This window comes from Cryptomeria japonica, chromosome 10, assembly GCF_030272615.1.
Source record: "Cryptomeria japonica chromosome 10, Sugi_1.0, whole genome shotgun sequence".
Lineage (NCBI taxonomy): Eukaryota > Viridiplantae > Streptophyta > Pinopsida > Cupressales > Cupressaceae > Cryptomeria > Cryptomeria japonica.
The window spans coordinates 200024221-200096309 of record NC_081414.1 but is presented as its reverse complement, the minus strand read 5'-3'; the positions used below and the strand labels follow the sequence as shown (position 1 = coordinate 200096309).

The 72089-nt window shown below is 34.9% G+C and overlaps 1 protein-coding gene across 1 annotated transcript; it reads right to left on the bottom strand.

The window, feature by feature from the left end:
• Window positions 1-29134: 29134 nt before the first annotated feature.
• Window positions 29135-66322, bottom strand: LOC131044453 (26S proteasome non-ATPase regulatory subunit 2 homolog A). Its single transcript, XM_057977776.2, has 25 exons — window positions 66046-66322; window positions 65851-65951; window positions 54063-54183; window positions 53897-53956; window positions 53712-53779; window positions 53437-53479; window positions 48390-48455; window positions 47544-47582; window positions 47222-47304; window positions 46772-46886; window positions 46436-46510; window positions 44554-44715; window positions 43391-43498; window positions 43181-43285; window positions 42961-43101; window positions 42694-42798; window positions 42349-42570; window positions 31147-31260; window positions 30816-31031; window positions 30632-30691; window positions 30393-30506; window positions 30198-30283; window positions 29868-29976; window positions 29592-29770; window positions 29135-29489 (listed from the first exon to the last, which is right to left on the bottom strand). The coding sequence occupies exons 1-25, from the start codon at window positions 66148-66150 to the stop codon at window positions 29405-29407; spliced, it is 2682 nt and encodes an 893-aa protein (XP_057833759.1). The 5' UTR covers window positions 66151-66322; the 3' UTR covers window positions 29135-29404.
• Window positions 66323-72089: the final 5767 nt, after the last annotated feature.

The following is a 72089-nucleotide window of genomic DNA, read 5'->3' as shown; positions in this document are numbered from 1 at the left end:
GGGCAAAATCCTAACCTCGCTGGGGGCATTTCGCCTTGTGGGTTTAAACAATAGACCAAACACATATTAATACAACAAGGATCAGAACAACCAACAGTGCCCACAACAATGCAAGAAGGATAGACATCACAGACTTGAACTGATTTCAACTGAACAAAATATCTATTTGCAAGATGTTTTATTTGACAAGAATACATTTCAGATAGCATGCATGCTTACTTATGGTTGTTGATTGTTGCTTATCATATCTCCTAGGAAGCTCAAGGATGTCTCCAAGACTAGAGAAGCAAGGAAGGAATGTGATGTTTTCTTCGTCTGTTGTTTGGGAGTGAAGCCTTTTACTATGCAAATTTGTTCTACGACATGATCTGGTGGCATATCACTGAAGACATTTCAGATTTGTATAGGATTAAGGTTAACTCTTGTCTGTTTTATGCAAGCAACACTCAGGTCGTCTTGGTTCAATTATACCTCGACGCTTGTGTGCAATATCAAAATCCATGTAAGTTACACTCAAGTCATCTTGGTTCAACTATACCATGACGCTTGTATCAACTTTCAACAAATCAAGGCTCAATGATGAAAAATAAGGTAAGCAATAGCAATTTGATCAAAACAGATGGCAACATTGAGAACGAGAATGCATATTAAGCTTTGCATTAGATTGCACTATCATTATCATTTTCATATCATGTTAAGGTTGCATTTATATTGCACTATCATTATCATTTTCATATCATGTTAAGGTTGCATTTAGATTGCACTATCATTATCATTTTCATATCATGGGAAAGCTACATTAGATTGCATTATCATTCCCATAGCTCATTTCATGTTCCAGTCACATTTAGTTGCATTTTAATATCATTTATGCGTGCATTAGTTGCATTATAAGAATTGCATTAGTATCATTTTCACACATCTCATTTTCAAGATACATCTCATATCACTGTCATTATCATTTTACATCTCATTTTCAAGGTACATCCCGTATCATTATCATTTCCTTTTACATCTCATTTTCAAGGTACATCCCGTATCATTATCATTTCCTTTTACATCTCATTTTCAAGATACATCTCATATCACTATCATTATCATTATCATTATCATTTTCATTTTACATCTCATTTTCAAGATACATCTCACATCATATCATATCCTAATCAAATTTCATCATCATTACATCTCATATCAAAGTACATTCACATACATGAGCATTTCATACCATATCATAACATTTTGCACATCTGATCAACAGCATACAAAAAGAACAAAAACATGTTAAATGCATTTACATATTCATCCATGTACATACATGCATTGCATCTAGCAGCACAATAAAAGGCATACCTTCTTATCACTTGCAAAAACATATAGCTAGGTGTGATCATCAAAACATCTTAAGCATATCACCTGCAAAACATATAGATCATAACATCACATCACACACATCACATAGGCAATCATCTGAATCATCAAAGCAAAAGTCATGTAGATCATATAGCTAATCAAATAAAGGCATCACATGTAGAAGCATGTCTAGTATCATATCATCATGCACATGTGTGACCCATGTTGATCCAAAGGAAAATCGGAGATATAAGTCAGAACACATCATCAGTGAAACAATAAATATCCAAAGCCCCTACATATCGCATCAATAACAAAGTTTATGAATCAGGAGACATCAACATCTATCAATAAAACAATGTGTATCATATCAAAGAGATCAATCAAAATACAACAATATACATCTTGAGGGAATCATCAAAGATACAAAGATCTGTGTATAATCAACAAAATGGTGCATCATCATAATGGAGGAGGCTAAGAGTGGCTGCCTCCCAAATCTGACTGCCTGGACGTCGAGCCACCTGCATCTACACCTGCACCACCACTAGGAGGATCTCTCCTAGGACCCATCACACCCTCACTGCCTCTTCATCTCTAGGAACCCCCGCGATGAGAATTGGAAGTATAACTAGGGGCACATCAATCTTGGGGCACAACCTGAAAGTACAGAGTCCTGAAGTATGCAACTCACTCTATCTGATCAATAAGACTCCTCTATCTGATCAATAAGACTCCTGATGGTGTCCCTTGTAACACCTTGTGTGGCTATTTGATGTAAGGTTTGTATTGTCTCCTCTGCGCAGCCTCGCCACTCTCTCTGTATCCCTCTCAGTGGTCAATTGTGTTGCATGTGCCTGTAGCTGTGTGATATGTCCCAGTGCTTGTGCTAACTATGTCTGGAGTCTCTGCACTAAGGACTATAAACCTACTATTTGTGACTACTACTGGTGCGAGGGCACTGTGATCCAAACTAAGGGAGGTCATGGTGCTTGTGGGACCTATTCTACCAGTGCTTGTGATGAGCTTGCATGTCCTGTGGCTAGCGGGGGCATATCTAATCTCCTCCAGTGTACCAAAAGATGGACATCCTCCTCCTCCTCATCATCAAAGCCCATGCCACCCAATCCTACTCTCCCACCACCCAACTCCTCTAACTATGTCTCCTCATTGAATCCATCATTAGATCTCTCCTCATCACTACCTCCCATTGCTTCTATATCCTCTGCCTGTACAGGGCCTCTGTGACCTAGCATCTTCTACCAACCACCACCCCTACCCCTCACCCCATTGTGTCATGTTCTGCCTCCTCTCCTATCTCCACCATCATCCCCACCACCACGCCCACCTCAACCCAATTGTCATCTCCCCCGGCCTACTCCCTGATGTCCTCCTTGGCCTCTCCTCCCTCTCTCCACACCTTAGCCCCCTCATTGTCCTCCACCATCATCATCATCATCAATCTCCTCTAAAGGTGGTACCAACTCTCCTGACCCTGTCAATCTTGGGAATGGATGAGTCATCATATATAGGGCATAATCTTGGTGCATGCCCACATCTGTCACTGTCGGCCTCATATCCCACACAACGAAAGGAAGAGAGTAGAACTCTGCACGGGCTGTAGCGTAGTCCAAGGGTGGTCACCACTCTGCTCTCTCCTTGTACACTCTCACATATAAGGTTGTCCCTTGTGACATTGATTGTGATCGACCAAACTGTCGATAGACTCGAGACAAGAGGAATCTCTCTACCACATGGGGCATCTGCCCAATCAGATATCTGCTTTGTAACAAAACTAGGACCTTTGTGGCCTCCTCCAGCCATGGTTCACAATCCAAATATGGGTGCTAGACCACAGCATCCATATCATCTACTACACGCCTCCAATACTCTAGCTTCCCTAGCATGGGCTGAGAAATTGCCTGTCTATACATATAAAGATAAGGATAGCCCACCAGGCGAGATCTCTGCATAATAGAGCGCATAATGGCTATATGCTCTCAAGCCCAAATCTGGAGCAATGTACACCCTACTGGTAAACTGGACCCTTGATCTCTGCCATATACTATCTGATGCAGCTCGTGATATAGGTGGGCAAAAACACATATACCCCACGCATGGCAGGTCCTCTCTCGTACCATCTATCAAAGAACACATCCCCATCCAACTGACAATCCATGTGATCTCTTATCAAGAATGAGGAAACCACCAACTAATCCAGCTAGAACTGATGGAAGTGGGGCATATCTGTCTACCATCTCCTGTCAGCCTACTGAGTATCCAGCAAAGTAGGGATCACTAAAAATATCACATAGTGCATCTGTCCCCCCAACCTCCTCCACATCATAGACAACAATCTCGCCAATGATCAAAATCCATAGAATATGATAGACATCCTTAGGAGTAACAATGATCTCTCATGTTGGCAAGTGAAAGGTGTTGTTCTCACTATGCCATCGCTCTGCTAAGGTCATCAATAGTGCTATGTTCTTCCAATAGGAAGGCATGAGCAACAGGTGAATCAGTATGCACGCCTCGAGCATTGTTCGATCATCATCTGTTAATTGACTGCGTAGAGAGAGTGTCTTCGGGTATCGCTCCTAAAGCTATATAACACCTAAGTCTTCTTATATCAACACATAAGTACCATATCAGTTTCACCTATTCTAAGCAATCAAGAACCAAATCTCAATCAAAAAGGGGCACCTATCAAAGTGACAATAGTCATGCTATCACACAAAGAGTTCCAAATCAGACACTCTTTAAACTTAGGTGGGTTCAACTTGACCTATCTATTGCAATCCAAACATCATATCAAAAATAAATCAAGCAGAGCCTCATATCGCAATCCAAGCATCATATCGAAAATCAATCATATCAAGTCTCATATCGAAATCAAGACTCATATCGCAATCAAAGACTCATATCGCAATCTAGGAATCATACCGAAATCAAGAATCATATCGAAATCAGGACTCATATCGAAATCAAGAATCATATCAAAATCATGACTCACATCATATCGACAATTTGACCCATATCGACAATTGACCCATATCGACAATTGACCCATATCAACAATTGACCTATATCGACCAATGAACCATATCAACCTTTGACTCATACCAACTCTTAACACATCAAAATTTGATCCATATCGACTTGACTCATATCGAGCGACGACTCATATCGACCCTAGACGGACTTTTCAACACATCGACTCAATATCGATGCAATCGATGCCTACCAACACATTGACATGGTGCCAAACATCATAACGATCCTAAACATCAAATTTGCACATGCCAAAATTTTCAAAACTTTCAAAAAAACTCAAATTGTTACGTATGCACTAAAATAGTTGACATATGCGCTACAGCGTATATGTTGTACGATTCAATGTATGCACTATAGTGTACAATAAATACGCTAATTAATCCAACAAACGCACTACGGAAAAATTTGTATGCTCTATGTCATATGGCATATGCGCTTCGAAAAAGGACAAATGCGCTAAAAGAATTAAAAATTAAAAAATGAAAAAAAAACCCTACCCGTACAAGCAAAAAAATTGAAAAATTTAGCCTAAAAACAGGGAAATCTAGCTAAAAAATTCACAAGGCTAGAAAATTGAACTTACTAGTGGTCGTACTCCACTGACCTCTGATATCATTGAACCAACTCAAATCAATGTCTATGGTAGGGGGCTCCATTTCTTCTCTCCTCTCCAAGCTCCAATCTCCAAATACCAAGTGCACAAATGAGGTGGAAATGGGCCGCTTGAGGGTTTATATAGCCCATGTTGACACAGGCGACTGTGTTGCCTCGGTGGATGTGTGGGGCATGTACGTGCTATGCCCACGTTAGTTCTTCACCATTTTTCGCTATTCTTTTTAATAAAATCTATCAGTGGATAAATATCAAAAAAAATTTAAAAATCCAAAAAAATCCAAAAATTTTAAAAATCCAAAAATATCCAAAAAATTAAAAAATCCAATAAAAATCAAAAAATTTAAAAATTCCAAAAAAATCAAAAAAAAAAAAAATTTAATTCCAAAAAATCCAAAAATTTTTAAAATATCCAAAAAAAAATCCAAAATTTCAAAAATCATCATGCATCGCAACACTACCCCAAAAAAAGTATTTTTTCTCAATTTATCTCCCGAGGGGGCATATCGACATCAATTTCATATTAGTCTCATATCAACACCAGCTTCATATCGAATCAATTTTTCATATACAGGGCTTCATATCGACAATTTTAACGACAGCACCATAACAAGAATTTTGGCAACATATCGAACGTTTTTCTTTGAATCAACATGTGGTCACATGTCACTTCAAAGAGGGGCAAAATGTAGACACCTAAAACTTGCACAACTAATTAAATGAATTTAATTCATTTAATCATCATTTATTCGTCTATTAAGTAGACTAAGGTTTAGTTAATATCCCTATCAGCGTATTAATCAAATCAAACACTTGATTAAAATCCATTTCTTCTGGCCTAACCTATTAATTAAACTAAGGTTTGATTAAGATCCATTTAGCCATTTAATGGAATAAATCTTATTTATTTAATTAAAACCCAATTTCCCTTTTAATTGAATTGACATTTGATTAAAAATCCCTTTGCATCTAAATAAATCATTATTTATTTGTGGATAGTCTTCCCCACTTGCAAAATCCTACAAATGCAAGTTGCCTCCCTTTTGGCTAAAATAAATCTTTTATTTTATCTTAAATACCTATTTTCCTCCACTTGCATTCTCCTAAATTTTCCATTAGCATGCTAATATTCTTCTAGAACCTCTCTAACCTCTCATTAATTAGCCTCATTCTTCTAATCATGTCACATCCCTAAATTTGGGGGAGTCACTTCTCCAAATTTGGAAGAAAGTCTTCTAAATGTGTTGAAGACTCTACCTTCTTCAGCAAGTTAACTTGTTCAGTCTTCCAAACTTGTAAAGTTATCTAACTTTCAACAAGTTAACCTCCAAAGTCTTCAAAGAGCATTTAATGCCTCTTACAAGACATCATGCTAGCCCATGATGGTTGTCCCTTTGGCCATCCCTCAACTTTGCACAAGAGTTTACCTCTTGGACAATAGCATGCTCCCTTGGATAATGGCATTATCCAATGATGTCATCTCTTGAGGTTACCCCTAATGCTTACTTAGCATCTAATGCTTGCTTAGCATCCTCTCAAGCCATCTCAAGGTGACATTTGTCAACTTGGGATTGGATTGAATTCCCCTCGTGGATTGATAACTTTCAATCCTATCCCTTGTTGAGTTTACTCAATCTCAACCATCCATTTCTCTATTTTCTATATAAATAAAGCCCATTTCTTCAATCAATGAATCTATCATCTTTTGCATCAAACATATAGTCAATTTGCAAGTTATCAAGGAGCTCAATTTGTCATCTTCAAGCACTTAGATCATCTTAGTTGCATGCTAGTTTAGCTTTCATTATGTTGATAGTATCATGCTCATCCCATTTTCATGCTAGCTTAATTTATAGTCATTGTATATCAATTTCATAGCAATATCCATGTTAGTCTAATTAGCACACCATAAGCTTTCAATTTGGAATCAATCTTAGTTTCATATCTTGCATTCCATCTTGTGTTTCATCTCTTCATATCATTTGATCATCCAGCTAGGATCTTAGTTGAATCTATTTTGATCCTATATCACATCCTTTAAATCTCATTCTTTAGGTTGTCATCTTAAATATCAAGTGCTCTTCCAAGTGAGGGCCACCTTGAATCTTGAAGATCCTTGGAGATAGAGGAGCATGAGACATGCTTGGGGTTCTTGATTTTGAAGCTAACTTAGTTTAGTATCTATTTTGATTTCTAACTCTAACATAATGTTTCATGTGTGTGTTTGATGTTTGTTTGATCCTCTTTGGCAAGTTCCACACTTTCCAGCACACAACACCAAAAACCACTTAAAAAAGCATCCATCACCAAATGCCAAATCCACATCATCACCAAATCTCTTACTAGAGTGTGATTTTGAGCTACACATGGTATTATGATAAACATGACCTAACTAAAGGTCATTTGTGCTCAAACACAATCAAAGAACTCAATAGTAAGAGCTCCCAAATCATAGAGTACAACCACAATCTCCTAACCAAGAAGATATAACACTACCAATTTATAATTGTTAAAATCTCCAACTAAAGCATGTATGAAAGCTATCCATGACATCATGATAATAATCTCATCAATGAATATCTTCAAAAACCCTTGCACAATCAAAGAACTCAACTACAAAACCAAGATCTCTTAAAAGGAAAAGTATAACCATGATCATCAAACAAGAAGATACATCACCATAAACAATCAAGAATCAATCCAACAATGCACTAAGGTGCTGCCTCTTTCAATCCTTCTTAGAAATTATCTTAATCCCCATATGTTCCATATGATGTGAAGCTCCAATTAGTGGATCTCCCTCTCAAAACACATTGGAGAAAATGAAGTCATTGCTCCTAACCTAGACTCGAACACTACATGTTTCTTAAAAACTCTTCCCTCGAGATCATTTCATCTCTCAATATGTCGACTTTACTTGAGATCCGAACAAATATATTTTTTGTATTCCTCCTATATAAACAATCATGTCGTGCCAATGTCCCAAAGGTATAAGGAACATCTATGACACCATAATCACCACCAAATGTACCAACATCAAACTATCATCGAGTCTCACATGAATGTATTACATATTCAACAAGTATAGGTCCCACTACATAATTGTATTAAGAAACATCATCTATCCACCTCATAATGGCAATAAAACCAATGAAACATGTGAGCAACATAGGCCACAAATCAAAATCTACATCCACATTGAAATATCTATGGGGACATACAACCCGCATCCAAGTCATATATGCAACATGTAGGTATAAACAACCTACAACACTGCATAACTCGTAGATCTTACAATGCAACATGTAAATTCAATAATATACTATTAACCATATTAAATCAAGATGTGTGTGTGTAAGATTTCAATTACTTATTCACCAAATCACCTCAAATTTGACTTTTCATAAGATCACGAAGTACCATAGTCAAAAGGAATTTATAAATGGCTCGTATGGAAATACAAGTGAACAAATCACATAAAATATTTATAAACATGATCCACTATGTAGTTCTTTGAACAAGAGTTTTATTGACTATAAGAACTCCAAAATCATATGCACAAGATATGAACACTCTAAATTGAAAATAAAACCCAACTTTTAGCTAACATTCCTTTGTCAAAACAAAAAATATATAAATTCACTAATACTAAAAAATGGTGTTTGAAAACAGCTTTCCAATTATTATAAGAATTCAAAAATATGACCCTCAAGATGAAAGTTATGGCCTCTGAAAAACCTAGCCAACTTGTCCTATAGGCTAAGCAAAGGTGGCCCTATGGTGGTTGGTATGTGGCCCACCAATGGCACGGATGGATGAATCGCACTCCACTACTAGTGATCACAAATTTTGCTATGTATTTGAAATTATATTTTTTAAATGTTAATATTTTATTACACCCCACAAGGGGGAAGTTGGGTGAAATTGATTCCCCACAGTAATGAGGGCCTAAGTAATAGGAGCTTAGTCCCATCAACTAGATCGTCATTTGTGGGTCGACCACCAAATGACAATGTTAGTGACATTGACAACATCATCCAATCTATCAACACTAGCACATGCTAGCAAAGAGTACAAAGGGGTCCACTAAACCCCACTCCCCTATTTATTTTTTCAATATAGTTTTTCAAAAGGTTTATCCAACACAAGTTTAATATTTTTTTTGTCTTCTACATATGGTTTGGTTGTATGATTAGGTGGGGATGAAAAAAATGGACATTTTCCATTCATGGAAATAGGTTAAATTTTATGTTAATATTCATCTCTCATGTCTCCTAGATCTAATGGTGAGGTTCATTTTGTCTCAAGGGGTCATCTTTGAAACCTCCCCTACAAAACCTTCATGGTGAACAACCAAATAAACCTTTTTTCAACTCAAATTCAGACCCTCGATCTACAAAATATAACAAGTTTTCACAAAACCACAAAGTGGTATTACATAAACCATTTGAATAATACCATGACCTTACAAAATCATTTCCCCACACATTTACTTTTTCGAACTAAGTTGTGTCAATATTAAATACTTTTCTAATGTGCAAATCTACATTACATATGTATCTCAATGTTACATGCAACACATAAAATGGCCTCGGAAATGGTTAACCCATGTGAAGCACATATCCCTAGATCCTCTAGGTGCACAACAAATAATATTAATTTTTACATTATATCATTTTACAAGGCCTACAACACACCTTGTCCCAATAGGCATTGTCCATTTTTATTTGTATTTCTTAATACCCATTTGTTACTATGATAAGATGTTAATTCTAATTGAAGGAAATTTCAATCGCTTTCAAAGCAAGTGTCATTAATTGGGTGAATCATTTTCACCTACTACCTATGTGTCACGTATCTCCCTACTTTCATGTACTTTAACATCATTCCAACATGTCGAGCAGCATATCAAAAGGACAAACTCTCCCATGTACTAATGGTTGTATTAGAAAGGTGAGCATATCAAGAGATTTAGTATATCATTTTGGTGGTATATAAAAAAATAGATCTCTTAGAGTGATAAGGGACCAATCCATTTGTAATTGATAGAAAAAGTCATAAGGCATTGTGACTTGTATTGTCTTTGAGCATTAATGGTGGAACTTGACTTAAAAGTTGTAATCATGTCCACATTATACATCAATGTCATGTTATTTGAAAACTAATTGTAGACACCTAAAATTAATTAAATTAATATTTAATTAATTTAAACCTCTCCACATAATTAACTAATTTAATTATGTTGGTCCCTTTCTTCTAAAAATTAATTAAATCAAATTTAATTAATTTTATCACTATAGTCCAATGATTAATTTATCAATTCCCCCATTCTTCTAAAGTCATCTCAATCTTTATTTCTTCTAAATCCCACTTAGTTGATTAATTTCAATTAACTAAGCTAATCATGTGATTCCTACAAATCACTTCTTCGAATCCTCACTTAGCCTAATTAATTTGCATTATTCCTCCAATTTTAAATTCCTCCACTCATTCTCTCTCCTCATGTGACATCCTCCTAACTTTCCCACTTGCACTCTAATCGCTCATTAAGCCAACTAATCAATATCCTTAATCATTTGCACATAGGGATGGGTCAATTTTGATCCTTTCAAGGAAATTCAAATTCTTTGAATCTCCCCATGCATCCTCTTACCAAGGAATTTTTAATTTCTTTATCCATTTAGTCTTCCCACACATCTCTTATTTTGGAATTTTTAATTCCTCCTCTCTTCCCCCAAGGAATTTTATATTTTTTTTTCTCTTCCCAATGTACTTGAGAGCTCTTCCCCATATACCTTGAAGAGTGTGGAGAGAAGAAATGCCTTTATTGCAAATCTCTTGAATCCCACACCTTGTCCTCTCAATCCTCTCCTCCATTTCAAATCAATCTCAACCCTTCATTCTCAAATCAATCTTGGCCCTCCATTTTAGCCTCTTCCAATCTATAAATCGGAATCTCGACTCCCCACAAATCATCCACTTTTCATCTAGTCTTATGTTGTCCAATTTAGATCCAAAATCATCCATCATGCCATCATAATGCCCAAATATTCTCTCATCTAAGCCAAATCCCTCTCATCCATCATCATCACTCAATTCCAATCCAAATCCAATCTTGTTGTGTAGTGGAGATCAATCCACAATCCACCATCAAAGGAGCAAATCAAGTAGAGCAACAAGGGCGCCTCTACTTCATTAAGCTCAATCAGAGGAAGAGTAGAAGCTAAGGTATAATGATTTGTTTGTGTATTTGAATACATTATTTTTATTTTATTCGGTTTATACACTAACCATTATGTTTTAGATTTTCCCCTCTTCACTAATGTCAACAACAAACAAGTAGAGGTAAAATCAGAGTCTTGGCATAAATACTTATTCATGTGATTTTACAGTTCCAACAAAAATTTCAATTGGTTGCAAGATCAACTACAAGAATGGATACCTAATATCTTAATAGAGAATAAATATGGTGTTAACAATGATGCTCTTTCTTCAAGAAATTCAACTCAAATGGTCGAAAAAATGATGTTTAAGTCCTCTCATATGTCAGAAGAAAGTATTGCCAAAAAAAATGTGTTCCTTCTTGAAGTATTGAGCACCCTCATGTGCCAAAGAACAATGTTTTGTCTAAATGAAAAAGTGTGTTGTCAAAACCCATCATGGATACAATACTTATTAATCCTCACATTTTTTAAATCTTTGCCTATTATGTGTGTCTAAGAGACAATAAACCCAACAAATAATGTATTGGTCTAGGGTATATTGGTGTTGTAAATTATTATGTATTAAAATATTTTTAACCTCTCAAAATTGTGTCTAGAAGTATTTAAAATTAATAGTTAAATTGATTCTTCACCTAGTTATCATCCATGTGAAATTGACAAATTGTCATGTCATTCAAAATCAATTTGTACTAAAACCCATCAAGTCCAAACATATTGCCATTATGAACGTTAAGGGCATACCTCCCATGATTGTTTTAGTCTACAGCATTGTCTATGATGTGGTCTACACACACATTCAACAAAGCAATGTTATGTTAGGAATCCACCTACAAAATCAATTAGACATGTGCAATTTGGATGAAATGGCAAAGTGAAACTCACCTTTATCAAAATCTTAAGGAGATTCAAATCCACCATTTCAAATAATGGTTCATCTACTCCTTATGTGATTGTTATTATCAATCCAATTAATAACAAACTCAATATTAAAAATATTGTTGAGCAATAGTTGAAATTATATTGAGCTTATCTACTCCTAGTGTAGATGTTACGATTAATCCAATATTGAATATTGGATATGCATTACAAATACATTATAGATACTTGTACTATTGAACAACAACCTACTAAGGAAATTATAGAGTTGCATTAAATTCCTTGAAAGGATAATTATGCTCTCAATCTCTTTGGTATTGATAATATGATTTTTTATTTGGGATACTAATAATGAACACACTAAGAGTGCTAGATATGCAACACAATACAAAGTCTTATAGCCTCTTGTTGATCATACTTTTGTACTTGAGTTGTAAGTTGAAAACTTAAAAGACAACTTAAAAACTCTTCCCATTAAGTTCAAAACTCTAAAAGGTGACGTAATGGAGATTGACCTAATGAAAACCCGAGAGGGCATCATTGTAACTTACAAACTCTTCCCTTTAAGTTTGAAACCTAAAAAGGCAATGAGCATCATTGAATTGTGCATCTTTGTACAAATTCATATTCTCTTTCCAAGGGGGCCTTTGCAATAGCACCTCACTCTCATCTTGTAGGGGGGACATCAAATTTTAAATTTTGAGTTCTTTGAGCTTGTTACTTGGAGACTTCTCAAATTATCTATTAAGGATTTATCAACATAGCACATTGTTTCAACATCTTAACAAGTAATGTTCAACTCAACACCTAAACACATAAGATTGCACATTTTTATTAACGCAACAATGAATATTACCTAAATAGTTTCACTTTATGAGCTATTCACTCCTAATTACCTAAGCTTTCTTAGATCATTTACTTTTTATGTTTCACATTATAGAACAAAGATACTTAGCATGATCTTAGTTTGTCTTTTGGTTTCATCTAGGATTTCATCCTTACCTATATAGCAAGATCATCTTATTATTTAATAACCATTCACAATTCATATTTATTATTTTCTAGCAATGTAGTAATTATTATTTAAATTCCATCTCTTTTGGAAGGTATTTGATATTGCTTATTAGATTCTATCTTCTATGAGATCTTTGATTTCTCCAACATGACATGAAAGCAATAAATCAACAAACCCCTCATACACATGGAAAAAAAGACAAAATTAATAATAATAAAAAATGGTGAGAAACGGAGCAAGAAGAGCGAAGAAATGCGAGAGACTTGGTAGGCAGAGAATGGGGAGATGTAGCAGTTGTTGAGTTGTCAATCGAAGAAAACCCTAAGCGCAGAGATAGAATTGATGGAAATAGGCATATCCCGCAATGGGTATATGAGCAAGGGTGATGGATGGACAAAAGTTTAACAGCGAGACAAATGTATGTGGCAAATGGATGGGTGGGGAGAAACTAGCATGGAAACCAACCAAGATTAGATCTGACCAGGCCAAGACAATATGGAAGAGTTCGAGATCGAGGATTTAGCCATCACAGAGAAAGAAGTGGATCTTTCAGTAACCAGAGTCGGAGAAACCCTATCCCTAAAGGTGGGATAACAAACTATAGGTATGAACGGTTTTGGCAAAAAGGATTCATTAATGTTGATTCTTAACGGAACTAGTGGGCAAAGGAAGAGTGAATCAAAGAATGTAGAAGAAAGAGTAAGCCTTAGAAAGGAAAAGCACCACTACATCCAGAAATGGCTCCACCACCAAATGTGGTGAACAAGAAGGGTGAGTCCAAAACTCCATATAAACCCCCTGATAAAAGCATTTCACTTTTTTTAGAACAATATCGAGTAAAGAATTCAATTGTTAGGCTTAAAGAAGTAGGGCTTTTCATTAAATGGGTGGGGGTTTGTTGACATTCGGAAAGATGAGAGGGTGGTGTGACAAGTACATGGTGCCCACATTCAACTAAGAGCACTTCCCAACCATCGGAAAAAGAAAGATGAACTATTTTAAATCATGGACCTTACATGATGAATGGAACCAAAATATACATGAAAGAGTGGATGTCCAATTTTTATCCTGGAAACAGAAAGTGAAGGTTGGACTAGTTTGGATTTGTCTATATAATCTACCCACAGAATATTGGGACGACGTGAAAGAAATTAGGAGGAGTATAGGGCCTCTCATCGAAGTAGATAGGCAATTTGAAACTTATGTGAGATTATGTCTCAACCTAATGCCCTACCCACCAATCCCATGAGAGATTGAAATTTATATGGGTTGGGGTGTATGGAAACATGAGTTAGCAAAAGAAGACAATTTTATCTTATGCCCCAAATGCAAATCCAAGGGACATGAGAAGATGGAGTGTTGGATCTTTGTATCAACCAACAAAGTTGAAACTTATGAGCATGTGGAGATGCAACTACAAGAGAAAAAGACTAGTGAGATGAGGACTGAATAAACATTTACAGAAAAGAAACAGGCACAAGGAATAGAAGGGGAGATAGGGGGACCATAGAGTTAGAGGTGATTGCATCTGTGGAGGTAGGGATAATACCACCAAGCCCAAAAGCATAGGAGAATACTGAAGGGGACTTAGGAATCACCCAAGATGTTGGAGTGGATGGGGAAATAGAGATAAATCAACCTGAATGGAGCTAAGAGTATTAGCAGAGTTGGCAACCAAAGAAATGAACTCAAATCAAGAAGAAACAATGGGAGAAAATGAAATTTTGGGTGACATGGTGGGACCACTAGAACAAGGACAAGGGGCAAGAAATTTGAAACAAAACCAGCCAATGGAGGTCCCTACCACCTATGAGAACATGAATGACACCACCCTGGCATTAGTGGGAGATTATGGAAAGCAAGAATTTGAATCGAAGGGAGAAGAAGGAGGTGAGGATGAGGAAGGAGAAATTGTTGGAGAGAATGCTGGAACAAACTGACTCAAAGATAAAGAAGCCAAACAACAAATAGAAAGGCTCAGGTTAGTCACATAGAATTGTAGGGTGAGATAACCAACTATAATTTCCCTACTATTCTAAGGGGGCTAGCAAGTTGATTCCCTTAAAATAGTAGGGAGCTATAAATTGTTCAGACAATAATTATTCATTGTTCCCTAACAATTATTCGTTATTGTTTCGCCCATAGACTCGAAATTTAGGGCCAGTGACAATGTTACGTATTAAATTGCAATAGACATAGAAATAGTGGGGGGTGGGGGTTGCTGCCTAGAGAAAGCAAATCTGTTGCAATTGTCAATTCAAGATTATAACCAGCGACAATGTTACGTATTGATTGAGATTCTTACTTCCCAAATCCATAGCCATAATCACCAATAGTAGGAGTTTCTGAAGCAGCATCCGAGTCAATTTAAGCTCCTATAGGTGGTGTCCTAATATTAGCAAGTGATCCAAGAGGTCAACTATAAGACCACCCTTTTTGAAACCTTTCACCTTCCTAATTCCAATCGAGAGCTATACGCAATTGACCAATGCTTTTATGCTTTCTTTCTCCAACTCCTTGATTCTCATGTACCCGTCACTTTGATTCGGAGGCCTAAACTACGAGACCTTTCAACAACTACTGTGCATTAAGAGTGGAAAGGCCTTTTTCAGGAGCCCCTTCCACCAGAAAGAAGGGAGGCCCTTCTCATCTGAGGCCCTTTATCTTGATTACACTGAAGGACCTACCCGTACAAAGTAAGGTCAAACTAATTATCCCTCAATGATTGTGCAATAGATTCGACAGTGTACAGATAATGCCCAATAATAATTGTAGATTGAATAACCCTCTTTATTAATCAGCTTGCTAGCCATAAAATTGATAAATTAATGTACACTTGCTAGAGTAAGGGGGGGTTCAAGTGTTGATTGGAATCTGCTAGCCCTAGCCGAATAGTAGGGGCCCTTGCAACCCCCCATAGAATTGTAGGGTGGTTGGGGGATTTTAAGGGAGCCTTCAAATAGTAGGGGGGAGGTTGCTCGATTGGATGGGGGCTAGCCCTTAAAATAGTAGGGGCCTAGAATAAGGAACCCCTATGATTCCCACCTGCCTGATATGCCTTCCGAGGAGGGTTTATAGTTGTTGATGGGTTGGGTTCAGTAGTTGCCCTCCCACCCAGCTATATCCTCCCACCCATCCCTATAGAAGGTGCCCAGGGCAACATATGCAAGGGCTTCTATGGAAAAAGATCTCATAGGAAATCTTGACGTTGGAAATGGGGATCCATATGCATGTACGAATGGAGGTACAAATCGACGATCCAATTGATATGGGACCCAAAGCATAGAAATTAGACGTGTAGAGCATGGTGTGTTGGAAGATGCGGATATCAGGGATTGAACACCAACCCAAGATACGTCATTGTCTCCCCAAGTGTCACGGGTGTTGAGCTTATCCTATGAGTACCTTGGGAGGGAGGTCAACATTTGGATTACTCTTTCTACACATTGACCCACGCCAAACTTCAGGACGGGACAACTTATGCAGGCAAGCAGATACCACTTGACCAACTCTTTCTTTTGCTCAAGCGCCTTGTTTTTTGAAAAAGAATTCACGATTTACATTCTCAGTCATGGAATGGACCAAGGGAGGGTGGGTGGAAATATAATCACCCACCCATATGTTGGGTGGTCCCCTACTATTCTAAGGGCACTACTATTCTAATGGGCCAATAAGGGTGGGCGGGAAACTATAGTACTTATTCTAGCCCCCTACCCCCCCAACTGCTATAGATACGTGGTTCTAAAGGGCTAGCAAGCTTATCCATAGAATACTAGGGCACTGATTAATGTGGGTGGCCCTACAATTCTATGGGGACGTGGTAACGAGTGGGTGGGAAACAAAACTCTAGTTAGGAATAAACAATCACACCTTTATGTATGCCTAGCCCACTCTTTTGGATTGGTGGATCCTCTTATGAAACATTAACCAGGAGGTTCTGATTCCAATGCCCTGAGGGGGGTGGGAGGACATAATTGGTGGGAGAGAATGGTTATTGTGGGGATTATAGTTGAGTTCCGCTTGAAGTGTTTCTTCGAACCCAGGAGATTGAGATCTTGAGCTCTTAAGTGTTGTTTGTTTGTAAATCAAGAGAAGTGTCGAGTTGGCTATAGGTAGGTAGGCACTCTGAAGATTGTTTGTTAACCAGAGGCTTGGTTAGCTCCTAGTAATGTTTCTTAGTGGCAAACCTCCATGCCCCCATAGTAAGTAGTAACCGAAGGTCAATTTGCCACTGATGTCGTGAAGGATTCTCCATTTTATTCCCCATTAATTGTCTTTTATCCCACCGAGGGGCTCACCAACATCATCGGATCGATGAAAAAACTAGAGATAGCCACCAACACCTTTGGGCAAAGAAAACTAAGATCTGGGAAGGATATTCTCCTTACCAGGGGGTAATGAGGATCCTAACAAGTGGTGTATGTTCAGGCACCAAATTGACCAAGAAAAACCAGATGTGGTTTTAATACAAGAAACCAAGTGGGGCAAAGAGGAGAATAAAAAGAGAATGAGTAATTGGAGACAATGGATGGGACACTTTGTAAGCTCAATTGGAGCATCAGGAGGTTTGGTTGTGATCTGGAACCCACTCAAGGTTGATGAAGTAGTTGAAGCAAAAAGTCAAAATTGGATCATGGTAAATTGCAAGTTTCTATAGAAAAATGAGAAATTCTACCCAATTAATGTGTATGAGCTTGTCTCAACAATTGAAAAAAGAGAATTATGTAGACAAATATCTAATATATTGATTAACCGTAGGGGAGAAAGAGGAATTACTGGAGAAAATTTCAATGCTACTTTGAATCATTTAAAAAAGAGAGGACTAACGAATATTACAAATATACAGCTTGACTTTTAGGAATTTGTGGACAACAATCAACTTAGAGATATACAAACAAAGAATGAAATATTTACATGGACTGATAGGAGGAAAGGTTTCACATTTATTATAGAGAGACTTGACAATTTTTTGTTGATCGAGGTTTGGGATAACCAAGTGGATATGCAAGAAATAGAAATTCTATCATACACTGGATCAGATCATTTATATGTGCAGCTGATTGTTAGATCAGAGGACCCCCCTACTAGCAATCCATTCAAATTCAAAATTATGTGGTTAAGGGATGCAAACTTGAAGAATCTCATTGTTGGATGGTGGACTGAATTTGATGTGGGAAATCATTCAAAACTTTATCAAATACACAAGAAATTAAACTTCATAAAGCATAAACTAAAAGTATGGAACAAGGAAATATCCATGGACATCTTTACAGAGATGGTGAGGGTGGAGAAAGAGTTGGTTGCCCTAAGTGAAATAATTATTGATAGAGGAATGATAGTGGTTGAATATGAAACGGAAAAAATATTGAAGGGGGGGCTCATAGAATTGCAGGCTAGAGAAGAATGGTACTAGAGACAAAAATCTAGAGAAATATAGTTGGAGGGAGACAAAAACAAAAAAAATTCAGAGAATAACAATCACAAACAAAAGAAGGAAAAGAGTTGTGCAAATAAAGAGAGAGGGTGGATCTATGGCACAATCAATTAATGAAGTCAATAGAGAAGCAGTTAGGTTCTTTGAGGCTATACTAAACAAAGAAGTACAGGAACATAGAGTTGATAAGGAATCCATCCTTGGTGTCATCCAATCTATAATAAATGAAGAACAGAACAAGACACGCTACAAGGAAATCCCCAAAAGAGGTGAAAACTGTCATATTTTAATTGAACCCTAACAAGGCCCCAAGCCCTAATGGGTTCCCAACTAGTTTCTTTCAGAATTTTTGGGAAATTGTGGGGGACAATTTGACCAGTGTGACAGAAGAATCGAGGAAGAAAAAATCCATACTTGGGGCTCTAAATCATACGTTCTTGGCTCTCATATTGAAGAAAAGAGAATAACAAAGTATGGGAGATTTTAGGCCTATAGTTCTTTGCAATATTGTATACAAGGTCATCACAAAGATCATAGCAAACAGACTAAAGAAATTTCTGCATGTGGTGATATCTAAGGAACAAAGTGGTTTCTCACCCAGCAAATCAATTGTGGAAGGCATAATTGTGGTAGATGAGGCAATTCTCTCAACTAGGAAGACAAGAATGGCTTGTATGATCCTCAAACTAGATATTTTAAAGGCCTATGATATAGTGGACATGATTTTTGTGGTAGAAGTCTTAAAAGGATATAGATTTGATTAAACATAAATTAACTAGGTCAAGAATTGCATATATACATCAAAATTCTTTGTTCGAATGAATGATGCCTCTCATTGTTTCTTTTCCACATCCAAGGGTCTTAAGCAAGAAGATATGTTGTCGCCCTTCCTATTCATAATCATGTTTGAAGTACTTGGCAGAGGTATCAATCAACTGAAAGATGAAGGTAGATGGAAAGGAATAGAGATAGCTAATGGGTTGGATCCAATCACTCACTAGCAGTTTGCATATTACACTATACTTTCTGGCATTGCATGTCAATCAGAAGCAAGAGTCGTCAAATCTTGGATAAATATTGCAAGGCCTCAGACCAAAACATCAAGAAGAGGAAGTCATAGATATTCTTTCTAAACACTCAATTTAGCCTATAAAGAGACATCACAAGAATTCTAGATCTTCGAGTGGCCTCCCTTCCTGGAAGATTTCTAGGAATGCCATTGTTTGTTGGCATGGATAAGAAGTGCTATTGGGAGAACCTAATAAATAGATTCAAGAACAAGATGGAAACTTGGAAGTGCAAATGGCTCGCTTCAACTAGCAGGCTATTAATGCTGAGGGCAATCCTATCTACCATACTTGTTGTCATGAACCCTATTTTTCCATAATTATTTCATTAGGAAAATAATGTTTATTTTTCACAAATGAAATGAAATTGGAATTGTTAATGAAATAAGATATGAGATTGAATGCACTAAAATGATTTATATACAATTGAATGATCAATAATAATTTTTATTGTAAAATTGGGATCGTCATTGCTAATGAGCAACTGAGTGCAAGTAAATGCAGGAAAAGGTGAACGCAAATGAAGGCAAGAACATGGTTCAAGTAGAGTTGTCCTAGCTCCTGGATTTCATTAGAATAGATGGAATCTCTCACACACCACAGTACAAAAGTTATGTTTGTGCAATTGTGATTTCATCGATGCATGATTTTGAATAAAAGGAATGTTATGAGTAAATGGTAATTGTTATGTTTATTTCGTCTATAAGAGTGAAAAGTAGTTTGATATTTGGAAGAAAAAGAGTTAAGTGATCTAGCGACTTAACATTCTTTATAAAATATGATTTAATGTTCTTAGTATAAAGAGGATGTAATTTCCTTAATGATTGTTCTATTTACAACTATATGAATTTGTTACACATGTTAGTACGATAATTGTGACTTGATCGTATGTATATATATTATATATACGTAGGTGACTATGAATTATGTGTAATTATTTGAATTACACTTATGTGATTATTTTCTTATTGTATAAACATAATTGTTCAAAATAATGTATTTATAAATATACATATACAAAATTATGATTAAGCATTTTATTTCTAAAACCTTTTACGTTTAGATTTTCTTTAATATGGTCATTTATTATATATATATATATATATATATATAAAATATGGAAAGGTGGTGGGTCTTAGACGTGGACTTAATTCAACAACTGACCTAGCATGTTAATAGGAAGTCATTGATAAAGAGTCGACCTAGCACCACAACTATCTGTAATCGATTGCTAAGAAAATGACAAACTAGGGATTTAGGCAGGTCGATATTAATCGACTTAGGCGACAAAGCGGAGACTTGGCAAAGATGGCAGTAAACGCTCACGTAACTTCTGCATACACCCTGATAGGTTATTAAAGAGGAGGTCAGTAGTGATAAACCGTTTCATCAACCATCAGTGGAAACCGCAAGATAAGTGAGACGTCATTGTGTTAACACTAGCTTTAAGTCAAGGAGATCAGTTAGACATGGAGGAGTATTATCAAATTTTGTTTATGATTAAAAACGATATTGTAGTGCTTGGTCGACATGTAGACATTCCTTGATGAGTTCTAAACAGTTTGAAACTGAAACTATATTACGACTATAAGATGTGTTGTCAGAGATAGTTATAGCAGTGATTGAAAGCCAAAAGAATAGCAGAAAACATAGCACGATATTAGGATAAATAGCAGCATAAGCACGATAGAGAGACAAAAAGAAGATAGAAGAAGAAAATATGCAGAGAATGGAAATGTTATAGAGAACAGTGATATTAGAAGAGTGACAGACTGAGAATCATAGAGCAAGAAGTTAGATTGGATCACTATATATAGACAATTGAGTTGGAAGAGAGGGGGGAGATAGATGCAACAAGGGACTAGAGAATGGAATGTAGAAGAGAGAAGTAGTGGAGATTTAGATGTGTTTACGACCAAGTCATAAAAGATCAATGATGATCATCTCAGACTTAGAGTCGAATTTCAAAGGAAAGAGTCGAATTTCAGAACAAGGAAGAGTGGCAAACACGCCAAAGGAACAACGACCTTCTTGAGAACTTGGTGAGAAAGAAAGAAGATAATAATACACCGAGTAGAATCAGTTAGAGGTAGGCTCTGTTCTAACAAGTTTGTTGTAGAAATCTAAAGAGAAAATGTTCTATTTTTATTAGACTTAGACAGAGTTAGGGTCATAGTTTTTAGATTTTTTATTATGAGAATTTTGTCGAATGACATCAAAATATGTTCTTAGAAAATTATATTCTATACGTAATTGTCTTAAGGAAAGATATTCGAAAAGATTCTTGATAAACATAAGTGAAATTCATAGAAATTAGACCACCAAATCCTCTAGAAACAGAGTAAAAGGATAGAGTGATTGTGTGTACAAATTTATAAATTTGAATAAAAAAGAAGATGAAATACTAGGATAACGAATTATTAAAAATTGAAGCTTATTATGAATTTGTGTAGAAAAGGCTTACACTTTCAAATTTGATCCTTGCATGAAAAGTAAAGATGATTATTAGGTGTCTCATTTCAAAGGTCATATAGATAGGCGCTTTATGAATTTTCATCATGTTAGACTGTTGTTATGGAAAATTAGTAAAATCGGTGAGTTGAGTTCTTAAATCATGGAAAGTCACATATTTGAGAAAAGAGGTAGACGAACCAAAACACATGGAAAGATATAGAGCTTAGACGATATAAACATGGAAATTCTAAACCATAAGAAAGGGAATGCAAATTAATGATTACGCTTTTAAAATGTTTGATAATTGAATAAAAGAATGTGTACTCATTTTATTCAATTATATGTAAGATACATACATGTGTTACACCTTCTTAATATTTAATTCTTGTCTTTAAATTGCTTGAAAGATAGAAGCGAAAGATTGTTTTCTTTCAAATGTATATTTGTTTATCCATGAAAGATTGCTTCATGTCAGATAGGATTGGTTTTAACGAAAGATTGATTCTTTCTATATATACTTAACAAAAGATTGTCTTCCTTAACATTATATTTTTATCTTATGAGAAATAGGAAGCTAGAATTGAAAGGCGAAAGATTGTCTTCTATATATATTTATTCTAGATTCATGTGAACAAAGCTAGATAGGCTTGTGTTTGTGGAAAGTTACCTTCGAGGACGGGTGTCGAATGTGGATTATAGGGAGAGAGTTTGTTTTTTCCAAACTATATTATTTGCTATGCATGGCATTATACTCAGTCGAGTAATCAATTGAATAACCATTGAAATAGATGGAATTCTTTTATTTATCCACTCTACCACATCCTTGATTGATCTTACTTGTTTCTTAATGGAATTAGAAAAATGAAAATGCATGTATCATCTAGGCACGCACCAGATTCTATCTTGTCTTTCGAATTCTTTTGCTAAGAAATTCGTGCAACGTCGGGTATTCTTGATTGACTAAGAATTTCGAGGGGAAGTGTAAGCTTCAAGGTTGGGCGAAAAAAGCGCCTGAATCTTTTTCTCGTCTTCATGCTAAAGATTGCATTGAAGATAGCTTGGGTTGTAGATCAACGAACGCATCTCACCCTTTACTTTGTATTATTTTGTTATTGAACTTACAGCAAATTGAAATGCCTAAGTATTGTATGATTGAGATACTACTTATATCAATTTATTGAATGAAGAAACTTTATCTTTTATAGAAATTTCATGTTTATTTTGATATAAAGGGAATGATCAAAAGAAGCTATGGAAGGAAAAATGGAATTGAAATAGACTTATTAAAGGAATTATGAGTTTATTTAAGAATAAAGAGTATTTCGTATATTTTTGAAGTTAGCACAATTCACGTCTTTACACTTGTATACTCAATGTCATGTCTAAAAATTCCATCGGTAGTGGAAGACACTCTAAAACATATCATGATGAGGTTTTTGTAGAGTGAAATGGGAGATCAAAACAAATTTCCACTCATTTCCTGAGACAAGATATGCTCTCCCAAGGAATCGGGAGGAGTTGGCATATGACAGCTATCAATCATGAACATGGTCATGGGTGCAAAGTTAGTTTGGAACATGTATGCAAATGGAAACTAGAAATGGATATGAATCCTCATAAAGAAATACCTAGATTTCGATGATCCAACTTGAATATTGACAACTAGAGACCCTCCCAAAGGATCAGCTATTTGAAACTATATACTGGATTGTAGGGATATAGTATCTCATCATGTCAAATGGGAAATTTAGAATGGACAAAATGCCTCCTTATGGATGGATTTTTGGGTAGGGGAGAAACCAATCACAAGGCACCCCAATTTGGAGGACATCAGAGCAGAGACTAAGAGGTGTTGGGATAGGAAAGTAACTATGGGATGACGATTAAGCATAATGGAGTGTTGAAATGTTGTCGGCGATCCTTTTAGGAAATCAAGACCCCAAATGAGCAAAAGGAGGCCTTGAAGGAACTACTAAGAAATAGAATGAAGCAGACACTATACAATGGTGCGGTTCCACAATAGGAGTTTATATTGTAAAAAATGGATATAAAGTGAAGGAAGCCACAATAGCAAAGAAAGATTGGCCAACCAAACTACTATGGAATAAGCATTATTTACCTAAGGCAGGTTTCTTTGCATGGTTGGCTATTTAGAGGAGAATTTTGACCACCTCCAAAAAATGTTTATCCAAGGCCAAAGTAGACATGTCCTCTACAAATCTAATAATGAGATGGCTAATCACATCTTATTATGTTGTCCATATGCAGGTGCATGTTGAAAATTCTTCATGAAGAAATTGAATCACTAGTGCCCTCTATTTGAAAGCATTTGAAGTATTCTACCATCAATTATTATCTGGGAACTATGGAAGGACGGGAACCACAAAATATTCCAAGAGTAAGCAATGTTGCGAGAAATGCTCTACGAGAAGATAGAAGAATATCTCAGAATTGGTCAACAACACCGTCAAAAGCAAATCATTGAAAAATAATATATACACAAGTTGGGATGATGAGATGCTCAAGGTATTCCCTAGATTCAAGGTTGCCCCTGTTAATGGGGTCGGGAAGGCTAATCTTGTTGTTAATCCTAGATTGGGAATACAATGGTTAGCAATAGAAAATGGATGGATCAAAATCAGCTTCGATGACGCCTCTAGAGGAAACTAAGATCATGTGGGATTGGTTGTGTGGTGAGAGATCAATCAAGGAAGATTATGGCAAAGAAAACTGAGTATATTGCAGAATCCACCAATAATTTGGCAAAGTTCAGAGCGGCTTTGTTGGGACTATAGATAGGATTGGAGTTGAAGGTCAGCCATGTCCACCTAGAAGGTGACTCGCTTATAGTGATCAATGCCTTAAGACAAAATCAAACTCCAAATTAGAAACTTGTTAATTGCCTAAGACTAATACGAGAATTAATTGGAAGGTTTGAGGATTATTAATTTTCATTGACAAAAGATCATTTTGACATCCTCCAAATTTGGTGATAATTCTATCAAATTTAGCAATGAATTTGTGATGGCATTAACAAACACAAACTCATTTGCACTTCTTCACAATTGACCATTTATTTTTCCAATCCCATGTTCAAAGGCTTCATTCTTGTTCATATATATTTTATAAATAGGAATTTCTATGCTCTTTGTAATGGTGTAAGAGAATTTCATAATTTAGTTTTTACAATAATATTGCTATCCAATTCTCATTTTGAGAATTTTAAAGGGCCATAATTTTGCATGCACACTCTTTTTTGGATGCAGTTTATTTTTAATTTGGAGTTGGTCCCTTCTATTTCTCATCATCTTTTAGAGGATATATATATATATATATATATATATTCAGCATGTGTTCATTTTTAGATATCATAGGTGTTTATTAAATACAATTCTAGATTTGTAAACACACTTAGATAAAGTGGTACATTTTATACTTACATTTTGGGATCTTACAAATCATATTATACCATAATTGTGCTCACTACTTTATAAATCTTGTGTGTTTTCTAATGTTATTTATTCATCATCTTACATTATATTATGACACAATTTCAAAGGGTGTGTCAACATGATGAGCATATTACATTGTCAATGTTAATATGTGGTTCATTTTCAATGAGCTATGTATCTAATTTTGTTCCTATATACCATACAGACAAACATGTACACTCATGTTTATGGAGATGGCCTTCCATCCTCATTGATCAATATTCTTGAGAGTATTGAAACCTATATTTTTTACAAAATAAATTTGTTCTTTTAATGAATATTCATTAGTTTAGTATCATTGAGGCCACTTGTGCAAATTAATGTGCCATATATATCTTCGACTATTAGATTGTTACCTTGATTAACCATTTAATCAATTTTCAAATAGTGTTGTTGAGGTTAAAGCAGTACCAATTTGATCCTAGATTAGATAGTTTAGGCAATACCAATTTGATCCTAGATTAGATAGTTTAGAAATCAACATACATGTTTCTAGATTAGATTGTGTAAAGAAACTTGATATCATTAGTTTAGAAATCATTGTTTGACAATTGTTTGCTACATCTTCCTACTTCAATGGTGCTCTTCATATTTATCATCATGTTTCTAGACTTTGTGGAATAGCTTTTGAAGGCCTATTAATCCTGAACATTGTTTCTCTTCTAGGAGTATATCTATTATATATTGTTGGAAGTTGTCCTTGGAGGTCCCCCTAGCTTTCCTTCCTTACTACACTTGATTCCATGTTTTTTTATAAGGGTTCCTATAGATATTTCTTGTTCACTCCATTCATTAGAGATTTATTTGTAATAGGTACCTAGCATGGCTTTGTACTCCAAACCCATCCTTGCATCTTCGCATGTTTTACCATTCTCCTTGAGTTGCAATAACATCTTCACATGTTTTACCATTCTCCTTAAGTTGCAAAAACATCTTCACATGTTTTACCATTCTCCTTAAGTTGCAAAAAGATGTTTGAAAATTTCTCTTGATCCTAGTTTATCCTAAAGTCCCATTAAAGTTTTATCCTTGACTATATAAAAGGCTCCTCTTGTTATTTTGTAATCATTCATAATCTATATTCAATGTTTTTTTTTACAATATAACAATTATTTCTATTGCATCCATCATAGTAGGTATTTGATCTTGTCAAATTCTTTCAATAACGAATTATTTCTTATTCTTCAAGAATCTCATTTTAAGTTTAAATGGCTTCGCATGGAGCAAAATCATCATATATTGGCGTTTTCAACATGACGATCTTCTCCCACAAAAGCAATTTTAATGCGTTGATATTGTGGATGACATGATTTACATTTTGAATAACACAAAGTCAATTCATTCAGTGCATGCTTCACAACCCACTTGTCCTTTACGCATAGATGAAATCAAGATAGGTCATCCAATCTAAAACTCACATGATATAGCTAGCACACTTCTAGACTACTCATGAGCACTATCAACTTAAGATTCCCCTATTTACAAGGACAAAAGTTAAAAAGCTTTCTTCAGCAATTTTCATCTCTGAAAAAATGGCATATAAAGATAAAGTCAATGAAAATAAATTGAGGAGCCATTTTGCTCGATAGTTGAAGCTGTCCGTTCATGTACTGTTGTTTTATTTACTTTGTACTTGGAACTTTTTACTTTCTTCCGTTCTTTTGTTTCCCCTTAATTTCCATAATCTAAATGTAAATTTTGACACTTAAATTATTTTCCTACATGCTTTATATAAATTATTTTCCTACATGCTTTATATATGAAAGAAGGATTGATAACCTCAAAAGACAGTATACATCGCTAAGAAAATCTATGATCCATAAGTTCAAAATCTACAGAAAACATTTCTAAACCCTATTACGCCAAACTAACTATTTTCAACAAATCTTTACAAAGGATATACAGAAAATTGGATACTATGCATCTCCTGCTAAGGTATCTGAGTGCATTTAAAAATTTGGACTGTTACCTGCCTAATATATGTTCATTGCAACTACACTTTCCATGCATGTATCATTTAAATCGCTTCAATTTAATATATCATGAAACAGTCGTTAAAGTGCCCTGTTACAAGTGTCAGACATCTTCACTGTTCTTCGGCAAAAATTCTTAACTAAAGAAACTCTAATCAAGGTGGACCTCACCTAGAGATAATCATTGGGTTTCAATATAAACTTACACATAATCCACGTAAAAACTATAACACATGTTCTGAAAGTTATAAATAATGAACCCAGAATTTCAGTAGTGCCTTAACATCGTCATGGCTCTGCTTTGAATTGAATGATTTAAAAATACTCTCAACTTACTCAATACTCATTGAGTATATATCTCCCCATAGCCATTAAACATTAAGTGTACAAGAACTACACTATTAAAGAATGAGCAAATGTTTGATTAAAAATTTCTAAACCCATAAAACTCTACATATATGGCGGTGACGTAGTGAAGCTGTAAAAGAAAAGTAAGATATACGGGAATAATAGTTGCCATGTGACACCAATCTGGTAAGGTAATACACCAACTTGCTATAAGTTAGTCCCCCTTGAGGAGGCCTACAGGGGAATCATTTTCCGTTTACCTTATATCATTAAAAGATTGATGTACCTCAGAGATTTGAAATACATCCAAGCTAAGAATCTTTCAACTTGTCAATGCTTCTATAACTTATGTAGAATATTTTCCATTCATTTCAAGCAGTGCCTCTCTGTGTTTCTACATGTACAATATTTTAAAAAGTAAATATAATATGCTGAATTTACAGTGGCAATCCTGTCCCTTCTAGCTTTAAGTGGGTTTGAGGCATTTTTTCTTTTTAAACTTGCCTTTTTTAATGCACCAAATGTTGCATGTTGCAGAATCCTTAGAATCAAAGGAATTAGTTTTTTGGAGGTAATCTTTGTTAAAATTGCCATGACCGATCATACTGCACCCAGCATGTTGTAATATTTTACCCAGTTTTAACAACTATCCCACACCCTAGCATTTGAACTTCGCCATTTACTTTTAACGATTTTCCTACTCAAGCTAAGTAAATGGAGATGCAAGAAGATGTAACGATGGTACCACAAGTTTGAACCAAGGTCCACATGTCCTGATCAAGGGTAGCCTGCTGCAAAATGACACAACTAAATTGACAGTTATCCTTATATGTCAATAAAATTAACTCTCTACAATTTTTTATTTCAGTAACAAATCCCATGGTATGCCCAGAATCTGCTGCAATTGAAATGAGCTCAAATCGCTGAAAGGAGATCCCATGTGATTTGATTCAACATAAGTAGATAGACAGTCCGCACAGAAATGCTGGTGACTGTTTACAGAAGCACTGTCTAAAATAACTCCATATTGGTTAAAAGTGTCCTCGTTGTACCTATATTAAATTTTAAGCTACCAATTAAATGAGTATCACTGTACTACATTTCAACCATTGGTTGAATCGTTCCATCAAATTTAAGTCAAAATAGCCAGCTGAATCCAAACTCCCAAAAAACAATCATTAGAACTTATAAAAGACAACTATAACCATCAAGACCATTAAAACTAACATCTTGAAGAAGAAAATAACAACTCTTCTTGATTATATGGATTCCATTTGCTTTCTTCTATCCAATGAATGCTCTCATATCAGATGAAGTGCATGCCTGATCAGGAAACTGATTATGTAGCTTTTGGAAGGAACTTAATTTTACATCCATTTGTATCGAAAATATGGAATTGATTAACATGTAACCAAGAATAAATAAATAAACTACAAAACTCTCCCCAAATTCAGAGTCAATTGTCACGTTCTTCAAATCATACATTCAAAACATTTGGATTTAGCTGGTAAGGTTGTCCTGCTGGTAATCAGGATTTTCTTTCAAAATCACAAAACCCTCTAAGACTGAAGAAAGAGGAATATACCTGCAAAAAAAAATATTAGTTATTAATACAGCAACTATACTACATATCTATTTTGCATTTGTACAAGCCTAGCACACGCAACTAAAAGAAAGAACATCTCACTTTTCTGTTGCAAGTTCTGCTCTGTCACCAGCTGCAAGTAGAACAGGTGTTGTATGCGTTTGGAACCCAGTTATAGTCTTTGGGCGGCCGGCCTGACCAACAACATCCACAGCTTGCCCTACTCGAACAGGAACTGACAAAGGCTTCAAATTCTCATCCACCGTCATCAGCATTCTTGGCTGTGCATTTATTGATCAAAAAAATTAGGCCCATTTTTAAAGAGCATCATTTACAAGAAAAACATACATCCAATAGGGACCAACACATAATACAAACCTGCATGGCCAATACAAGGAAATAAAGAACATAATGGTATTTTCCCAAGATAATAGACTTCATGTCCAAACATGCATGAAGCAAAGTTATAATACCAGCTACTGCAGAGCTGCAGAACAATTTTGGTTTTTGATTAGCAAGACAGAAGCCAAATAAATAGAAAACGAGTGCAAAGAACCTGGTTTGGTCAAGTAAATAGAAAACAAGCTTATATAATCCAAAGTCCATAGAAAACAAGAGTAAAGAGTGATCTGAATTGAATATAAGCATGCCTTCAGAAATTTGTAATTTTAAAATGTTGCTTCAGGAATGCAAAATGTAGATACTTACTGTGATAACAAAAAGCGGTCTGAATGATATGGACTCAGTGTTAGCAACCCTTTTCCTAAATGAACCAAACCTTGAGCAATGCGGACCTGCGACACATATTTATGTCAGATGCCTGAATTAAGTTGTGTTAGACATTGTTAAAACCTAGAAAATAAAATTGCAGCAACAACATTAATAACTGGCAACATAGCATACACAGAATAGAAGACTAGGATCTTTGTAATAATAGCTCGAAAGATTTCGTAGCATGCCAGCTATTCGGGCATTATTTGTTCCAGCACCAATTAATCCCAGGGACATTGTTGCTGCCTACAAATGCACATCACTCTTTAGATTATCAAATCTTAAACAACTTCATAAGAAAACCCTTTCTTGTGGACATCAGAAAAAATATAAAGAAATATTAGAACAAATCCAAATCAAATACCACTTACCATAGCAACCTCTGAATCGGTGTCATGACTAAGCCTACTCAAAGTGTCCATCACATTGACCTGGTATAGATGTTTACATGTGAGATTTCAAAAAAAACTTTTAATGCATGAATAATCAAGCAAATGAAGGGCCAATAGTTACACTATTTTAGCAAAGGAAAAGAACAGAACAAATGAACATTACTTTTGGATTTGATATTGACAATAGGCCTAGAGCCAATGGGACTGCTCTTCTAATATTCTGCTCCCCATACTGCAGGAGATGCTCCAAAGAACGAATGGCCATTTCAAGGCCTAGTTCTTCAGCCATTGCAACTAATGCAATTCCAATTACAGCTGGTGCCTGGTGACTTTCACCCTTCTCGAGGTGTTCCGCACAGAGTCCTAGAAGACTTTGCACCTGATAGAAAAAAGTAGTTTTTTATAAGAGAATTAAAATACACGCTAAATGCGGAAAATATGGCTATATTCATACAGCATTTAATCTCGCCAAATTCAAGGTGATAAGCAAACACCTTAAGAACATTGCCAGTGCCAGCATATGCACAAGACTCCAATGTGACTTGACAATATTTTGATATTTTCTCATTGAATGTCTTTGCCACTTCCAAAGTTGCATCAACGTTTTCCTGTTTATTTTAACAATAGAAGATTAAATTTTATAAAGCAAAAAGAGTAATCATGTAAAACAGAACCTTTCTAAGGCCTTAAATAACTTAAAAGCTACCCAAATCAAGCCTAATGTAGCTCCAACAACACAAGATTCATGGAAAGAAAATACATTGTAATCACCATATTATAGCAATGAATCTAATGTAGCACATTCTCTCAAAAGAAATGGGCATTAAGCATGAAAGCTTCAACATAAACATTATCTCAGATCTCAAGTACTACTGCTAAAAACATGTGAAAACTGGTACAAAGTATAAAGCTCAATTGTACAACTGCAGAAAACAGATTTATGAATCAATCTTGGCTAGGCTTTAATTTATATAGACATCTTTTCCATTTTTTCCATTTGTATTTCATTATAGATTGTGACTATTACATATTTAGGCCTCAGTATTCTGTCTAATATTTAGGCCTCAGTATTCTGTCTTCAGAGTCTGGAATAGGTCTCCCATCCATTGTTGAGATAACGTAACTGGAATTATAAAAACATGACTGTAACTGGAATTATAAAAAAATGACTGCTTAAATATTAGTGTCTCAAATTACTTCAAAAGCTTGGCTATAGACACATATCAGGTTGTTGTGAACTTTCCCAATTCAACCCGCATTTTTGAGACAGAATTAAGTCCACTGGGTATACACTTCGGTTGTGCTGCAAAACTTAACATTGATCTGTTTAGGAAAAGATTAGGATGTTAGCCATAATTAGGAATATGTATTTGGACGCAACCATTATTAGGATGTTAGCCATAACCTATATCAAGATTGGATCCTGTTGAGATGAAGAAAAAGTAAAACCAGATAAGCTTTAACAAACTAACTATGACAGATCTAAAGTTTAATCCTCATTACTCTGTGCTTGATGTCTGCAGTAGATCTCCTCATCCATTACAGAGCGAATATATCTGGAACTATAGAAACTCCTTGCGCTTGCACAGCTCGGATGCAAATGGGTATTGTCTAAGAAGTCTATTTTGCCAGATCAGTTACATGCGAACATTTGGCTGTAGACATGTCAGGTTGTTCTGAAGTTTTCCAACTCAATCGATATTTTTAGGGAAGAATAAATCTGTCAAGTACACCTTTTGGTTGTGCTGCAAAGCTCTAGATACACTGCTTTGGGCAAGATCCTTGTATAGCCATCTTGACATATGCCAGGAAAATCTTATATAATTAATTTGAGAAAGAATTGTAATGCAGTAGTTTTTTGCAGCCTTCAATATTCAATATATATTGATTTTATTGTGCTGATAAGATTTCACAACTTACCAATTCGCCTATGTAAAATAACATGTGAAATGACAAATATAGCACTGAAGCTGACCAGCCTTCTGCTGCTTACAGAAGAACAGTGGGTTGTAATATTATATCTAGGTGAAAACAACATACCATTATGCAAATTGCACAAACATGAGATCTGCTGGGCACACCAGCCCATGGGAAAGAAATGGAATAGGGGTGGCATTGTTTAGCTTTCTATTTTAATGTTATTTATCTGTTTTTAATTTCAATTTAAGAAAACTATCCCAATTATATTCATTTCAGAAACTGCACAGTATGAACCGGTTGTTTTCAGCAACAGAATAGAAAGAAAGTGTGTTTTCCAAGAACGGTACCCATTACTTTCAATGCTTGGTAAGCAAATCCCCCAAGGACCAGGATCCATTTCAGTATCAGAAATCCTTGTTACTCTATTTGAATTTGCTTACCAAGTGCAAGTTTGAGATTGTTAGAAATCTAGCAATGAACATAACCTTGCACGCACAAACAAAGCATACTGATGTCCAATACAATTTAGTGCACAACATGGTAGAGAATGGAATAGTAATTCTAGAAAAGATTGATACTTCGACAAATGTTGCTAATGCATAGAAAAAGCCAATCACAACAAAGAATTTCAGGTAGTGCAATGAGGCTTGTCTATGGGCCTCATGCCCCCTAGCAATTAGATTTCAGTGTTAGAGTTCCTCTTTTGCTGGTGTTCAACAAGTGGCAGAATGTTGGAAATGTGTCTCAATCTTGCATCCTAATGTTCATATTTATTAAATACTTTGACCACATAGAAAATGGGGCATCCCACACTCTTGGCTACATGTCCGCTTCTTTGTAAAGTTTGTAAGTTGTAAGAATGTCTAACGTCGTTATGAAGCGTACGAGAACCTTATGACATTATAGGATGGAAGTTATTTATGACGGATTCTATAAGGGTAAGAGCACTATTATAAGGACTTCCCATAAGAACATGAATATTAACAGTTACATTAGATTCTTGACCAACATTATAACAATTTATGATGCATAAAGCATCTTTGAAAGGATAATGGAGTCATATTGGGGCACCTTAGTTGCGATCAACCATGACAAGGTATGACAACTATGACGAAATGTAAAGAATAATCCAAAAAAAGCCTAAAAGCTTAAGACCAAGTGGTTGTTGGAATTTATGCCAAAGAAGTTTGGGTGCCATACTTCTATTGGGATGATACATAGTTTTCCAAAAACATTGGATGGTTTTCTATTTGTGCTTCATTTATTTATAGCATGCTTGGGACAAGTTATGCATAATGTATTTTCTAGGTATCATTATGCTGCCAAAATTATACAAAATTACATTTTGGTGATACTCATGTAAGGGTACTCTAGTTATTGTGTTTTAAATATTGTTGTTGATGATACGATCAGTTTGTGGTTTGACGAGTGAAATATTTTCCCCACATACCCCACTACGTTATGGTTGTATTATGTTTAGTACTTTTCCTCGTAGCTAGAATTTGTCATGCCTAGAATCAGCGCCTTTAGCCTGTGCCTAAATTAAATGGACTACAAACATCAGACTTTTCTAGCATCTTTGCAAAAACTCCAAGCTAAGGTTCCACATTCTGCTTCCTTCAGCCTTTTGCCAATTTTGTCATGCCTAGAATTAATTCCCTTAGCCCGTGCCTAAATTAAATGGCCTACCAAATATCAGACTTTTCTAGCATCTTCGCAAAAACTCCAAGCAAAGGCCACTCCTTCCCAACAAGTCAAAGCACTCAATTTACAACAGCTAGATGAGAGCAGATAAACTTGGGATGTTTGCTGTTTTTGTGTTGATGTTAAACAAACATGATATGACACCTTAACGGGAAGCTCGCTCATCAGACAAAAACACATAGGAGCTAAGTCACAAGGCTCTTGTTCATGTTTGAGTTAAATAAAAAGGATTGGAACAAACTTGTCAAGTGATTAAAATTCGAAAAAAATATATATGATTTTCAAATAATATAAATATGCATTTCTAAATTATTCTTAAGACCTAATACAAAACTAATAAAAAACAAACATAATTAAAATTAAATATTAATGATTACATTGAGAGGCATAGCTATAGTGGCAGCATTACGTGGAGAGCAGTGGTGTGAGCATGTTAACAAAAACTATAAAAGTGCCTACATACAAAAATAATAAAACAAATGAAAGGTATAACAAACATAGAAGAGTTTGATAACTATACAATTGGTTTTTGTGCTGGTGTTTTGCAGCTGTTTTGTTTCGTCTCTTTAATGCTTATCTTTCGAATTGTAATAGGGTTTCGGGTCCCCTAAAACCTGTTTTTACTTAATCAAAAACAAACATAGAAGAGTTCGATAACTATAAAATTATTGTACCATGATTATTTTCAATTAACTATAGTTAACATATATTTTATTTATATAATCATCTACTTAAGTAAATATAATAGTAGGTAATAATCTAGGTAATACTATATGATTAAATATATAGTTAGATAATATCTTTATATTACTATTAAGATAGAATATAAATCTATAACAGTTTATATTTGTTACATAATTAAATTTTATCTTAATATGGCCAAATATTTATATGCTTTCATAATTTTTATATGTTACACAATTATAAAATAGTTTTAATGAAATAATTATGTACTTTAAATAAAATAGTAAATAAAATTCTTGGCCTAAAATTGGCCTACAATATCTAATGCACTATATAAAATTGAGGGGGGATTGATTTCTGGATTACTAGCAGGAACCTTTGATTTGGAAAAGCAAGGGAAGGAAGAAATAATGTTGAACTGCCTGGTCTCTTTTCGAGAAGGGAGTAGAGAAAAATGATTTATCAGAGTTAATCAATTTCATTGTAGGGAATCCTGAAATGTTTTCTCCAGTAGAAATCAAAAGGGTGTTTGACTACGATACCAAGATTTGCTTCTTCTGACACCACTTCCCATTTTTGAGTATTAGTAAAACGATGCTACCCGGTCCAATAACACTTATCACTTCACACACACACACACACATATATATTGCCCAATGTGTCGAGAGCACATGGAGACTGTGGAGCATCTGTTTGTGAAGTCTGTTGCCCATGAGTGTTCATGTTATTTCCTTAATAAATTAAACTAGAAGGGAACACTTCCCTCTTCATTGAAAGAGATCTTTGAGAGCTGGACCATTGCAAACAAATCGTCAATCTAGGGAGGACTGTGGTTTGCTACCCCGCAATGATTATTTGGCACATCTGGAGAGAGAGATGAACAAATGTTTAACAATAAGGAGTCTCATGTACAGACAGTTCTAAACAAAATTGAGGTTGGTATCTGCCAGCATAGTAATGTGAAAGTGGCTGAGAAGAAGCATGATAAGTTCACTTACTAGGATGATCAGATGTCAAAAGTGTGGCCTACTCTTATCCTGCCAAACAACAAAGCACAGGATGAGGCTTGGTGGTCACTCTCGCCAACAGTTTGCTTAAAGTTGAATTTCGACGAGACCTCTAGGGGCAATCCAGGCCCGTCTAGTGCTAGGTTCATTATCAGAGACGAAAAGGGAGATCTGGTGTGGAGAGGATCGATCAAACTCCTGAACGGCACTAACAAGATGCCAAATATGCAATATTGCTTGGCGGCCTAAAACTATGTCAGGAGGAGAACATTTGTTCTGTGGACATCGAAGGGGACTCTCTCAATGCCATTCGTGCAGTGTTCACAAACTCTGCCCCCAGTTGGAAATCAGAAATGCGACTTGGCGAGATCTGTGACCTCCTTAAGGAAATGAATTTTTCAATTAGGCACATTTATTGGGAGGCTAATGTTCCTATCAGTCGCTGACAGATGTTCCCAGGAAGCCTCCATTGCAGGTTCATGAAGAGTTGGATAAGATGTTTTAGAGGCGGCCTTTCCCTTGGCTTCTCCTTTATCTTCGTCCTCTGGATGTTCTGATGGTATTTGTGACTATGGTGGCTGAGAAGAGTCTGATAGGCGATGCTATCTGTGTGGAGGCTCTGGATGAGAACTCATTGCTGAGGGAGATTGTTGCAATGATGCAAAGTGAAATTGAAGACAATAGGATGACTAACATACGCATACTTGGTACGGGTTAACAATGATGTTGTCTCATGCCCTAGTCGAACGGCTTCAAGAGTCATTGAAGCCATTCGCATCTTGATCCACACATTGTGTGAATGAGCTACCCCCTACGATAGCAATATATATAATTAAGATAATATATTACAATTGAAGATAGAATATAAATTTATAATCATATGTTATATTCATTATATAGACATATGCATACTTGGTACGAGTTAACAATGATGTTGTCTCCTGCCCTAGTTGAACGGCTTCAAGAGTCATTGAAGCCATTCGCATCTTGATCCACACATTGTGTGAATAAGCTACCCCCTACGATAGCAATATATATAAGTAAGATAACATATTACAATTAAAGATAGAATATAAATTTATAATCATATGTTATATTCATTATTTAAAAATCTATTTTATACTCGTATTCAACTTTTATATATTATACATCTATCTATACATTACTTATATATATGACGTAAAGAGATATCATTCTCAAGGTGTCTATCCCACTTAAATCACAAATCTAGTTAAAAATAAGTACCTTAAGAATGATATCCCTCAATGTCTTTTACAAAGATTTTGGTAAAGACAGGTACGCTAGTTTTAAATTAATTATTAAATATAATCAAAAATTATTATTAAACCTTATAACAAATATATTTATCATAATATATTTATCATAACAGTAAAATATTATAAACTAAAAAATAATATATAAATATTTAACTGACTTTAAAGTCAAAACTGAAAATCTTAGTCAATACAAAATTTTAATTAAATATTTTGAAATTAACTTTAAACTTAAGCTGTCCCAATTACAGAAACATATTAAGCAATGGCACCATGAGCCATCAAGGCAATACTTGAGATCCTTGCTCTTGTATGGGCATTTATGCTTCTTGAATATCAAGTTGGCAATTTGAAGAATTTCATTGATCACCATGTAGTTGGATGAAAATTTGAGCTTATGGCAGCAGGTCTTGCCACACATTTGGTGAAATTGTGCTTTCTTATGACGACCAGGGATTCACTCAGCTGGCTCTGCACGTGGTGAAATCGTGCTTCCTTATGATGGCCAGGGTTTTGCTCACCTGGCTCTGCACAAACGGATAAACAAACAAGTTTTGATAAACTACCTCATTTCCCAATGTTTGTCCACTGTCTCATGCACACCAATGGCCACAAAACAGAATAAAATAATTTTAAACCTTCCCAAAAGAAAAAAAATTGAACAAATTTGGAGATGGATTTAAACAATATTTTGGGTTTTATGTTCACATTTGCTGGATTTCAAATTTCATGGATGAAAATCTGCAAACTGACTTAATCAAGAAAATAGTCAGCACCCATGTGTCATGCAGATCTGGAAAACCCTTGGTGCCACAGCCACCTGGAGAACACCCAACAATTACTGTAGGACCTAGTAATTTCCTGTCGAAAACTGTATGACTATGTATGTAGTACCCCTCCTTGATCAGACTCTTTTTGTATGTTTTTGATTGACTTCAGTGGAACATTATTGTGTATTGATTCAGATTTTATGCGATCTTAGTTCTTGCTTTATCTGGATTTGTGGTGTATGATTTTATGCAGTATCTCAGTGCTTATGATTAATGTTATTTTATGAATCATTATCATGGATTGACACTCTTACCCTATATGTGCGATGCGTTATTTATGTGTTGCGTGTTTGCATGTGTATGGGATGCGAGGAGATGATTTTCTTTCACTCAATCCGGTGAGACAGGAAACGTCACGATTCTCCTTCATCGGTGTGTGTGTCGTATCTGTATATATATATATTTGGCTATATGCACGTGTGGTTCTTTGGTGTGGGACATTGCAGGTACAAATACCAGGTAGGTACGGGGTATCGACTCCACCTGGTTTCACAGGTCTAAGCGTGTCTTATATGTCCGATGGGAGTGGAGGAGATAGTTGTTGGACCCTAACTTGACCCGCAGTTACACTCGTGTGAGTGTTGTCAGTCGGTTGTCTTTCCCGTCTGGCTGGTATGCGAATCATAGTGCTTTGGTTTGGTCATTTGTGAGTCATCATTTGATCATTCTTCGTTTTGCATGTTTTCGTTCATCTATATGGTTATTTAATTGAATGGATGATGCTATCTTATGTTGCCGTAATTAGTTAATTATTATGCTATGAGATTATTGATTTAATTAAATTAATGATTTGCTATATTAAATGGTTAAATGGCTTATTTCATTGTGTAAAGTGCATTAATATATATTGTGGAAGGAAATAAATAATTGCCTAGCCATTTAAATGACAAATGCTTATGTTGAAGGAAAGTATTATGGGAAATAGAAAATAAAATAAAAAGCTTTTCCTTTTACCTTTCCAATTGACTTTTTCATTTTATTGTTGGAAAAGAATTATTTTTTAGAAAGAGTAAATCTGATTGCTTTTTACTTTTAAAAATAAATTAATCTGATTGGTGGAGAAAACTTTCAACCTTGAAAGTTTAGGTTAAAATTATTTTCCCATATATTCCTGGAAATTCACGGGAATGTGGGGAGGCAGAATTTTTGGAGAGAAATTTGGAAAACCATCTTGAAAGAGGAGCTGGAATTCGATTTGGTTTGCAAGGGCTGGGATTCTTCCATCATTTTGCTTGCTAGTTGCTTCAAGATTGGATAGTCTCTTCTTGTTTGAAATTTAAATTTGATTATTTCAGTTGCTCCCTGTGTATAAAAAAATGCAAATCTTCTTGTAAATTCTTGTGGAATGATTGGAATGGAAGAAGAAATGCCTGTTATTGTTGATTTTGTGAAGCTTATATCATATGTCTGCTTATAGGAAAGAAATGGTTCATTTCTCTATTTGTTGTAGGTTTTGTATTCTTGAAAATCAACTTCTTGGATTGCCTCTTCTATTTGGAATAGAATGAATTGGGTTTAGTTTGTTGTGTGCTTCCCATTATCTTATTGCCCAAGATTTGGGGTTCTTGTGTGATTTTATTTCACCATTTACCTTACTGGTAATTATCCCTTGGAAATTTGGATCTTGGCATTGTGTTTGTGTGCCGTGAAATGATCTGGGAATGAATCGTTTTCATGTTGAAACGATTTTGTGGCTTATTGATTTGTGAATGCTTTGGAAGCATGTTTTTCTTGTTTTCCTAGACTTTACCTCACCCCGTGGCGGGCTAGTCCCACCACGCGGGTCGGTAGTGTCTGCTACCCGCAGGTAGCAGTACTACCGGTCGGCAGTACCGCTACCGGTCAGTAGCAGCTGCTACCAGCGGTAGTGGTACTACTGGTCAGCAGTACCGCTACCGGTTGGTAGCAGTGCTACTACCGGTCAGCAATACCGCTACCGGTTGGTAGCAGTGATACCGGTCGGTAGCGGCACTACCGGTCGGTAGGCTTGCTACCAACGGTAGCAGTACTACCGGCAGGTAGTGTCTGCTGCTTCGGCACAGCACTACCGCGGGTTGGCCTTAACCCCGCTTGACCTTGTACCCTCACCGGTTCAAACCGGTTGTATGCTATGAACTTAGTTTTTATAACATAAAATATTTTAAAGTGGTTTTTAGTGTTAAATATAAATGGTAATTTCCTAATGATTTTTATTATGTGGTTTAATAAATTTATCTATGGAAATCAAGGCATGAATTAGGAATTCAAATTGGTTAATTTGGATATATTCTGGAAATGAATTAAATGCCTGTTAGGAATTCATGTTTTATTCGCTAGAATATGTAATGTGAATTTTATCCTTGATGGAATATTGATTTGGAAATTGAATAGATGTGAATGTCGTAAAGGAGTGTTTTATTTAATTTTCAATCAACGAATTTGCAAGTGCTTATGATGCTGATTTTCTCAAAGATTGTCTGATTGTGGATTTAGTGAAATTAGTTTTCCTTGCAAGAGTTATATTGTGTTTATTATGGTCTGTGGTTCAGTCGTCCTATGGTGGCGTATTTGGTACCTTTGACCAAGTGATATATGATGGCTTTGTTGTCTTAACCATGTAGTGTCTTTGCCTTATGGTTAAACAAGAGTCAGTATGTCCTCGTTTTGACCACTTGTTTTTGGATAGTGGTGTTATGGTAGTCTGCTTCGCCATAGGGTCCTCGTGGAGTGACCATGTTTGTTTAGTGTCCTTTGAGAGAGTGGCCTTCGAATGGGGGTTGCGCCCAAAGTGGTTGGCAGGATGACCCTTCGAAAGTAAGATAATAAGTGATAATCTAATTAGGTGGGTAGTTCTAAAACATTAATAAAGATATTGTACCTCGCGCATAGGTGAGTGCTTGTACTGAGGCTCATAATGTAGTGAGAAGGCCTGGAATGGAAAACCGACCACCTTATATTCACGAAAGGCTAGTAGGGTCCGCATGACACTTAGTTGGAACCGGAGGTTTGGGAGAGGTTACCAGGATAGTGAGCCGGGACCTATGGAGGTTGTACCATGGTATCCATCTTAAGCTATGCGATGACACTCTCTTTAGGTTCACTAGTGTTTTGTGATGTCGATTCACTTGTGGTATGTGATGTCGTGTCACTTGTGTAAGTGTGATGTTGAGTCACCTGGATTATTGTGGAGTCTTTTTGTGTTGTCATGGTGTCGTATTGTTTTGTCGACTGTGTCATGCTTTTGCTTGCTTGAGGGTCCTCAGCTATCTCCTAGCACGGTGGGGTGATTCCATTTTGAGAATTACATGGTCGGGTGGTAGTGTCACTTCCCATCGGATGTTCTTGTTCGTACCTTCATGCGAGGATTGGCTTTGTAGGTGTTTCGGTGGATCGTGGCTCATTTTTATCTCATGTTGGAGATTATTGTTATTTGGAGACCTATGTGGTCATTGGATTGTATATTGAGAAGCCAAGTATTGGAAGAGCAATGTAATCCTAGATCGGAATGTTATTTATCAGTTTCCTTTATGATATGTGTACATGCTTATTGAAGAGAAATTATATTGTATCCTTTCAAGCTTTCAATGGTGTAATTTGTTATTGCTTATGGCTTCTTGTGATCATTGAGTTAATGATGGACTATTGGATTAACCTTCATTGTGGAATTTATCTTTTGGTTTTAATTCTTCGTTGGTAACCCTTAAGGAATTCTAGTGTTAGTCTTCCGCTTGTGCTATAGTGCATGTTGTGATTAATGCACTTATTATGTTTATACTTTAAAAAAAAAAATTGTTTCACCCTTGTTGTGGATTTTCCTTCGGGGTTCCTGGCGGGGCATTACAATGTACAGGCAAATATAATTGTGATTTCGAACAAGTTTTAGGGGGATTTTCAATGTCCAATGTATTTTGAATTTCTATGATAAAATCGAGCAAAATGGGACTTAGAACCATAATATCTTCAGTAAAAAATTATTAGAATACATAAATCATGACTTGATTCATAAGAAAATAGGGTGACAGTCAACAACATATTGATAAAATACCTGTTACAGTAGTTAATATTTTCAAATTATAAAATGGTAAATTCCTCTTTTTAGTACTACATATTGTGTTTTGAAGTTTAAGAAAAAAAAACACTCAAATAAAATGAGAACTCCTTGGTGAACCAATTGTAATGTACTAATAAACTATTTCGAATACAATGGAGCCATGATAAAACATCATGCAGACCCCCCACATTAACAGAAAAATGGATACTTTTTTTAATTTATCAAGTTCAGAATCCATTGCACTCACCTGCTTCCCGAGGTATAAAAGGCCTAGACCCAAACAAAGAAAACGAGTAAGAGGATCTCCTAGTTCAGCTTCACTTCTCTCCATTAGAGCAAGAATTATAGACTGAGCCACTTCATCATTGCAAGATCCAACATAAATCAATCCAAGAGAGACAGCAGTGAATGCGATAACATCTATTGGAGCCTTTGAGTCTGTCAAAATAGGGGAAAGCAATCTAAGCACCTGCAAGAATACATGAAAAGCATTAAAGATGGCACGAACATGCCAAGAAAAAAATGTTCTTATATTTCCATGAGTTAAAACATATAGCCAAACATTACATTAAAGCAGCTAATTGTTCCTTACATCATCTTTTTGAGAACCAGCATATGCTAATCCAAGGCCCATAATTGCCCCAATCCGTATATTGGAATCATCCTTACATACATATTCTGTCAGCAGTGCAAATGCCTGCATATATATACCAATTAATATGATACAGAATTAACATTATTCATAGCTTCTAAACCAAAAAGCTTGAAAAGAAAAGTGGTCTACTTAGAATAACAGTTCAACTTATGTTTTTTCCCATTAAAGCAAAAATCTGATATGAAATAAACGCAAATTGCTTACAGGATCACATTCATTTCGGATACCACAATTTACAATACCAACGGCTAGCAATGCTCCAGCAATGACATGATTATCATTGCTATGAAAGTATTTGTCAATTTGTGTAAGGCCGGCATCAACATCCCAGAGAAGAATTAGGCCCTGTGTTGTCACAGCAAATCTTAATACCAAACCAAAAAATTCCACCTAAACACTGCAGTTGAAAAGTCAAAAGCCATACCAAACTTGCAGCAGCACTAGCCTTTCCATGTTCCTTGTTTTTGAAAAGCCAACTTCCTGAACTGCCTCCACTCGATGAGTCTGAAGCAGCAGTCATCAACTTGTCCTGCACATGGGTACCATTGGTAAGGCACTCTCTAAATGGGACTTTCTAAAGCAAGCAAAAAACTGTAACAATATTACCAATTTTCGAATCTACATTTCAACTTACTTGACCAAATCCAGCATTTACTAATGCATTCACAAATGTGGCAGCCAGGTTCTGCCGTGCAGAATCAACACTTGCACTTGCACTTGCACGCCCATCAATCAAATGTGCCTATAAACATCAGATAACTTAAATGTGCCTGATAAATCTTGAATGGAATCTATATTATTTCTTGCCAAACAAAACCAGAATGTAAGCTATTTGGAATAGTGAAAAGTACAAAATCTGAAATCCATTCAGAGAAGTATGAATTCTGTGCATTTTTAAAATTTGTCATGACAAGAACATGAAGCTCATTAAAAACATAAAGGCTTAACAAACAGATGTTGATCAATGACAATTTATGAATCATCTAACTGCAAATAAGAATTATATTTGCTATATCTTTAAGCAGCAGAAAAGAAGTTTAAAAAGTTTAAACTTCAATATTTAATATTAATATATTATCATTACCATGCAAGATCAAGCATCATGACTGTACTCTATCCACAAAGATATAAACATTCCGCACAATGCCAATGCAAAAAGCAGACAACCATCAACAAATGCTTAGAAGTACTTGTGTACCAAGTGGATCCCCTAGCCTTGTAATCATTACCAACATACGTCAGGAAGAATGTTTAACTTGAGTAAATGACAACTCATGGAGGTCATCTTGTGATGACTTATTAACATACAGGTCAACTTATGCAAAATTAAAAACCTCTTATTTCCATTCCCGTGAAAGACTTCATTACTTGACACAAGACACATGATTGGGTTGTGCTTGGGCTAATCCCACAATATTTAGAATCATGAGGCAAGAATGAATTATAAGAAATTACGTGCTCCAAAATATTGAAATCCATATGCCCTGCCTCCTCCCTACTAACAAAGGCTTAGAGCTGCTTGTGTGCTAAGTGGATCCCCTTGCCTCATAATCATTGCCAACATACATGGGGGAAAATGTCATTAGGGTTAATGACTAATCATGAAGGTCATCTTCAGATGAATAAAAAACACAAGCAATCCCTCAAAAATTGAAAATTCCAACTTTTTATTAATTTAAAATTTTGCTTGAATTAAACAAGCAACAAAAGAAGTTCATTGTGAGTTTCTGATACATTGTAGAAGCTTCATGAAAATACAGGAAAATAAAATATTAAGATTTTCCAATTTATTGTCACCTTATAGATGTCTTCAGGAGACTTGGCTTCCATTATCTCAAGATCACGGGCAAGGGACAAAAAGCCCTCACTCAATTTTATGTTATTAATTATTTCCTGTAACTGCTCTCTTTGCTCTTCATTGCCATTTGTCATTTCATCGTCCAGCTCCAATGTCACTCCCTACAAAGGCTCAACACCAAAGAAACACAGATAAGATTCAACTGTAATGCAAAAAAAATTGCAAAGGAAACAAAATTAAAAGATGATAGACGCATGAGCGATCATTATGCATTATAACATGAAATCTTTGTTGACCAAAATAACATTTTCAAAAACAATTTTTCTGCATGTGCTAAATATATACCCACATCAGGGCATGTAATGCATAACAAGTATCTAGCATAAGCTAAATTTGATTTCAGATTAAAACAAAGAAACATATTAGAAAGGAAAATCCACAAATAAATCAGTTAAAAGTTTAACTCTTTTGTACCTTACGCAGAGATTTATGAATAAAATCAGTACACCATTTTCAACCTTTATAGTTTTGAAGTATCTCCATTTGATCCTTTGTGTATCTTTCAGTTATTTTTAAAATGGAAACCCTTACAAAAGGGGTGCTTAGAGGTACGTTTCCAGGAAATCAATTTAAAAAGATGTCCTATTTCACTTTGCATAATTACATGTCTGGTGAAGCCAAGTATAGGAAAGAAATTGTGGAAAGCAGGATACTTAGCCACATGAGTCCAACTTACAAAAAAATTATCCAACAACAACAAAGAAAAGGTGACGGAAATTAAAAAAATACTCACAATTGAGCCATTTGTAAGGCTATCATCACTTTGATAATTAATAAAGAACTCAATACAGGGCCACTCTTCCTACCAAGTCAGCAATTCAATTGTTGTCTTCAACAATAGGTCTGACAGAGTTTTGAGGAATTGATGAACAGATAATTTTTTACTAGAACAAGCTTAAGTCAGACTAGCCTACGCACCTAGTTCTTTTATCATCGGCATCAAAAGAACATTCTCCCAAGGAATCCAATTTTCGGCCTGTAGCATCTTTACAACTATTTGTCCATATCAACAGTTAGGATTGAGATCGTTCTCAAATCTTCATCATTAGAACCATTTTAATGAATAATGCCATCTTTATAGATGTAAGAATCCAAACCAACTTAGCGAGAGTGGACCCCAATTAAACCTTCTTACTTCATGAAAGGTTAAAGACAACTTCCTTGCTTCAAACATGTACAGTGCAAATTTTGAATAATGCTGATAGAATTGAAAAAACACAACTGACACATTTAGTTCTCATCCTTTGAAAATCAGCATATAGCAGTGTACTCAATCCCTTGCCACAGAAATTTTCAATAAGAAAAAAAATATGTAGGAAATGACATTAACTGTGCAAATATGATTAAGTATTTATTATCTTTTATGTTTTTTTCTTAATTCCAAATTAATAAAAAAAGTTGGATAATTGCAATGCCAAATTTTAATAGGCTGCCCAAACTTTGAGAGATTGATGTGCTCTCAATAACAAATAAATACATAAATATCACTATTCATCATGCACTCAAAAATCCCCAATCCAGCCTTGCATTTTATAGATTTAATTAGGTAGTGACTAATTTAAATTTTGAATTCTATTTATTGAGAATCAAACAATTTCACAGTTCATTTAATTAGGTTAGCTAAAAGACTGAAATAAGACTCTTTTTATCTAGGAAATTTGTAGTACAAAAGTTAATAAATGTCTCAAGCATAAAACATGAATCGTCAACTGAAAATCAAACCTTTATAGCAAAGCAACAAGAGTTCCATATCAGGATCACACATAAGTTACAAGCAAAACTCGTTTACTTCTCAAAGCATTTAAACAATTAACTTCTTACCTGTCGAGCCAAAATATAGCAGAGCTGCTTCTTCTGTAAGGGATCTACACAAGCAGAGAATGTGGCCTTCACATACTGTCAAAATAAAAACCAGCAAAAGGATTATTAGCATTATTAAATGTCCATCCAGCTCGATAAAAACAGGAAATAGAGAGCATCTGTACACTTGACATCCAGACTCGCTCATGGAAATGACCAGCCCCAGAATTGATCATCAGCACTAAATTATTACATCTTTGTACATTCTTTGCTAAGTACATTTTTTCCCTCACAACCCCAAAAACAAGATATAAGACCTTATATTATAATATCAAAAGATTGAAATAGGACACATACCTTAATGTTGTGCATGGACAGTGCAACAGTTAGTGCATTTGTGTATTCACCAAATTTGGTATAAATTGTATAAGCGATATCAAGGACTTGCATGTCATCAGGTCCTGGCACATAGCTGTAACATAACATCTAACTTTCAGAAATACAGTTTCTGGTATCATGGATTGCACACAATGTTCAGTAGTAAAATTTAGAGCATAAACAACATTGTCAATGGAATAATGCATCTTATTGTAATCTTCCATACAATGATACAAGGTGCATGATTTGCAGATTCAAATAAACTGCCCTAAAGTTGAATGGGACAGCAATTGGAAGGAACAGAGAGAACAATGATTACATATAATGCTTGGACATAAATCTTTTTATGTCTGAATTTTTCATGTAATCCCAGCATACACTTTTAACTTGCAAAACTTTTTAAGTACAAGCATCAGAATACACTTTTACCTTGCAAAACTTTTTAAGTACAAGCATGTTCGCTTGTAATTTGTAGCATCAATATGATCAGTTAACAGATGCAATTCTTCCACCTGAATTTTTGAAAATATTTAATCAAGAATAAGTATCAATGTTATAAAAATCATGCCTGGGAAAGCCATGAAGTTTTTGAAAAATATAAGAAAATCAGAAAAATATAGAAATGGACAAATGCTGAATTTAAAAATTACTGGTCTTTTTCAGCATCAAACGTCCCAGGGAAAAACATTTTTTTTGAAAACTAATATCTGCAAGTGTGGAGAAGTATATAACTAAATAAATCTGAAATTACCTCCATCAAAAGATCTACTGCCTCCGGTTCCGCATTGTGCTGCAAAGAAGGAAAACACAGGCATAACTACGGGTACAAACAAAAATCCTAAACTCTCAAGTTCATATAAATTTGTATTATCCACTTATTCTGAAAAGAAATGTGCTTTCATTGAAGATTTTGTAAGGCTTTACAGTTATTGTTTGACAAGCCCACTGAAATGTGCTTTCATTGAAGAAATTAAACTAATAACAGCAACATAAAGCTTCCCCAAGTATTCAAACAACAGACAGAATTTCAATATTTAGAAAAATTTCTCCCTTCCCAATATAACAAAATCACAGACAGTTATATATATTTTTTCATGCCTAGTTTATATTTTCTATTTCTTTATCTGTATCTTTGACTATTTATTTATCTATATCTTTATCTATATTTGTTTTTACTACAATGTACATCCTTGACCTTTATATTTTCTTTTTCTTCGCCTGTATCTTGGACTATGTATTTTTGTTGCCTCATGACTAAAATATACATTTTTAGCCATGTGGTGAATCAGTGGCAAAAATTACATGACAACAATAAAAAAGAATGAAATGAATTGTACTAAAGAAATAGAAATTCAGAAAAGCTTCTTGCCAATGTATTGAAGTTTTGAACAAGAGAGAAATTCAAGTTAATATTTATACAGTAAAGACACATTGCAGGAAAATCATCATCCCAAATTTGATCAACTCAAAATCATAAAAGAGAGAGGATTACAAGAAAGTCTTCTGCATATGGCATCTACATAAAGTACACAATAGTATTTGAGTATTCAAACACTCACTATGCACGGATAATACAGTAGATATGAAGAAAACATACCTTAACATGAAATGCAACAATTTGTGTAACAAGATCCATAAGGTCATCAGTAGGTGCCTCTTCAATCTGAAGTCAATACACATTAAGTTGTCGATTAGTTAAATGTATAAAAGCATCTAGGATCTACCTATTACCTTCAATCCATTCATAGTCCCAGCCAAATGATCAAAATATTATCTTGTTCCGAAGATATTATCACATATGCCACTCAGCATTGTCCATCTCCAAAGACATCCATGCCTTATTAACCACAAATGTAATGCAAAATACAAAAATCTAGATTTGTTCCATTTAAATAAAAAATGCATCTTACTAGACATTTTGTTCTGACATTATAGAATACATAAAAGAAAAAAGTTTAGAATGGGTGAGAAAAGAAGCGAAATTTGGTTGCAGAAATGATAAAATGAAACAGAAGAATACAATAAAGAGAATTACCATCTTGAAACAGATCTTGTGCATAAGGAAGGAATTCAGGCGAGTTGATGATATCATAAAAATTGGAGAAAATTAGGAATAATAAAATTTCCTTTCACTGCAAACTAAATTTGGGTATCTGAAAGTAAATGGAAAAGTAAACAAGAAGCCAAGCAATAAGAAAGCATGCAAACAAATTAGTAGATTTGAATATGTCAACTACAGTTAAACAGCACCAATCATGGTAAGAAGGGTAAGTGAAAACCATGCATGTTTGTAAGTTCACAAGTTTGAACTTGATGTGGTACTAGGCAAATTAAGTAGAAATAGTCATCTTCATTGGTGGCACAGCATAAATTTTTTGATAAAAAATAACAAACGTTCCACCAAAGAAGGTAAATTGAACACTACTTAGGGATTAACCAATGCCATGGCAAATTACGGCATAGATCATACGAAAAAATGAAAATAATTAAACAAAGGTTTCTACATGGAAGGTTCTGTGTGAATAGACAATTTATTGAATAGCATGCTCAAAGAAGAATGTAAAGGTCAAATACAAGATCTCTCCTCTGTTCGTGCTGATGCAGATTGTGTTGTCATCACAACATGTTTCCACACAATCCATTGATATACTTTGTCATTGCCAGGTGGTTTGATTGCTCCACGACTTCAAGAAAGGACTGAAATGTGGATTTCTGACATCCTACCCCTAAATTTGGATCAAACAGTGGCAATGGTCAGGTCTGCTCTACACAATGTGTGTAAAAGGACTGAAAGACAAATACACTAAAAGCCAGCAATGTACTCACAAGACTCAAGGAACACTATGCATGCAAATTTCAGCAATGAATTTCATAATTTGCCTTGAACCAGGCAAATGGGTGGTACCAATGATGGCAAAACACGCTCTGGAATGATTAATAGAAGTTTTTGTTATAGGTTCACTTCTGGTTGAAAGCACCATATGCAAGGTGGTTGGGGCCAAGCTGTTAATGAAGTTTCCACAGCAACTTAATGGCAATGTGACATCTATTTTAATATCAAACCTTATGGATTTATTGAGAGTGGGGGATGGTAAGACCATTTGCTTAATGATACATACAGGGCATTTACATCCTGGAGTCCAAGTTCAGCAACGCAATTAACAGCTGTGATACGCAAGCAGGGGAGGCAAATGTAGATGGACTACTCTCATTAGAGCTTCTTGCATTTTCTAGGGAAGCAAACCGTGTATTGTGTGTAGCCAAGGGCAGTCTAATAGATGGATTTCTGAAAGACCAATTATTTTCCGAATCACCAAGGAAAAGTTCTTTTTCAAAGAACAGCTAAAAGGGTGACCAATGCCATTTCATTTATGTTGCACGATGCCACCATTTAGCGCAATGGAGGAAGGGAAAGGAGATAAAGGAGAACATGAACAATGTATACATATCAGTTCAAATGACAAAAATTAGTATTATTGGTATAGGTGCTATATGAAGATATATATGGTGATGTATATTGAGTTATTTCTTCAATGAAAATCATACTTTGCAATTTCCTAATCCTGGCAACAAAGGTTTTTGTACCTTTTTGATCAATATATATAAAAGGGAGTGGCCCCCGTGGCCACATTTATGTATCAAAAATAAATAATGATTAAATTCAAAGAATATAAATATATTGGTTTAATTTAAAATATTAAACTTAAAAAAAAAATTAAATATACTTACATTTGAATAAAAATTAATATATTAAAATTTAAATAACTTAAAATACTAATAAGAGTCAGGATATTTCCATAGTCAATAATGATGTAAGATAGTGCTTTTGGATTTGGCTGCATATATATTTTTAGCGTCAACATTTTGGATCACGCTCTTTTTTTCACCTTGGGGTACTCCAGCAACCCAACCCAACAACCCCACCACACCTTGCCTCAGGCTTACATTTTTGCCGAGTTTTGGGGCGAACAGTCCTCAAAGGCCGACTGCACGGACTCAAACAATGCAGCCAGCAGGCAAACATGGCCAGCGAGAGTTGAACCTTGAACCTACACGGGACAAGCCCAAAGCCTTGGATCACACTCTTTGATCTTTCATCAAGATTAGGAAGAAATAAATGATGATTGCAAATTCAACTACTTAAATGAGGGTAAATAAGGAGCAGAAACCAAAAGACCAAGTTAATGAACAATACATACCACAAACAAAGAAAAGCAAAACCACAGAAAATGCACAAAAATAAAGGATTGAAGCAAGAACAGATCACACTTATTATAATAATAAAAATAAAAAGAATTATGAACTTTTAAAAGAAACCCATACAAATATAACTAATAAAAATAAAACAAGCAAAAATAATAATAATAACAATGTATACATAATATTATAAATAAAAATCCACACAAGAGGACACACGCTATAAATAATAATATTTAAGTGTTCAAATGAAAAATTATTATAGAATCTATATTCTATAACTACCAGAAAACAATTTTGACAAAGAGAAACCAAGTAACATGATCACCATCTAAAATAAACTGGGAAGATAATAATTAAATAATACCACTATTCAGAACAAAAGGGATAAAGATCAAAAAAAAATAGGCCATAAAATCTGCAGATAAGAAGCAAGAGGAAAATTCAACAACAAGAAAATACTACATAAACTAAAATAAGATTAAAAAAAGGGGAATATGATAAATTAAAAGGAAAAGGAAACATAATAAACATTAACACACTTCAAATACTTCAATAAAATTAGCACATAGAAGATAGCCAAAATTTCAAAATGTAGGGCATGAAAGAAAAAGAGCTAAAGATAGGAAACAGAAGAGAGAGGAAGGAACAACGAAGAGGGGGAAAGAAGGCAAACTTCTCTTTCTTCCTAAGGGTCGGGGAAAGCAAAAAGATGAAGGAAGAAAGAGAAGTCAAGAGGCATGCGAGGGGTTTTTGAGAGATTTTAACAACGGATGCCAAGCCAAGTTTAAGCTTCTTTTACTTTTTATCACTATACCAGCATGGGTCTCTTTGATATGTCTATCATCCTTTTTATTTTTTTACTATTTTAATAACTGTGGTTCATTCTTGCTTCAGTCCTTTATTTTTGCTTTTCTTTGTTTGTGGTATGTTTTTGTTCATTAATTTAGTCTCTCGGTTTCTCCTCCCCCTTCCTTCACCTCCTCTCTTTAAGGAGCTCAATCTGCAATCATCATTTAGTGCTTCCTCATCCTGATGAAAGATCAGGAAATGTGATCTGAAACGTTGATGCTATAAATAATAGTTTCCAAAAGTATTATCATACATTAAAATACTAAAACTTAAATAAATTAAAAAATACTTAAATTTGAATAATTTAAAAATTGAAACTCAACTTATAATAAAAATATTAAATATTAATAATCAATCAACTTTAAACTCAACTAATTATAATAATAGTTTAGACCAGCATTTTGACTTTGCTTTTCCATTAACACTTACCATACGATATAATGGTACCCTACAAATGTCAAACAATACATACTATGTGAACACTTCAAACAAGCAAAAGCAGGAATGAGTATGTTCCTTCAATTTTGCACTAAGTAGAATAACTAGTCTTAATTTAAAGATTAATTACAAATGTGTTATAAACCATAAACCTAAAACTAATTAAGAAATAAAAAACAAAAACAATAAAGTTAAAACAAAAAATATGTGCAATGCTGATGCCAATGCCACTGCATACGTCATTGCAGATCTTCGATGTCACCTCCAGCAAGTAAACATGCCACTGCAAATCTGTAATGTTTGCCTCTAGAGAATAGAGCCCGCTGCTGAAGATTAATCCAAAAACGGAACAGAGACAATACAAACACTAGAAATCTTCACACATAAGCAATGGCCATTGAAAGCCAATGGATTTTTTATTTGCAGACACTGGACTGAGTTTTACGGAAAGAAAAATAAATTAAAAAAAACCCTAATTTAAAACAGGTTTTTAAACAAACTTTATAAATTTTTCCTTCAAAAATTCATACAACTGTGCATCTACAAATTTATTGGCAATTTAGAACAAATTTTAGATCTTTTTATATCTGCCAGATTCAGTTTTTTGTAATTGAATCCAGCAAACTCTGGGACATAGACTAGAGGTACACAGAGCATTGTCACCTAAGTTTCAGCTGATATTTGGTCTCACATTTGACTTCAATGTACTAAGATCTAAAACACTGAAATCTATAACTGAATAACTCATATTTGACTAATGCTAAACACATATATGATTCAGTAAAAACATAGTTATATAAGTGCCACTTCTGCAAAGGTCCATGTAATTTCACTGCAGAGGTCATTAAAAACAGCAAAGGTAAAGCAAAATAGAATGTGCCCTCATATTCGAGGAATGTCAGCTTAACCTATCAATTAGCATCTTGACTGCCCCTCTCAAAAATTGCAAATGGACTTGACTACAATTGTTTCTAATCAGGGTGTACTCATTACAACAAATGAATGCTATAGATAGCTTTCCAAGCTTGCACTGTCTCATTGATACAAAACAAAACACCCAGAATTCAATCCTGCACTGTCTCATAGAATATATAAAAAAGCACCGAGATTCAAATCCTTTACCCTCACTACAAAGCAACAAGATGGCACAAACTAACCTGCCGTTTCTGGTATTCTTGTGAAATTTCTCCAGCAAGATTCCTGGAATAATATTCAAAGATAGCATAGAATTGCAGCGGTCAATTCTCAAGAACACCAAGGACTTATTAAGTAACATGAAGGACTAAAAAGCTCCCTAATTCAACCAGAGCCTACAGAACTTATGGCTGATGACAAAGAAGAGCCAAAACTGAAGACAAATATTTACATTAACAGTCAAATGTGATTTAGAGGAATATGTGTAGAAGAATGAGCTGCATTTGTGCCTGCTTACCTAACATACTCGTGACCCCAAGAACCAATGTCTCCCTTTGATCCAAGTAATCTGTATTTTAAACTTTCCTGTCATTGCAATCAGTAAAGATATAAGACACATTAATTATTCTGAAAGTGACAAATTAAACAAAGACAAAAGTGTGTACAGATGAATCTAATGCAAAATACAGGGAAATACAGTACCCTTTCACCCTCCACAGACATAGTCAAAGCTAATACAGATAATATATCTGCAAGGTACTTCTGCAATCCAGGAAAAAACAACTTTGAATGTTAAAATGATAATGAACATGTACAGAATCAAATCATAAATACATAAAAAATCATTGCTGACAAGATTATTTGTTACCTTTATATCTGATTCTATCATCATCTCATAGTATGCCTTCAAAGTGCCATAATGAGGTCGTAGAAATTTAAGAGGTTTAGGCACTGATGTCATTGAACTAGTTGCAGTTCGAATTTCTTGCCTGTAAAAGCATCCACATACAGCCAATTCATCATTTTTTAGTTGCATACTTCCTGATATCCTCATGAAACATAAGCATTCACATAAACAATTTGATTGTGGTTTATACATAAAAAAAAGAATGGGCATAAAATTGCACCCCATAGTCATTGCAAATCAAACTAATTAATGACTAGAATTCAAAGCTGAACATAGACAAGTACTGATATAAATGACTCCACAAACACAATAAAAGAATCAAATTTTACAATTGTAAGTAGCAACCATACAGAACTCTTCAACAAAAGCAAAATTTTGGCAACAAACCAATCATCACTGCCAACCATATTAACACTACTCGTTGATACAAAGAGAGACAAGAATAAAAAGATTTGTTACAGTACCAAAGACTTGTTTAGAACACTTAAAAGAGACATTCATTCAAGCATAGTCAAATTTTAATATAAATACTCTTTTTCAACCAGGAAAATAAGTGGCCCAAGATTGGGGCATATATCTTGTATAACTTCTTTTTTGTAAATAGAACTGTGTGTTTACTTGCCAAAAAATGAACCAGATCAGATCACACTGGTCCTGACTTGAAAGTTCAAACCAAGTATCAAAGCCATCATAGTAGAAACAATCCAGACCAAACTACAACAGACCTGGTTCAAAACATTAACGATTAAATAAAAACCAAATTAAGGCTTGGCCATCCTTATTGGACTACAACGAAATCACAAATCCTGCACTAAATAAACAGAAATATCAGCAGGCGCCTGTTAGCCAAAAGCAGATATGAAGTCAAATAATAATTTAGAGACCTATTGAACTACCAAGACAAAACCAGCCAACTACAAATATAGAGGCATATCCAGCTACCAATACCAAGGCAGCCAAAAACAAATATCAAGACATCTCCTTCTCTGCTTGCTAATCCAATAATAGGAGGAATGAGTGTTGTGGACTAATTAAATGGAACAAACTTCCCCTATCGGCTAGCCTCGTTAGCTGAACCTGGGTGATTAGCTAGTTTTTCTTTTTGATTCCAGAATGCCAAAATATCGACCTTCTCTGTATCCCCCATTCAGGATGTATCTTCCATCCATGGGGTGTTGGGTACTACCACTTTCAAACCAGCTGATTAGATGACCAGGTGTTACTTCCACAGCATGATCTTAGATTTGTAGACTTTGATCCCAATATGGAAAGCAGGAAATTTACTTTACAGTATTAATATTGCTTTGCTTATTAATATGCAAAGAGTGACTTGAACACAGAGGTCTAGCTAATTGTGGGTGCATATACAAGGACCACTTCTGACTCAATATGTTAAAAAAATATCCTAGCCAAAGATATGTTTCTTTTGGTGAGATGCTGGATATAGCGTACAACAGGCACAAGAAATGCAATACTGACCAAGTATAACAGGAGAACAAAAATAGCACATTTGTTTATGCAATTAGAGGCTGATATATTTCACAAGTATTTAACAATAATTAGTTAATTATTGTATAGATATAAAAAGAAGACAATAACTCACTAGTAATTGCATTTGACATGCCTAGGGAGTTTGAATGGGCAATTTGACTTGACAAATGGCACAGTGCTCAAACCTGAGAATTAATCAGTAAAAAATGTGTCTAAATTGAAAAAACAGACTAGGCAATAAAAAAGTTAACAAGTTATGGATGCAGTTTACTGAAAACCAATGAGGAAAATAGAATCGACAGAGTGTTTTCATTTAAAAGATGGGTAAGGTAAAAGAACAATTTTGGCACATTTTGTCATTTGTCAATCAGAAAATCCAGAGCACATGCAAACAGAAATCTCAACTTATCGTCAAAGGTTAATTCCAACATGTCAAACCTATCAGAGTGTATTGGTTTTCTGAGTATCTCAATAAGTCAAATCTTTCTGATTCAATCATCAGGACCTACATAATTTTTTAAATTCCAATTAAAATTATTTTGGGATTAATTTACATTGTAAAGCTTCAAATTTAATTCCAAGGTTTGTATTAAAGCAAAACAGAGTTAGGATCAGGGTTTAGACTCTTGAAATTTAACCCTTAACCATAACCCTTTTTCCTTTCACATAGCCATGCAAGACTAGATACTAAAAGAATTTCTGATTCTAGAACCTAGAATCTGAAATTGTTTTAAGTTTTATATTTTAAGGTTTGTGTAAAAACTAAAGAACATACCCCATAGTAGCAGAAATCAAGAAAAGCTCACAAGTAATTGTAGCCTGCCAGTTTCCCATGTCAATTCAAATTATTGTGCCATTAAACAGCGAAAAACACAAAAAGGAAAAAGCATGTCATCTTTAAAAACACAAGATTAACACACGTTCGCCTTGATGTAGTAAATGGCAGTTAAATTTTTTTATTTTTACAAATATTTCATCTTTTCTAATTTGCCCAGTTTTACTTCATTTATACTTGTGTCATGCCTGTTTTAAAAGTAGTGTTCCTATGACTAGCACTATACTAGAAAGATGTCTATCATAGCCTACAAGTCTAGTCCTAAACACTTTTTTTCACATAAACCCCAAAAGCAATTAGGTTCCTTTCCAATCCCAGCCATAGCACCTTTTGGAATCAAGCATTTAACTAAGTGCCATGAAATAGCAAGTTTGCATGGACCTAACACAAACCTGGATCCCGCTCAAACAAGCAAAGTACAATTTTTGTAGACATAAGTCAGACACATCAATAAATCATTTTAATAGCACATCACAAGCCTGTCAGGGCATGATTTTAGGTCTTGTACAGAGAAATACCCCCATAACAAAATTCCTCAAGCACTAATCAGTCTAAAGGCCTTGAAAAAAAGAATAATTAAAAAGGTTAGGGATATTGCTACAATTGAAACAAACTCATGCAACTGCATATGATCCTCTTGTAAAACTGCAACTGTTAAGGAAGAAGCATTGCCCTTCAATCCTATCCTACAAATATCTCTGCCTTCAAATGCCACTATTTCTTTGCTAAAAAACCTAATATTAGGAAGGCAATGTCAATGCCTTCTTTGCATCCCATATTACAATTATTGCTCAAAGAACCTTGGAGAATACTATATAAAAATAGGATGTCCATGCATAGACCAGAAAGACTATAACCAATTTTGGCACTATTCCAGAATTCCGTTACATTTTACAAGGTGGCCCCTATGCCCAGCCTATATTTTATGCAGCCACTGATGTTGGTCTCATCTTTCACACCTCTTAATCATAAAACCCTTGTGGTGTAATGCTAAAGATTCGATGAAAAAAGAAGATTATATTGATGCTAATCACCATAAAAAATGGACATATACAGATTGGTATACCGTAAACAAGTATAAGGAATCAAACATTGATTGCCTTCCTAGTGGCTTCATATGAAGGATTAGTCTTTCCTAAAATTTGTTGGTACTCAAACCAGATAAAATCAGTTCTTACACTTTTGCAGCATTTTCAATTAAGTTGTAAATGAATTTCTCAACCTTCCCCTCTTGGACAGATCCTATAATGAAAAACCACTGGTATAGTATCCGCATATTTGGCTCAAATGTCATTAATGGGTTTGCGCTTCTAAATAAAATGTTTCTCTGATCAACTGCCCCACCTGTGCAAAAGCCACACACCCTCTCCTCCAATTCTTCTTTTGGTCTCTCCCATTTGCTTGTATCACATCAATGATGATGTGAGTTGGCCCTCAATTGGCGTATGAGCATCTTTGCTCTTGAAGTGATATTTGTACCTGCATAGGCCTTTTAGTGGCAATGATATGTAGGGTAAAATTCACCAAGATTCCTCTCTCTCTAATCACTTTTCACACATAGCCATGTAAAATTTAACCATGACAATTGTAATTATGTCTGTTATTATTTGTATGTGCATTCAAGTTGATATTCCACTTGTTCATCCATTTGTTGTTTTGGTTCATTCAAGTCTTCTTTCTTTTATTCAAGATGTTTTTGGTACCTTAGCTATTTATTTGCCTCCACCTGCTCAATTTTTTTCAAACATCCTTCGAGACAAACCTAGCAGCTGACTTAATAGAAATTACCTGTTTCTACAAGAAGAACCGCATAAGGACCAAAACTTTTGCCTCATAATCAAGTGCTTTCAAATTCTCTCTATTTGTATGCATTTTATTTTTAATGGGCTGCTAGCCCACTCTTCATAGTTCATACCCATATAGCACAATCAGAATTACTAATAGCCCAAATACCGATAAAGTTTCAATCACATAACTCAGCCTCTCTACTTCTATTTTGTAGTGCAGAAGTGCTCTCCAACCTGCCAACCACTAAGCTAAGTGCTGAAGTCTATCCCAAGATATTTTTAATCTAGTGATTATAATAGAAGATCCCCTTCAAAATAACAGTCAAGCTGATTTTTTTTTGTTTCAGACGGAGGAGATCAAAATCTTGGTGTTGCTAGTATTTACTTGCACACCCACCTCCTTGCAAAAGTTAAGTAGGGCACATAACTGCTCTTTCAACCCTTGAACCGACATTGCAATCAAAATGAGACCATTTGCATACAAAAGAAGCCTCTCAACACTTTCCCAAAACTAAACCATCCCTTTCTCACAAATTTATCCATTCATCTAATTTGTCAATTTATAAGACAAATAGGATGGTTGATAGCGGACATCCTTGCTTAACCCCCATGTCATTCCTAAAACATTCCAATAAGCCTGCTTGTGCTATGATTTTTGCTCAAAACTTCTTGAAAAGTCTATGAGCTACTTCCCTATACTACTCTCACATGCCTAGATCGTCCATTATACTCCATTATTTACTTCTAGGCATTGAAGTGTCATGCTTTTTTAAAGTCCACAAAACAAAAATCAGCTCTTTTTCATTCCATTTTTTAAGTAATGTCATGATGCCCCTATAATTGAAGGATTTTTTACATCTCCACTCTTGAGGATAAGTGTTGCTTTACAAATTACCCAATCTCTTTGAAGGCCATGTTCAATGATGTTGTTGAACTTCTTAATGTGAGGAGATAGGTTTTCTATTCCCCATTTTAAGTATTTTGCATGTGGTCTGTCCATGGTGCATGACTTACCCATATCAATCCATGTTACACACCTTACCTGTACCCATCCAAACAACTTTGCAAGCGTGGGATTGATGGCGGTGGTCTTATAGTTAGAAGGATTATTTACATCTCCACTCTTGAAGAAAAAGTACTGTAAGATGGACTGTCCAATCTCTTTGAAGGTCGTGTTGAATGATGTTGTTGAACATCTTCTTAATGTGAGAGAAGAGGCCCATACTTCTATTACCCATGCGCGGCCACACCCTTCTTGAGTCAATCCAGCAGTAGTGGATCGAGCAAAGCCAGCAACATACTTTGAAGTTTAAGATACATTGCCAGAGGCATCTGCTCTTGGGCTTAAGAAAGGTGGTAGTTGTGATGAGGGGGATCGGCAATAGGACACCTCACAAGATACACCACTCCATGGTGGATGCTTGACACTTGCCACATGGAGCCAAGAGGGATGTAGCATCTCCTCTTGGGCCTAGGATGGAGGGTCTCTTGGTGTGATGTCCCCATCCTAGTCAGGGGCAGTGGTTTGAGGAGTTAGCCTATTTTTGGACCCTTGTAGGCTAACATAGTATGGATAAGGGGGTCAGTGATGCAGTATCTTGAGGAGTGGTCTGTCTATTTGTTCTAGTTTAGTGTTGAGTTCAATTCTGGACTTCGTTTCATCAGTTTCTGACATTATATGAGGATTTCCTAATTTTTAGGGAAAAACTGCTAAAAATAGACATGGTCCTATTTTCATTGGCCTGGCGAACTGTGGCCCCAACTTCTGACAGATTCAGTTTCTGAGCAATAATGAGGGAGATATGAATTTTTAAGTGATCAAGCAATTAATGTTTTATGAAATATTAAAATAAAACCACAAAGTGCATCACTTAAATTTATTTAAGTGAAAATTTAATATCTCCTAAGTTGGGCATTGTTTTTAAGGTTAAGTTGGGAGTCCTAAAAGCAAGTTATGATTTTTAAAAACCTAATTGCCAAAAATCGTACTTTTTGGGTATTTAGGCAGCCAAGAGGAAATTAAACCTCATTCATTGATATTGAGCATTTGAAATTTCTTCTGAGCACTTGGCTATGGCGTCTAGGGTTTGGAACTATTTTGGAGAGAGTGCATTCTTCAGAATTCAGTAGCTTTGAGATTGTGAAAGATCAATCGAATTGTTGCAGCTTGGTTGGCTTCATTCAGAAATCAAATTGAATTAAATTGGGGCAGATTTGGCTTCTTACAACGCAGATTTGTTGTAGGTTTCCTATTTACTGTTCTGTTGTTAATTTTTCTATGGTTTGGAGGCTTCTTTTCCCAACACACAGCTTGCTCATTTATTGGTCCCATCTTCCACTGATCGGGTGTCTTAGTATTAAATAAGAGCAGATCTGAATTGTTTCAGAATAAAAATCAGAACTTTGTAAGTTGCTGATTGAATTCTTTTAAATCAATAAATTGGCTAAGGACCTACGGGTATGCTTCTAAATTCTCCAATTTGTTGTTTCAGTTGATTAATTTCATGTATTATTTCAATGTGTTGCAAATTAAAGAAACCCCCTTCTGCAACTTCTGTCTATTTCTGAAAGACCATCTTAATAATCAAAATTACAAAGAAGATCTACACATTACAGCAGGTTGAAGCGTTGAACAAGCAGGGGTTCATCACACTTGGACATCCTATACAGCTAGCCTACCCTAATGCACTAAGAATTGGATAATTCATAATAAAAAATGGCAACTAAACTACAATCTGATTTTATCTAACAAATATAGTACTAATGATAATCAATACATCAAAAAAAAATTGTATCACTTAATCTAATTCATTAGTATATGTTTCAGTTTATAAGTATTACTTCATATGTGTTCTCTAATTTTGTGTTGCAGGAAAATAGTATACAAAGGTACTCCCATAAACTTAATTACCTTTTTTAGATTTGGGCAAATTTAGGTTAATTTAAAGTATAACTAATTAGGGGACATTACACATTGAAAGTGATTGATGAGGATAAACCACCCATAGCTTTTCTATACAGAACCATTGATAGGGCTAAGGAGGCAGTAGAAGTCACTTGGATTGATGATGAGAACAATAAACTGGGATACAATTTCAACACGTCCTTGATCTATAAGGAAAATTCATGGAAGATTAGAGGATCATTTGCATGCATTGAGATACTTTTCCCCACATTGCAAGAAACATAAGAACCTACCACCTTGGTTTCAGCCTGGAAATGTTTCAAATCCTAGTATGTGTACAGGTTCTCCAAAACTGTAGGGACCAAAAACATTGACAACATTTCCAAACAATTTCCATGAAGGGACCAACATAAACACATCATTTCCACAAAGATTACACAGCCTTAAGTGACTAAAAACAAAAGTCATTTTAGTTCTTAAGCTAAACCTAACCAACCACACACTCCTAATCTCCCCAAACTAACACAAAATATGATAAACATATGATATCTCATATCATCAATAATGAGGTGTTTTTTTGGTCAACGGAATTAATTTTAATTGGTAAGACCACTTGGTTCTCATGTTGGAGACCAAGGTTCAACTCTCCCAGAGGGCATCTAAGCGCCAATAGAGCTTGTTAGAGTAATAAGCCCACTGCAATGACACATGCGGTAGATCCACAATTGATGGAGGAAGAAGGCAAGGAGGAATATGGAGTAGATTCCTCGCAGATGGAAAGGAGAAAACATTCGAGCTACAGGAGAAATGGATGGAGAAGATTAAAGTGAATTCCCTGTAGGAGGATAAAGGACGTGAGAAGAAGATTAGACATTCAAGCTATAGGAGCATCACAGTAAGAGGAGTTTGAAACATATCTGTAGTGATATCCCTACTAGTAGAGTGTTAGACTGTTAGTTAAAAAAGAATCCCCATAAATAAATTGTATGGTATGTGGGCCCCGTGAATAAACCATCACAATTGAAAGTTGGGGGCCCCAATAGAACCCCCAGTAATTAATCTAAAAAAATAACAAGGTGTTTTATTTACTTTTGTTAAAACAATTTATGTCAATTGTGTACAAAACATTGATTTTATGTTTTCACATATTTTTTGTGTTAAACATTTCCATTCATGCAATATTTAGAATCGCTGAAAAGGATAGACATTTCTCATAATCTAACCTGTATATTTTTTCTTTCATAATAAAATAAATTTCACACAAATTCACAATCCTACAAGACAATTAAAAGCCATAAACCATTCCAAATGTACCAGCAATAGAAATGAATTTTGTGTACCAAATCGTTGTAAATTTGTTATGGTAAGGAAAAACTGATTATGCTAAGGTTCCAATCAACTTTTTGTTTATTAAATATGCTCTTATTTTGATTAAAATTTTGAATCATAATTAAATAAATATAATATGTTTTGAAAATACAAATATATAAAATCAATCCAATCAACTTTTTGTTCATTATAGATGTTATTATTTCAATTAAAATTTTGAATAATAATTGAACAGATAAGATTTTTTGAGATAAAAACGTCTAGGGTCAATATTTTGAGTAAATATAATTTGTTTTGAAATAAAAATATCTAAGATCAATAGTAGGATTGCTCTGGCAATGACACTCTTAATATTGAAGTTCAAAATAGTTGTTCAATTTTGAACCAAACCCTATAATGTCTCCATTTGTGAGTGCTCTTTGGAGTATGTTTGAACATATAAACTCCATGGAACTCAACTAGTTAAGCTAGAAGGAGATAAATAATATGGTTTCTGTCCTCCACTACAAACTCCACTCCACATTACACAATTGTAAGGTTGAAATTTATAAATTGGTCGCCATTTTAAACTTTAATGATTGTTTTGAAATTTAGGCAATCAAAAATTAAAATTTATTATCTTTTATTCCATTGAAACAATAAAATATCAAATAACCTCGATAAGGTTTGTCAATTGACCTTAATGAGGTTGATTTCATTCAAATTGGAATGCCAGATATGATGGGCCCTTTTTTCAGATGAGAAATTCAACTTGAATGAAGCATTGATAGAATAAGAATTTCAAATAACCAAAACAGGAGACCTTTGACTTTGCAACTATAACCTTATAGTTTGATATGTTGTTGTTCACTTCTTGTTTAGCTATTTAGTTTTGCACACTTAACTTCTACATAGAAAAACATTGCTGATGATATTTAAATTGAAAAAATTTGAAAAATTAGTGGTAAAATTTTTGGGATTGGTGTTTGATTGTATTAAAAATCTTGACCTATTTGCCAAAATTTTCATCATAGCTTTTATGGTTTTGATATGTAATACATATTCTTTGTTTTATTTTGATGTCTATAAACCATATTTGGCATGAAATATCAAATTTCTTGTTGCTATTTTATGTTAACTATATACTTATTATTTTTCATGTTCTGTTCTGTTTTTCTCATATTATTCTATTAAATCTATGTAACTGAAAAACAAGCTTTGTCCTGTCATTGTTGTGCAAGTATTACGATACAATGGTAATACCATGGGAAAGAGACCTTGTTCTATCATCCGAGCTATCTTTTGCTCAGACATGGATTAGATGTATTCCTTGATGCATACTCCTGTATTGCCTATGCATGTAATATCCTCCTAATGGATTCATATCTATAGATTCATACTTATTAATATATTGTATTCAGTAAATTTCTCATCTACTATCTTTTCTTGGTCCAGCCACTGGCATCATCAGCAAATAGAGGTGCAGAATGAGATTATGGATTATCCCTTTTAAGTTTTTTTAAATGGAAAAAAATGATAATTATGAGTAACATGTCAAAAACTGTTATGAATACACACAAGAAGTAGAACTTTTTCCTTGGAGAAATTCAAAGTCAGACGTACAGTATCATAGATGAATCACTGATTATAATGTGCACAAAAATGTGACTACAGTATATCCATCAACTTGCAGTAATTAATTGCTCCAGACCTTCTAATCTCCAAAATTAATGATAAATTTCAGATAACCAGGTGCATGAATAGACAGCTAAACTCACTATAACAATTATCTTCCACAAATTCCTAGTGGGGTATATACATGTCAATTATGAGTAACATATTGTGAGCTTTAAATTTGTAAAATAACCAACAACTGATAAATATATTACTTTTCCTTTCAGATCTTATCTAGATTCATTGACAAAAACATCTTAAGAGATGATAACTAGTATATTCACCTTATTTGATGGTACTAAGCATATCTGATAGAAAGTGTCTTGTGGACCATGATGCTAGGCAAAAAAACTCATTTGATGAATAGTGCAATTCTCAATGCCGCATAGTTCTACCAAAACCACATGGAATTCAACTCTGAGAATTACTTGTTTTTATCAATCAAAATTGAAAGATTTATTTACGGAGTAATACAAAAACTCGCGTGCATATGCTGCCCAACTTTAACAATGTACCACAATGGGATGCCCTCCAGAAAGGATAAAGCACAGCCTTTATTTGCTTTCAATTGTGAGGCATTTTTGTATTTTGAATATTCATTCATTTTGATCTGGAATCCATTTTCTGTGTTTGGCTATAGAATCTGCTTCCTTAGATCATATCATCTTAGTTAAAGCAAATCCAATTCTCAAGATCAGAACAAGCATAGCTCTGGCAGCCTATCCATTCTCGTTTGTTTTCCAGACGTGTTATCTGCTGCCATTTTGTTTTCTGAAGTGTTTTCTACAATATTGCAGATTGTGTTGCTCCATGATCTATTGATTTTCTCAGGACACATCCATATTAAATCACACATAAGCACGGGTCTTCTGTCTTTGCAAATAGTTGGGTTTTACTGGGCAGGTGCATTACAGTAACAGGCTTATATCCATTATCAAGTTCAACAACACATCTTTTAAACTTATTCTTAATCTTCTGAATCAGCATTACAATATTTTGTGACAATTCCTGGTATTCCTCCACATATTCTTCAAATAGACAAGAACCTAAGAGCACTTTGTGATATATTGTGAAATTCATTACTTGAACTGTAGCAACATACCCATGACTCTGCAATTATTTCTAACTGGGAATTCAAAGTACACACAATACTAAAATCTGTGATTCACGGGGTCCCATTCACATCCCTGAAGTCTTCTGTTACCATTCCTCTTATCCTATCCTATCCCTTGAAATATAAATTCTACACTTTTGCAATCCCTTTTGCTTGTCACTGATATAGCCAGAAGAGCACATGACAGAAAGTGGATTGAACAAAATTGCACCCTCATAGCCAGTTTATAATTCTTAAAGTTCAGACTGCAATGCAAACATAATTGAGAAGCGAGGAATTCTAAAGCTCAACAACACCTCTGTAAAGCAATAATTGTTACAGACTAGTCCCGAAGGTTGTGGTCTGAGGGTAATGCGCTGCACTTGTTGCTAGAGTGACCTAAGTTTCAACCACAAAGGGCATGCCCTCTCCTCAAAAGGCTTGTAATATAAAGGACGAATTGACCTTCTTTAATTCATCTGAATTTATTGGATTTTTTTCTCTTGGCTACTGAATAATTATTTTCATTTTTGTAAAGGGAAGCGTACCTTTTACTATATTAAGAGAGAAAAAAATAAAATTTCTGCCTCAAAACCTGCTTAACTTTAACATAACGGTCGAAAAAATAAAAAAGTCAAAACAACAAAATACCGTACCTCATGCTCTCGAGAGCCGTCTTCTGCAGTCCCGGATCCGAATCCTGAACTCTTTCGACATATAGTTCTAACTGATGTTTCAATGCTAAATCTTCCTCCGACTATTTCCACAGAGAGAGCATAGAAAGAAAATGAATCAAAACCCTAACCCTAGTGTGAGAAGAACAATTAGTATAAAACTAAACAAATAAATACCAGGTCTTCTTCCTTCTTCTCATCTTTGATCTTCTTAGCGTCCTTGGAAGGAGGAGGAGGTGCTTCTACATTGCCATTGCCGGTGCGGGCTGGAGCAGGAGCCATTGCACTAACCTTTACTAAGCGGCAACAGAGAATTGAAATGAATAAATACCCACTAAACAGAGTAAAGAGCAAGGGTTTCTGTTTGTTTTGAACGAAGAAACCTTTTGCTTTTACTTTTATTACCACCGCTGTTCGGTATGCTCTTGCTCTTTGCGTGTAGTTGTGGACAATGTTTATAAAGCTAGAATACTAATTCATCGTCTAATTCATGTAGAGAGGGTTAAGATTATTGAGGGAACTTCGATGGCCATTTTATGTTTTTAAAATTTGTTGCATGTTTATTTCAGTCTTGTTTTGAGATAATATGCAGAGTGGTGTTTCATTCGAGTTACTTAGATGCAACAAGTTGATGGAATTTTCAACATATTTTTTTTTTATGTTCATTATAACATTCTTTCATTTACATGTTATAAATTTAATATATTTGTAAATTTTGTACATTCACATTTTTACTTTCATTTATCTATATTTTATAAATTTGATATATTTGCGTGTCTTGGATATAATTGTTGGCATGATTACATTCAACTCAATTTAAATTTATTTTTTTGCTTATTTTGATTCGTCTTTATTTAAAAGAAAAATAAATGTTTCATTGAATTTCATGTTAAAATGCTAGATTGGAATCTAGGTTATCATATATAAAGACACACCCTAGATCTCTAGTTTAAGATAACTAAATCATCGCTTCAAAACATAATTAATCCAAGAAGAAGCAATCAAAGAATTATTGATTGAGAGACTATATTGACAGTCAAGGATAGATACTACATTGATCTTCATTGTAGGCAAACGACATCCTCATGCCTTTGATCATGTAAACAACAATAATAATAATAATAGAGTTTTAAGTAAGATGTAAGGTAATATCAAACTTAAACTCTCCCATAGCAAACTCCTAAAAGTGTTCATCAATGTTATATTTCTTATTTAAATAGTTAGGAAAGGCAAAATAATGATGTAGGTTTTATAGCTATGAAGGACATGATTGTGGCTAAGAGATGGAATCATGGGAATTAGTTAGAATGCACACACAATTTTGTATAAGAACATAAAATTGTAGAGTTCAATCAATCACTCGCATCTTTCTTTTTTTTTTAGTTTACAAATATAGCTTAATTAGAGCACAAAGACCACAAAGTCCATAAATATAAACTAATTACAAATTGGAGAAAACATATTAGACATTAGAACCAACTCCTTGGTACAAAATAAAAAACTTCAGTATGCAAAAGACTTCATGGAAGAAAATTTTAGCAAGATCATAGAATATTTTGTGAAAAAAAAAATAGCAATTGGCTAAAGTCAACACTACTTTAAACCCATTAAGAATCCTTGGAATCTTTCTTCTTGCTAAAACTATAAATAAGATGTTCAACATCCCTCTTTAGAGTGTTCACTCTAAAACCAACACAATCTTTAAGTCACTCCTATGGTTACAAACTAATAGTAATAATTGAGTATGGCTTTGAGTAAAGCTCGTGACTACTACCAAAAGAAATATTAACACCATCAGAATCAAATGTAGGAATAGAAACATTTGTTGCTATCATTTTACCTTTATCCTCCAAAGGACAAGAAGTGGTTAGATCCTCAAAACCAAATTGCTATCATTTTTACATTATTCATGTCTAATGTTTTGTGTAGTCATTGTTAAACACAATTCATCAATTTAGAGGAGATAATTATTCACCTTCGTGTCCCTTCTCTTTCAATCACACTTTTACATCTACTACCACTAATTCACCTTTTTTCCACTAAAAGACAAGGAAATACTAAATCCTAAGCACTGAATTGCTATCTGTAGTCACATAAATCTATCCATTTTAATTAAATGAATATTTACTATTTATTTGATTAATAAATCCACTAGCCAGCAGTTAATTAAATTAACATTTAATTAATTCATCTTCAATCATTCTCCTATTAATTAAATAAATTATTCAATTTATTTTAATTCATTCATTAAACCAAATTCACAATTAATTAAATGAATAAATCATATTTATTTAATTTAATCATCTTTCCTCTTTTAAATAAATAATTAAAACATTTATTTAAATCATTAAATCCCCCCCACTTGCATTCTCCTACAAATGCAAGTTGCAACCACAAGTTGAAATAAATTAATTTATTTTAATTTAAATCATATTTTCTCTCACCCACCAAATCCACTTACAATCATAAATCCTCTTCTAGACCCTTCTAACCATTTTCTAATCATTCTTAATTAGCCTAATCCATCCCCTAAATATTGTCACATTCCTAAGCAACTTGAAGTCACTTCTCAAAGCCTTCAAAGTCTTTGAAAAGCATTTAATGTTTTATGTATTCAACAAGCTAGCCTCTAAAGTCTTCCAAACCACTAATGGCTCTTACATAACCATTTATGGTTAAATCCACTTGCTCCCATGGTTAGAGACGTTACCTTTAAACTCAACCATCATTTAACCCATGTGTCTTCTCAAGCATTTATTGCTTTGACCATGGTTATCCTCACTAACTCTTGAACAAGAGTTTATTCATTGAATAAAGACATTATTTATTGGATAATGGTTTTATTCTTTCAACTCAACATTAACCTTACCTCCCAAGTTAACCCTCAAGTCATGTCAAACATTTAATGCTTATTCCCTCTCCTCTCAACCCATCTCTTGTTGACATTTGTCATCCTGGGATTGGGTTGAAAGTCCTCACATGGATTTTAAGCCCTTCAATCCTGACCCTTGTTGAGATTGCTCGATCTCAACCATCCATTGCTCCATTTCACCTATAAATAGAGCTCATTTCTTCACAATCTAGATCCTGAAAACTTGTATGCATTTAACCTATAGTCAATTTTAGAGAGCATTTTAGCATAATCACTCATATTGTCAATTTTAGACTAAATTAATCTTAGTTCATTTTATAATATCTCATATTTAGCTTATTTTACACTTGCATAGCATAGTTTAAAACATTTCAATCTTGAATCTTCATAAGACATCCATAGTGCAAAAAGTTGTTGAAAGCTACACTCATTTGGAAACTTGGAGAGGAGAGGAACAAGGGAGGAGGAGCTACAAGCATGGTGGAAGGCATTTGGAGATGCCTTGTTGCATTTGTTTTATTTGTCAAATGTTCTGTTTTGCTTCTAGTATCTCTCTTGATATGTTTGTTTAGAATAATCTTTGGTTGTTGACACTAACGTTTGTTTCTTGTGTTCTTGTGTGTGTTGCCATACCACAGATTTTATAATCCTTTTTGCAGAGCATCATTTGGTGAACCCGACGTGAATCCAACACAAGATTTCTCTACAAAACTACTAACTTTTTTTTGTTTAAATTGACACACAAGTTGCACTTTAGCGCTTTCGAACATGTTTTAGCGCCTGCGAAAGTTCATGATTTAGCGTTTTTGTTCACCAGAATAGCACTATTGTCTAGGAAATAGCTCTATTGTCCATCATTTAGCGCTTTTGTATTTAAAGTAGCGCTCTTGTTATTAATTTAGCGCATTCGCGCGCTCTGTTTGACATAATTTTATTCTGTCCGACAGAGTATTTTTAGTGTTTTTGCTTCCAGTATAGCGCACTTGCCACTGTTTTAGCGCATCTGTCGGTTAAGTAGCGCTTTCGTGTTAAATAGCGTTTTTGTGTTTACACAAAGTGGCGCTATTGTAACAGAGAGTTGTAATTTTATTTTATTTTTCTATTGTAACCGAAAATCAAAACCTAGGCTTGTAGAAGCCCACCAATACCTCATTTTTTTATTTTTGACTAACTGTTTGTTTGTTCATGCAGGATTGGAGGAGTTAGATTAGAAAGCATTGAATTCTTTCTTTCACTTTGTTTTCAAAGTTGGATTAAAACAAATTCATTGTCTCTTTTGGCTTAAAAATTGAACCTCACATTTTCATTTTGGATCATAAAAAGAATCACATATTTAGTTTTCGTTTGTAAAAAAGAACCCCACTTGCAAGTTAAAAAGAACCACAAACTTCACATCAAAGTTTATTTGCAAGTTAGGAGCAATCTTTATTTTGGTGCTTAAAATCAACAACACAACTTTCATTTCTTGCATCAACTTAAAGAAATTCACAATCAACATTTCGTTTTGGGCAATCTAAAAAGAACAAGCCATTTTTCCTTCAAGCTCATAAACGTTTTTTTTCAAGCAAAAATGTGTTTTTCAATTCAGTTGACCAGGATTTCAAGTTCCTAGTTTACAAAACACTTTGTCTTTACAGTTAAAAAGAAGTTGGAGCAACATCTCCAAATAGTTAGATCACATTGCAATGAAAATCAGTTAAAAAGAACAAGTGTTTTTTTGTGATTGCCACACTTGTGCAAAGTTGGTCAAGTGGTCCTACTTCTAACACACACTTTCCTCTCCCTTGACTTTTGTGATCCTAGGTGCAAGAGAAAAGTGTTAGTAACACTCAAATTTTATATTTTTAAGAGAGGCCTGCCAAGAGACACATCACTCTTGGGAACGACCTCGCGCGGTAAATCCTTCGAACCGCTATAGAAATCAGGTGTGAGCGAAATCTGTAGCCTTGGGTATAGTTGTTCCTACAGCGTAACTTGCCGAAAGGACAAATGGGCCCCACCACAAGTTACAAGGCTCTTAAGTGAGTCACTGCAAAATGAACTTATGTCCAAAAACATCAAAAATTACTAAACACCTTTCTATGTAGAAACCCACCCGTTCTATTGATTGAGGATATTTGTGATAAATTCAGTGCAAGAGCATAGATAGTTTTGCTCCCAAGATACTCACCATACATATTTCCTTGAGTAGAAACATAGTTTTTTAAAAGGCTACTTGTGGCTTGATAAAAGTGGTGACTCCCCCATCATAGGGATCATCTATTTGTTATGCTTATGCAAGACTTGGTATATCACATCCTTACCTACTACGGCAGGATTCATAAGGTATGTAGTACCAAAGTTGAAGAAATATCAAGATGTGGGTTGAAATTATCACAACTGGCCATTTGACCTTAGAGATAAAGAGTGTTTGAAGTGTCTTCGTTTTGTGTCAGACCAGTGATAAATTGAACCGACTTCAGGCTTTTTGGAAAAACATACTCAAAAATATTTTGTAAAAGGGTCAAAAAAGTTCAAAGATTGGATTGATTTAGACCCACACCTATTTGTGCCTTTTGAGGCAACATTATTGTGTTTGCGTGCTTGCTCTGTTTTCTTGTCAAAGAAAATCAAAACTAATTCAAAAACAAGGTGACAAACAAAGGTATCAAAACTATATGACCATCCTCCACATTTTGAGAAAGAGGAATCTTCATCAACATATCAATTTGAAGCAAAGACCATTAAGCTCAAAGACTCTCATCAAAAGAAGGAGATTTTTCTATCTCAATAGACAAATCTTTGTCTCACATAGAGCCTTCTTACGTCACATGCATCTATATCTTCAAGAAAAATCTAACGAGTTTGATCAAGAGTCTTTGAACCGCAGAGCTTTTACTCAATATAGAGCTTTGAACTATCATAAAAACAAGGGAGGCAAAATCAATCATGCCTTCTTTCTAGACATCTGCATAACATACAACATAGCTCAGGAAGAACCACCAACCCCTGAGAGAGAAGAAGAAGAATTTGTCCCATGTGTGACACAAAGCTTTTATTGAAGTTTAAACATTCCATCCATTCTCAAAGTCATACATCATCAATCCATTCCAACTCTCAAAACATAAAAGGTCTTGTCCTAAAGTTCTTTTCTGATATTGCTTGAATCAAACACAAACACGTCACTTTTTAGAGTGTCTCTACATCTAGGATAAACTCATCCTAAGAGGCATTTCTACACAGGGTAAAACTAGTATATGAGTGCATCCTCTCATTACTAGGTAGCTTGGTTTGTAACACATCTCAGACCTCACTATACCTTATCATATCAAAACTTTGTCAACAAGCACAACAAGCAATTCATAGAAGG

Excerpts from the sequence above, each read along its gene's own strand:
- LOC131044453 (XM_057977776.2), bottom strand. The coding sequence starts at position 66,150 with ATGGCTCCTGCTCCAGCCCGCACCGGCAATGGCAATGTAGAAGCACCT. Across the intron at positions 53,780-53,896 it reads TGTCTGTGGAGGGTGAAAGG|GAAAGTTTAAAATACAGATT; the intron begins GTACTGTATTTC and ends TTGCAATGACAG. Across the intron at positions 31,032-31,146 it reads GCACTGGCAATGTTCTTAAG|GTGCAAAGTCTTCTAGGACT; the intron begins GTGTTTGCTTAT and ends TTTTTCTATCAG.